A 72,089-nucleotide genomic window follows, 5' to 3' on the forward strand; every position below is an offset into this window, starting at 1 on the left:
GAAGGAGGAAGACGAAAAAGACTGACGTGGCCTACAAGGAGCGAGGTGGTAAACGGGAGGACACCGCTAGAGGAGAAGAAAGAAGAAGTCAGCTTCTGGGCGAAGAAGGCGCTGAACCAAGGCTTCGAGATCGAAGAGTTGAGCTGGAGGAGGACACCGGTGGTTCTGCACCAGCCGGGTTGGATCCTCACGCCCGCAGCTGTGCACCGTGCTCGCCAGAAAAGGCTTGGTCCGAGGACAAAGATTCTGTCCTATGCTACGGGGAGAACCTCGCCTTCACCGAGGAACACGCTCAACAAGCCCAACCTGTTCTACGGAGATGGTCCTCAGCAGAGATGCCAGTGGTGCACCGAGCAATGCGGAATAGCTGCACCGACACGGATATGTAATCGCCTCACCGCACGTGGCTTAATAGGACGTGAGAACTTTAAGAACTCGGGAAAGGTATTAGTGTGAACGAGAGAGATCGAACTCAGTGTAACCATTGTTGCGGATGTATGTAAATGTGACGAGGACTTATCAGTGAGATACATTATAAATGCGTTGGGTGTGGTGGCCCACATTCATGTCTCATGCACTGGTAACCGTGACACACTTGAGTAGTTACTCATGGCAGGTTTCTTTTCCATTGCCGCCACCCATGAGATTATTTCAGCCTCTCTGATTTCACTTGCCTTCCATTTTCCTGATTCGTCGATCATAATCAATTTTAAGGTGAGCTTCCCTCACTTCGAAACTCTTGTCCAGCCCATATCACCCTGCACAGCTTCATTTGTAGTCTTCTCGTGAGCGCCCAATGCGACACGCCCTACTGACCTTTGCTTCCCATCGAGTCCTGATTGTACCGCTGATTGCAAGCGAACAACTGCATTTCCAAAACTACAGAAACATTACACCTTTCCACGTATGGCAGAGCACCTCGTACCTAATGTATCCCCATAGCGCTATGGGATTCATTATGGCTGCATTTCACTTCCCCTTTACTGTTATTTTTTTTCCTGTATTTCGATATATCTATAGCCTTCGTTTATCGATATACCAAGGCATTTATATTCTTTTACCCGAGGTATTTCCTGGCCCTGTATTGCCATTGTCTATTAACTGTATTTATTGAATACTATAACTCCTGATTTTCTAACACTAAATTTAAAACCTAAAATTTGCCTTCCTGTTATAAAGCAGACGTTGCAGATAGCCTTGATTGTAAGCAAGCAACACAATATCGTCTGCATAAAATAAACCCGGAAGCTGGTGCTCTACTACTTTATCTGCCTATTTGCATAAGAGATTAAATCCGTTCTTATTTCCTTCCAGCGCCCTCTCCATCCTCACCATGTACATCATAAAGAGCAGTGGGTTATAGGGCACGCATGCCTCAGTCCCTTATTGATATCAACTTTCTCCTCCCTCCTCATCCCTTCCCATTCAACGCAAAGGGTATTTTCGAGGTAAATATCTCTGAAAAGCTGTAGACAACTGCCACCTACAAAATATCCCACAAAATGTGGCGGTCTACGTTGTCATGCGCTCCTGTAATGTCTAAGAAGGCCAAATCTAGTGGTCTGCTTTCTACTCTTGATATTTCATTACACTGTGTAAGAACAAATATGTTGTCATCGAACGCCTACCTTTTATGAAGCCATTCTGAAGTTCTACCAAAATTTCATTATTCCCTGATCATGTTTGGAGCTTAAATTCGATTGCCCACATTGGTAGCCTGTATATTACCGAGGTATTGGTCAACGTTCTATACGAGTGAATCTCTTTCGGCCTTAGCTTTATAAATAAATTTATTCTACTTTGTCGCCAACTCTCTGGTATTAGTCAATATTTTAAACTTTTTTCCACTGCTTTCGCCAGAGCATCCTTACTTTTCGGTCCTAGTAAAATAATCAGCCTTACAAGAACCTCGTCTAGCCCTATGGCTGTGAGCTTAGGAATTTTCTCTTCGGCTTTCTACCAGTTAAAATTTTTCAGCACCAGCTCCTTTTCCATTCGCTTCTCTTTGATGCTCTTCGTTTCTTCAAATACAACCTCGTCATTTCTTTGGCAAGATTCGGCTGTTATTTTTCGGATGTAATTGATAGCCGCTTCCCCTTCCAGTTTGTTTTCATATTCGTCCAGGATGTGTTGTATTGTTGTTGACTTCCTGCCTAATTATTTTATTGGTGGCAAAACATTCTAGGTGCTACCTTATTTTATCGCGTATTCCGACGAACATGTTGTTGCTCTTTCCTTATTTCTGCCATTATTACGCTTTGCAGTTGAATATATTCCCCCTCTTTACTTGCCCATTTGCCAAGTTCTTCCTCGACTCTAGTGCCTGTATTTGTTATTTTTTCAACGTTCAAATTTTATCTCTTCATTTTGCACTCCTTGTTCTCTTCCCCAACTGCATATCCGATATTCAATATGATGCGTTTATGGTCACACCCTATGCTGCTATCCCCTTCCTCGTCAATGACCACTTCTCTCAACTTACCATGAAATCCTTCAGTCATCAGTCTGTAATCAATGTTCAATTATCGGTTTCCCACTTCCCACGTGATATGCCCTTCACACTTCGGCCCTCTATTCACGATAACAAGGTAATGTTGCTAACAAAGGTCTAGCACTGATTTCCTGTTGTTGTCGGTATAGCCATCTAAATCCTGTATGTGGGCATTCATTCCACCTAGTAGGAAAATTTCGGCGTCATTCCCGAAACCCCTAATATAAGCACTTATGCATTCCACTAACGGTTTGTTTTTCTCTGTGCAATTATTTCCTCTGCACAAGTACGTAAAGCCTAATCAAGTTTCTTTCTCACTCATTGTACTTGATCACGAAAGATGTTCCTGCATTTGGAACTTACTCTTTTCCATCTGGCTCCCTGATATATGAGCATTCCGAATCCTCCCCCCCTTTTTTCCAACTTACTTCTGTTGCATCCTTCCCAAACATAATTTTTATTCTCTGGTGGCTCTTCCGAATACCGCACACACCCCTTTTTGTTCTCTATTTAACCCCTCACTCTCTGCCCACTTTCCTTTCTTCTGTCGCCCTGCATGTTTATGTCGAATATTGCATGGCGAGCTCTCTTTCTTGCGTTCCTCGTTTTTCTGGTATTGACGGCGATGGTATTCTGAAGTTCCCTTAGGATACTTTAATACCACCTACTGTGGCCTCCTGAGCACCCGTGGGCCCCCTAAAAAGCAACAGCGCGACCAGCAAGTCTTCAGCCCACTTCTCGTGTAAGCCTGTAATTGAAGTGGATTTCGTCACGTTCAGAACCACCACACATACACACCTTTCTGTTTACTTCGACAACGTCGAAACCTTTTTCTAAACTCATTTTTCATTTCGCCTTATTAGCAGCCACTACAGCTCTTTGTACGTGACTGTAACGTACAGGCACCTCTGGCACCGTGGGCACCACGATTTGCATCTGAGGAGAAAGCTCGCGCAAGTCGTCCAGCCCCTTCGCTAAGCGCTAAGGTAGTCCTGTCCTTTCCCTGTTTAGGACGCCATTTAGCCCACCTGCTACAATGACAAAGTTCTGCACATGGCATTTTCCGCCAGCTTTGCTTTTGCTCGCTGCATGACAGAACATAGTGTGTGCCTTGAAAATGTCTCTACCGCCACTCATTTATCGCCTTTCACCCTCTCCGCAATTGCTTTTGAGCACCTAGCCACGTTTGAGTCGCCGGCGATAATCATCATTGAACTCTCTCCTACCTCTGCCTGCTTCCCTTTGTGCGTTACCGCATGATTCGGGCTTGACAAGGGGCATTGACTCCCGCGCTTCTGCTCTTTGTTTGTGGTGGCCTCAAGGTAGGTGCCGCTCTTTCCAGCTAACTCCTCCCCGCGTCGCGCGCATTCCACGCGCTTTGCTGACACTCCCTCTCCTGTCACGTCGTAACAGATTCGTGTCTTCTGGTATACCGGCTAACAATCCGAAGCTATCATTTCTGCAGCTTCTGTGTAAGTCATACTTTAGGCATTTTCTGACGCAACTTACTTTTAACATTCATTTATTTCTATAACGCACTTGCAGGTGGATGTTCTTGAAGAAGGAAGATGTATACTTTGCTAACGGCAGCGCCACGTAGCGGACATGGCCACACAAGAAAGACAGGACACGGCCAACCAATGTGGAAAGGTAGGAAAAGTACCTTATGTTAGAGTTCCTGAAAAAAAAAAAAACATCCGCTGACGATTTAAAAACTCCAATAGTTTAGAGGTCAGGAGGAATGAGGGGTAACCTACGTAAATATGTTCGCCCTAATTTGGGATTTGCAACACCTTCTACATTTCGCGTTCATTTTCTACGTGTCCTTTCCGAATAATGTTTACAAACCTGGAGTGCAGCCATAATTCTTGAAACCTTATTCGGTTTTTTTATTATGCTTCTTATCTTAAAATGATACAGCGTACTCAACAAAGGCAGTGGCGGCACTCGACTGATCTTCATTGTTGGAAGGGAAGGGGTGGTTAAATACACTTGACGAACGAATCTCTTGTCTAGAGCAGTCGCCGCAACCCTGTGCAAGCGCATTTGTAGAGACATATTGATAACACGTTCTTGTGATAAAACACGCGCTGATGAAAGATCGCACATGAATACAAAGACGTGCAGCTAGGCTTGGGACGAGCTGGTTACCATGTTGGTCTTTCGGTGCGCTGCTTTTGTGTGTATGCCTTAGTTAGTTGCTTTGTTTGTGTATTTCCACACGCAACAGTTTGTTGGACGTTTGCGATCCCCGTGCTCGTCACGGAGCTGCGCAGTGGTCGCTACATCGCGCTTGCGACATTGTAAAATAAGTTACACCCCTAAGGGTTTTGGGAATGGCTGTAGCTAAGCTTCTAGCACCCTCGTGAAAGTTGGATTTTCTAAAGAAACACACACTTATGCGGTAGTTATATTTTCCAATAGCACCCTATTTCTCAAGGGTGTTTCGAACAACATTAATATTAGTTCTTGAGCTGTGGCTTGTAAGGTTGTGACCAGAAATATATTACCCATTCAAAAATCTTGTCTAAGGGTTGGATGAGCAATACAATAATTGTTCCTATCGGGCGGTTAATGTATGGTCCGCTGTAGGAGGTAAACAAGCACTTTATTGTATGTTTAGTAAGTGTTCTGTCAGTATAACACATATGAATGTTATGTATGGTGTGCAAACTATAGGTGTTGTGTTTCCAATTTACAGGGCACTACAACTTAGCAACAAAACAATTATTTCGTGTGAGTAATCGGCGAGAAATGGCCCCATTTACCACAGTTAAGAAAGAATGACTATACGGAGGGTCATTTATTCTAGTGTCCTGTAAATTTCTAGATCTTAAACTAAGCCTTGTATGTGGTGAGGAGGAGGATGAGGAGGAAGTAAACTTTATTGCTCTAGAAAGTAATTCAGTGGTCGGGCCGGTAGTCTTCATCTTCTATTGGTTGATGACGATCTCAGGCCTGCATGGTTGGCGCCCCTATACGAGGGCATCACTGAGCGTGGCTGCTCGTCGGGCATGATCCACCAGCCTCCGTTGGAAACTAGGGTCGCCGTTGGAGACCACGTTCTCCCACTGCTCCACACTCGGATTTTCTATTTTGTGGAATGCCTCATTCGTATTGCACTCCCATGCGATGTGATAAAGTGTAGGTATTGCGCCACACCACAGGCATGTGTCCCTGTATTGACTTGGGAAGATTTTGCTTAATGTATGCAAATTTGGGAAAGTTCCTGTCTGCAGATTTCGCCAGGAAACTGCCTGTTGTTGAGTGAGTGTATTGTGGGGCGGTGGATTTCTGATCCTCGTCTATCTTTGGTAATTTAGTATGTCAGAATACGTTGGGATCAGTGTCATGAAATCCTCAGGGTCTCTGTTAAGGTCCGCTCGGTTTGTATGCTCGCGAACGATCCTATCAACCCTTTGGTTGCCCTCAATCTCAGTGTGATCCGGTGCCCAAAAGATGGCGTGTCTAATGCGTTTATTCTGTTGGCCAGCGCGGAGGAAGATTTAGAGCGTTTTTTGACCAATTCTGCCGTTAATGTAGCTTCGGCATGCTTCCTTGGAGTCTGTTAGAATTATAAGGGATCTATTTGTGCGGTAGCCCTCCACAGCTGCTAGAGCAACAGCCATTTCCTCTCCCTTGGTTAGCGTACAATCCCGTGTCGACGCGCAAGCGATTTCCCTGTAGTCCGAGTCTATTACTGCCGCGACGACTCTTTTTTTCTGTGTCCCTTCGTTCTCGAGGATATACCGCGGCGTTCGTGTATACCGCGTTCACCTTGGTTGCTAGGTATTTTTCTAGATATGTTGCCCTAGCGTTCCGCCTGGCTGTGTGCAAATTCGTGTCCATGTTTCTTGGCAGGGACCCTACCTTGATGGTGCTGCGATACTCATCGGGTAGGTTTGCCGTTCTTTGTTCCTCCCTTTCAATTTCTTTGTGCCCCAGTTTTCTTAGGAGCTTTCTGCCCATGGTAGTCCGCTGGAGTCTGAGAAGCTGCGACCCTAATTGTGCTTCTTTGAGCTCCTCGAACGTGTTGTGGAGTCCGAGGGCCAGCAGCTTCTCTCTCGAGGTGTTAGCCGGCAGGTGAAGCGCTGTTTTGTATGCTTTCCTTATCATGGCGTCGGCCTGGTTCCATTCACATTTGTTTGTGTTGTAATATAGGAGAGCGTACGTGATCCGGCTGATTATGAGGCTCTTAACCAACTTGAACGTATCTTCCTCTTTCATGCCGCTTCTTTTTTTGCGAGACGTCGGTGATAATACGTGCCACCTGTGCCGTCGCTTGCTTGAGTAGGTTTATGGTGTGTGTGCAGCGTTGATTGCTCTGCACCCACATTCCCAAAATCCTGGCAGCTTCTCTTTCTGGTATCTTTTGTTTTACTAGGGTGACGTTCATTTGTTCTTCCGAGCGCTTCCTCTTCTGACTCTCAGGAGCTCGGACTTCTCCATCGAGCAGGCGAGGCCTCTTTCCATGGCGCATTCTTCCACGCATGTTGCTGCGGCTTGTAGTCGTTCTTCTTTTTGGCTGAGCGAGCCTTGGTTAGTCCAGACGGTGATATCGTCGGCATAAATGGTGTAATGTATGCCGTCGATCTCTTCCAGCTTCCGGGCTATCTCAATCATTGCAATGTTGAAAAGGATCGGTGAGATCACGGATCCCGGCGGGGTTCCTTTGTTAGGCGTGTGAAACTTGTCTGTCCGCAGGTCTCCTAACCCTACCATGGCTGTTCTGTTTGATAGGAACGCTGTCACGTAGCCGTGGATCCTTCGTCCGCTGTTGAGATTGTCCAGTCCCTTGAGGATGGCCGCGTGGCTGACGTTGTCGAACGCTCCTTTGACATCGGGTGCCATTATTATGTTTTCTCCGTTGTATGGGATGTTGCTTAGAACCCCCTCTTTAATTTGTAGTAGGACGTCTTGGGTTGATAATTTGGTGCGAAAGCCGAACATACTGTGGGGATACAGATCTTTCTCTTGTATGTATTGTTGTAGCCTCCTTGTCACGATTCGCTCGTACAACTTGCCAAGGCACGAAGTGAGTGATATCGGCCGTATGTTTTCTACTAGTAGCTTTTTCCCTGGCTTGGAGATCATAACTGCTTTCGCATGTTTCCATTCCTCTGGCAGTGTCCCTGCTTCCCAATGTGTGTTGAGGAAGTTCGTCACCTGTATGACCGCCTCATCACTTAGGTTGCGGATTAGTGCGTTCCTAATCTTGTCCGCGCCTGCGGCTTTGTTCCGGGTCGATGCCTTAACTGCGGCGAAAGCTTCCTCCCTGGTGATCGGTCTATCTAGGTCGGGGTTTTCTTCGCCTCGGTATCTCCTTGTGTACGCTTCGGGTTTATCTTGCCCGTAGCGCATTACACGGACTTTTTTTCCAGTAGCTCTTCTTCTGTCCCTTCAAATTGGTGTAGTAGTCTTTGGATGGCCGTGTTACTTTCTGACTTGGCCTTGGTTGGGTCCATTAGAGCCTTGAGGATACGCCAGGTCTTTGCGGTGCTGAGGGTTCTATTCAGCGAGTCACTTAAATTTTCCCAACTTTGTCGTGTGAGTTGGGCTGCGTATTCCTCTGCCTCCTTAGTAACCTCTGCTATCTTCTTCTTTAGCTTCTTATTTAGTCGTTGTTTCTTCCACCTTTTAGTTAGTCCACGCCTTGCCTGCCATAGCCTGAGGAGTCGCGAGTGCACCTCCGGTGTTTGCTCCGACCTTTCCACCTCCTGGGTGTATTGTTGTTGTATTTCCTTAAGTTCTTTGCATCATTCCTCTGTGGAGGTTATCCTCCCCTCCATGTGCTTGCATTCATTGCGAAAAGCGTTCCAGTCGGTTATTTTGACTACTCCTATCTTGCGCTTCATTCTCTCTGCTGACACTTGTGTTCTTATAATGCAATGATCGCTACCCAGGTTCTCCAGCAGGTTCTCCCACGTGGCTTGCCTAGCTCCACTGACGTATGTCAGGTCTGGGCATGTGTCGGGACTGACGCTGTTGCCTAGGCGCGTTGGTTTGTTTGCGTCCGTTAAGAGGGTGCCGCTTGTGATTTCTGCTGCGTCGCTAAAATGCGTTCCCTTCTTAGTGTCTTTTTGACATCCCCAACTCTGCCCCCTGGCATTAAAGTGGCCCATTATAAGCAGGGTGTCGAATTTCGCTAGCTTGCTGGCTCCTATGAAAAGTTTCTGAATATTCCCGTCATTTTGTCGCGGTGGGCTGCATAAGTTTATGATAAAGGGCTTTTTTCTTTCCCCTTTTTCTTTGGAATTATCTCTTTCACGATGTGTTCTATCCGCGTGTCCGGAATTTCATCGTGTGCTATGGCGACTAGTTTTTTACTAATTAAAGTGGCCGTGCGATCTTTTTCTTGGCACGTGTATCCCTTGAGCGTCGGCACGGTGTTTGTCTCCTGCAGCGCGATTATGCCAGGAGGACTTAACTGTGAATTTATGAATTGCTGCAGCGGGCCTTGCTTCTTGCGGTAGCCTCTGCAGTTCCACTGCCACATATCTAATGTGTTGTCTCTAGCCATGTTGGTTTATCGTTGGTTCTTGTTATACTCTGGTTCTCGGTGCCGAATCTATTTTCGTGATTGAGTCTATGTCTAGCCTCATTTGTTATCTTTCGCGTATTTAGATGTTTATGTAGTTGTGAAAACTTTGATCTTGCATTGCGATCATTTGTTGCATTAAATTAATTTGCTCCTGCATTTTTTGCATAAAGGATTGCATTTGCATTTCTACGGTTCCCTTTTCCGGCTGCTGTGGCTGTTGCTCCATAGCTGGAGGTGGAGTCTGCTGTCGCGGCGCTACCCATCCTTTGCTCTCGCAGTTCCTTGATTAGTTCTTTGATTCTCTCCTCTAGTTGTTCTGTTTTCTTCCTACTCTGCTCTAGTTCTCGCCTTAGAGCCTTATTTTCTTCCCTTAGTTCTTTAAGTTCGTTGTCATTATTGCTATTACCGAGTGCGGAAACAGTGCTTTGGGAGGGCCTGATCCCCAGCTTACCTTAACTCCTCCCTTCTTTTGTTGTTCTTGTTGTGCTTTCGGCTGCTGTTGGCTGCGGGTGGTGGCCCCAGCGGTAGGAAGGAGCGGTCCCTGGACTGGCTCCGGTCCCGGCTCCGCGAGCGGCTGTGCTCTCCTTCCGAGCTCAGCCACCTGGGACGGCGCCTACGGCTCCGGCTCCGCCCTCGGCTTTTCTGCGAGGTTCGTCCTCGCATCTCGTCGATGTTCTTGAGGCGCATCCGGCAGTCCCTGGTACCGGCGGCGTGTTCGCCTCCACATACCAGGCACGTTGGTTGGTACTGATGCCCTTCAACTGGGTTGTTTGCGCCGCACTGCCTGCAGGTTCTCGCTCCCGGCGTTGCGCAGACGTCCGAGCGGTGTCCTTGCGTGCCGCATACGCAGCAAAACTGCTTGGTTGGTCTGTAGGAGTATGTCTTGTATTCTACTGCACTGAAGATGGCCCACTTGGGAATGATGGGGCCGTCGAAGGGGATCAGGCCCGTCTCCGACTTGCATGCATGCTTGCTGCCAGGATCTCCACCCCTTGAGTGCGTAGTCGCAGCTTGGATTCCAGTATTCCTGATGGTAGTCCTACCGGTTTCCCGTGGATTACCGCCCGCTTTACGTCCCCAGGCATGGCCACGTAAGCGTTTACTTCGTAATTGATGCCGTTGTATGGGAAGTACTTGATCTTCCTGATGACGTCCGCAACTTCTTCCTTGGAAGCGCTTGCGATGACGATGTTGGTGCCTGGTCGGAGTCTGACCAGCAAGTCTTCTTCTTTGAATTTCATCCCGCAGACGTCTATGATGGCTTGCGTTGCTTGATATGGTTTCATGTCCTTGATTTTCGCCCCCCCCCCCATGGGCCGGATGATGATCTTCGCGTCGTCCGTCGGTAGCGGTGGCAGCCTCTGCCTCGGTTGCCGCGGCGCTCCCACCTTTGTTGTTGCGGCAGCGCTCCCGTCGCACCGTCTTGCGTGATGCCGCTGCCAGCTGTGGCTGCCGGCGCCATCTTGCTATTGGTCTTCGTGGCTTGGGGTCCTCTCGTCTTCAAAATGACGTCGCTCTGTGTTGCAAGCTTGAGATTCTTTTTCTGGCGCCTCGAATGGTAGATTTCCCAGTTTTTTTTCCTCGTCTTGCTGCCGGCTCGCCTCGCCCGCGGCGTCTTGCTTCATGAGGTGCTCCTCTGTGGCTCCGGTGCCCGCTTCCTCCATGCTCGAGTGCGTGGCGGTGGGCGCCTCCTCCATATCTTGGAATTCTCCGGGTTTTGGGCAGGCCCGGCCATAAAATTGTTTGTCACAGGGTTGGTAGCGCCCCGGGGATCCATTTTGGTCGATGCCTTGTCACTCCAACTTACTTGGTGCCCGCCCGGGTGTCGGGTGTGGCTAAGCCTAACGCGAGACTTAGCTCCCTGGCCACGTCGGAGATCTTCGAAGTCCGATCAAAAGTTCAAAAATAGTTTACCGGCTTCAAGGTGGTATCCTCGTGGTCCCGACGATCTGCTGCGTTGATGTTGCCAAAAGATTTGGTGGCCCAATAATAGTGTCCTGTCGAAAACTTCGAAAATTTGCTGAGCCCATGCGACGTGCGTCCGCTCGCTTCGACACTTCGCCTTCTTCCTGTGGTGAGGAGTCTTCTGGCCATGGCATGTCAAAGAACAGGCGCATAAAAAACCACGTTTAAGACACAGGTTAGGCTGATGATGCCTTTGTATAGCTTGATTCCAATGTCCAAGAACGAGCCATCATAGATGAAGTCAGTTCATTGATGGCTGTAGCAGTCAACTTCTTTTCTGCCTACAAAATGATTTGTCGCAGTTCGATATCACGAAAACCGCATAAAACATCACGAGTAGGGCTTCCTTGCATAATTCACTTGAACATTTGAAGTCGTCACACAGACAACGATAGAGAAAATAGAAGGCCAGATAGTGCGTACTTCGATAAAATTGTTATTCGGAAAATACAGAGCACTGTTACTTTATAAGTATAGGACAGGCAGGCTATATCTGATTTTATTAAATCAATAGCGCTGGACAGTTTCCTTTTGTTTACGACACATGACCCAAAAGCACGATTTAGCACGTCCACAAATAAAACTGCTCGTTTCCAGCGCAATCAATTACTTACAAATATATCAATTCATTCTTATACGATAAGGTTACAATGACAAGCCATGTCATCTCACTGCAACTTTTTCCTACAAATAGGTTTTTAAGCAGGAAATGCTTTTAGCTCCCGTTGTTGGTGACCTTCAAGTGGCCTTGGGGCAAAAGCCAGAGCCTGTATCCGAGCGCTCAACCGAGAACATCCGGGCACGCTGCAAAAGCAAAACAAGATCACCCGGGCAACCTGTCAAGACCGCATTACATACGCTACTTACTTCCCAAACAAGTTACAAAAATGTTGCTTCCGAGTTCTTGGAAATGTTTGTACACAATATCACTCAAGCTATAACTTCTAGTAGGCTGAAGTTTTATTTGTGGCTTCCAATAGCGAAGTTCAAAAGGCCGACACAGGGCACCATAAACATGTCATCTTTTGGCGCTGAGAGAGAGTTGCCTGCGTTCTTTTCAACGACAGCTGTGCACGATGTCCGTGGCACGTCCGCCAGTGTCCAAGCCGCTAGCATCCCGCACGCCACTGTTTGACCGAGAAGATACTTGCAATTGGGTTCCCTCTGCGACAGGAAACTATTGCGTCTATATGGACCAGTGCACAGTGTTGCGTGGTGCGGTGCAGCGTGGTCCCGTGTAACGCGGCGAACATGCACTACACCCATTTAAGATTGTACGTGGCTTGTATCATTTCTAAGCGCTCTGCTTTGCCGGCAGCCATTTTATCCTCACATCTACTCTCAATTACTGGAGAGGCAGTATTCGTTTTTAAAGTAAGGTGCAGCAAATTCCTTCGCGGCGCACTGCAGGGTGCTCATGAAAAAGCACTTTGATATTAGTGGGTTGTTGCCAACGCCAATCATTTATATGCCAACAAAAATATGTTACAGGATGTGGTGGCCAAAAGGCAAACACAAATTCTGGTGCTCTACATTGCAAAACAACCATCATCTGTGCATCGAATAATGAATCACATGGCATTGTTATTTTCCTGCTTCCTGTTGATTTTTCCTTGTCAACAGGAATCGAAATCAATTTACATCTTCGCAGCTTGATATTCTAAGAAGGAGCACAAAAAGTGGTGCTCTTCACTTTTCCCAAACAAACAATGCATGCAGAGAAAGCAAATGTTGTACTGAAGGAAACATTTCTGTCAAAGAAGTCATAAGCTGTAAACCTGCTAGTTAGGTTAAACCGGAGGCCATTGCGTACTACAATTCTTGAAAATGCATGTGGAACTAGAGACAAAGGCGAAGTAATATGACAGGACATACTGGCCTTCGCCTTGTGCCTTGTTTTCTGCATATGTTCTAATACGAATCCTTGTGAGCTCTCGCAGTTGGCTACAAATCTGAGCCGCATACTAATGTTTTCGGGAAACTACCACAAACAATAAACATGTGAGTGTCTAAAATACTGTCTAAATGAAGACAAATAATAGGATATATATGGTGCAAGCGGCCTTGCATGACTGCAAGAAATGCAACTATACACTCATAAATGAGGAAGCCTTAGATTTAAATAAAAAGAAAGAACGTTATCAAAGAGGCTGACTGCAAAGTAGGAAAAATCACCCCCAAGCATTCCGCACAGATACTTACCAACGAAGCTGAAACATGCGGCCTGGTGGTTATGACTAGGATAATCCCGACGGTTCAGTAAACCTAGGCTTGATAGGCTGAAAGATCCTCGGTACGCAGTTCATGCTTGCGCTCGGCTGCACGAGCCTGTTCATATGCCCGGGCTGCAGCATCGGCACGGCATAGAAAAGCTTCTTCCTGGCTCTGCTCGCCGACCGAAAGCTGCCTACTCCTCAGGAGTACGTATTATGCGTGGCCTACCCATTTCGGAGCTGGAGAGAAACTGCTGCGCGTACGCTCAGCTGCGATGGAGAGCAATGACTTCAATACTGGCCAAACCAATCGTGCGTCTCTCCCACTCTCTCTTTTTTTTTCGCGAGTGAGCACGAGGTTACGCAGGGGGAGTTTTCGGCGTACAGGCGACAGACGGACGGACGAATTGGCTAGCTATGCACAGCTTCACTGTAATAAAGGAACGATGTGTCAGTAAAATATCGACTGGACTCTCTGAAAGGAAAAGCTGACTTGTGCCTTTTCTAAATTGTCCTTTTGAACTTGGCAGAATTTGTTTTGTGTGTATCTTGAAATTGTGAGTTTCCTTATGTCACAGTTACGACAGCCTCTCTATGTCATTGTGGCCATATGATACAATAGGTGTTCAAAATGAGGTTTTATTTCATAATTTCATAATTTATTTATTGCTATAATGCAGAAAATTACATGTACTTTATGTGCGTAGCATACATAAGGAGGTCCCATAGTCAAAGGCTATACCGGGACCTCCTGTTAAGGTCACTTATGATGGTATACAATCTTTAAAACTACAGTAGCACAGATGAGAGCTAAGAGTAATATGAGAACATGTTTATAGCATATGAGTAATAACATACCTTATTAGCAGTATGAGTCTAGAAAACAAAATAAAATTAGTAAAATATGGACAATATAAATTAGTTTTTGTTATAAATGCTTTAATTCCCTTTTAAAATGGTATAAATGTATTGCATTTTTGATTATATGTGGTAGAGTATTTCCAGGCGATATCTAGGAAAATTTCGCACTCTGTTAACCATAGTACGCACTTTCGCTAGACAGAAATTAATAGGGAGTGCAAATCTAGTGTGACTATGAGCTATGAGGTGAGAAGATGAGAAACAAATCGATTGTAGCTCCTAAGTCACATATTTGTAGAATAAATTCCTAAATTATATTTGTTGAGTACTGAATTGGTTAGGATGTTTTTATGTAGTAGGGATTTTCCATTTGCAAAAAGTGAGCTGATTCTAATAATTCTTATGAATTGGTTCTCGATTATCTGGGGGGTGGCAAGTGAGTGTTATAAGTGTTACCCCAGCATATTGCACCGCAAATAAAATGAGCGTGAATGATTGAGTGGTATAGCGAGATTAATGAGTCATGTGCCAAGTACGGACGAGTTTTAATTAGAACGCGAATACCGAATGCTATTTTCTTTTTTATGTTAGAAATGTGATCTTTATATTTCAAGTTGCAGTCAAGAGAATTCTCATTGAAAAGTAAACATGGACTGGGAGAGATGTGGAGAGTGTGAGTGAAAAGTCAAAGAATTGAACAATGACGAATGTTGTCGATGTGAGGAAAATACAACAAATTCAGTCTTGGTGGCATTATTACATAATAGGGTAGCATTACACCAGCTTAAAACATTTTCTAGATAAGTATTGAGCTTGCTAATAAGAAGTGATATGTTTTCATCAGAGGCAAATAAGTTATATGATCACCGTACAGAGTGCACTTAGTAGACGGCAAACAGGTAGATCATTAATATAAATCAGAAGCAGTAGCAGCCCTATGATGGATCCTTGAGGGACGCCAATGTTAGGGGTTTGTTGCCCGGAATTGGCATGAGGACACAGAAACCTGAATTGTGTTAGAAGAAGAAGAAGAGGAAGAAGAAACTTTATTGAAGAATAGTCCCGCAGTTCTTGTTGTGGTGGCCTCAGGTGGCGGCTCGAAGTCCTTGGACTCGGGCGGCATCGCCGGCTTGCCGGACGGCCCAGAGCTGGTCTGCCAGCTCTGAACTTTTGATAGCGGCGGCGACGCCTACGGAGAAAGTCCCCGGCGGCTCCCGTATCCGGGCCGGCGTCAGGAAGAAGCGAGCTCGAGTTTTCCCGTGCTCTGGCAACGGCCGCGATAATTGACGCGTCGCGAGCGCAGCTGGTTTGATTACCGTTGTTGCCGGCACATTCCCAGAGCCTCTGCCGCAGCGTTGCTCTTTGTCCGCAAGTTTTACACGCGTCTATTGGATATAAACGCGGATAGCATTGGTGTAAGATAGCGGGGCTAGGGTAGGTGTGTGTCTGGAGCAAGCGTAAAGTTACGGCCTCGTCATCATCATCATCATCAGCCTGGTTATGCCCACTGCAGGGCAAAGGCCTCTCCCATACTTCTCCAACTACCCGGTCATGTACTAATTGTGGTCATGTTGTCCCTGCAAACTTCCTAATCTCATCCGCCCACCTAACTTTCTGCCGCCCTCTGCTACGCTTTCCTTCCCTTGGAATCCATTCCGTAACTCTTAATGACCATCGGTTATCTTCACTCCTCATTACGTGTCCTGCCCATGCCCATTTCGTTTTCTTGATTTCAACTAAGATATCATTAACTCGCGTTTCTTCCCTCACCCAATCTGCTCTTTTCTTATCCCTTAACGTTACACCTATCATTCTTCTTTCCATAGCTCATTGCGTCGTCCTCAATTTAAGTAGAACCGTTTTCGTATGCCTCCAGGTTTCTGCCCCGTACGTGAGTACTGGTGAGACACAGCTGTTATACACTGTTCTCTTGAGGGATAATGGCAACCTGCTGTTCATGATCTGAGAATGCCTGCCAAACGCACCCCAGGCCATTCTCATTCTTCTGATTATTTCAGTCTCATGATCCGGATCCGCAGTCACTACCTGTCCTAAGTAGATGTATTCCCTTACTACTTCCAGTGCCTCACTACCTATTGTACACTGCTGTTCCCTTCCGAGACTGTCAAGCATTACTTTAGTTTTCTACAGATTAATTTTTAGACCCACCCTTCGGCTTTTCCTCTCCAGGTCAGTGAGCATGGATTGCAGTTGGTCCCCTGAGTTACTAAGCGAGGCAATATCATCAGCGAATCGCAAGTTACTAAGGTATTCTGCATTAACTCTTATCCCCAATTCTTCCCAATCCAGGTCTCTGAATACCTCCGGTAAACACGCTGTGAATAGCATCGGAGAGATCGTATCCTTCTGCCTGACGCCTTTCTTTATTGGGATTTTGTTGCTTTCTTTATGGAGGACTGCGGTGGCTGTGGAGCCGCTATAGATATGTTTCAGCATTTTTACATATGGCTTGTCTACACCCTGATTCCGCAATGCATCCATGACTGCTGAGGTTTCGACTGAATCAAACGCTTTCTCGTAATCAATGAAAGCTATATATAAAGGTTGGTGATATTCCGCACATTTTTCTATCACTAGATTGATAGTGTCATTATGGTCTATTGTTGAGTAGCCTTTACGGAATCCTGCCTGGTCCTTCGGTTGACGGAAGTCTAAGGTGTTCCTGATTCTATTTGCAATTACCTTAGTAAATACTTTGTTGGCAACGGACAGTAACCTGATCGGTCTATAACTTTGCAAGTCTTTGGCGTCCCCTTCTTATGGATTAGGATTATGTTAGCGTTTTTCCAAGATTCCGGTACGCTCGAAGTCATGAGGCATAGCGTGTACAGGGTGGCCAATTTCTCTAGAACAATCTGCCCACCATCCTTCAATAAATCTGCGGTTACCTGATCCTCCCCAGCTGCCTTCCCCCTTTGCATGGCTCCCAAGGCTTTCTTTACTTCTTCCGGTGTTACCTGTGGGATTTCGAATTCCTCTATTCTCTCTTCCATTATCGTCGTGGGTGCCACTGGTACTGTATAAATCTTTATAGAACTCCTCAGCCATTTGAACTATCTCATCCATATTAGTAATGATACTGCCGTCTTTGTCTCTTAACGCATACATCTGATTCTTGCCAATTCCTAGTTTCTTCTTCACTGCTTTTAGGCTTCCTCCGTTCCTGAGAGCATGTTCAATTCTATCCATATTATACTGCCTTATGTCAGCTGTCTTACGCTTGTTGATTAACTTCGAAAGTTCTGCCAGTTCTATTCCAGCTGTAGGGTTAGAGGCTTTCATACATTGGCGTTTCGTGATCAGATCTTTCGTCTCCTGCGATAGCTTACTGGTATCCTGTCTAACGGAGTTACCACCGACTTCTATTGCACACTCCTTAATGATGCCCACAAGATTGTCGTTCATTGTTGCCTCGTTCCTGTTCAATTTATCGTGTGGAGGCGGGAATGTGCGTCTTTCGAGTCTGTAGTGTTGGCTGAGGTCTCTGAACGTGGTTAAGCGATCACCCCACGCCCAGTGTGTTTCGTGTTGCTGTATTTCTGTTGTAGTGTCCCGATCCGGCAGCTCCGATGGCCCGCTCTCGGGGGCGGAGGCGGTGGCCACATAATCAGTGGCGGCTCGGTGTGTGAGACCTCGAGCCGTGGCGTGGGCCGCCTCGTTGCCCGCGAGCGGAACATCGATGTGTGCCGGGGTCCAGAGGAGGAAGACCGTAGAATTTTGGAGCTGCGAGGGCGATGACGAGTTGCCGTCGTCAGAAATTTGGAGTGTGCGGGCCGCTTCCCGTGGGACACGACCGTGCGCGAAGCCGCCGATTGCCGCCTGCGAGTCGCTGATCACGATCGCAGCGTTCGGCACCGCGACGAGTGCTAGGGCTATCGCGGCTTCTTCGGCCGCCTTCGTGTGTCCCGTGGTCACCGTGGCGCTCGCGAGGCACTTACCCGTGTGGTCTACAACCGCGATCGCGAGTGCGCTCCTACCTCCTCCATATGGCACCGCGTCTATGTACACCGCCTCGTTCTGTTACCAAACTTCTTCTGAAGGTCGCTTGCTCGTTTGTTGCGTCTCCCGGCGTAGTGCGTCGGGTGCGTGTTCTTGGGAAGCGGTGGGATGATCAGGCGGTCATGAACTGAGGCGGGAACTGCCGTCTTTTCTCCATGCTGAGTGTGGTACGTGATGCCGAGCGACTCGAGGATGCATCGATCTGCCTTTCACCTCGATAATTAACTCAAGTGAGTTGTGAACTCCGAGCTCTAGAAACTTGTCGGTGCTCTCGTTGAGTGGAACGCCGACCGCCCTCTTGAAAGCCTTTCGGATCATGCATTCGACTTTCTTTTTTTCGGACCCGATCATCTTCAAGTAGGGGGCAACATACGTTATGCGGCTTATCGCGTACGCCTGCACGAGACGGATCGCGCACTCTTCACGCATACCATTGCGTCTATTCGTCATGCGACGCAAGAGTCGGATCGTGTCGTCTACCGAACGACGAAGTATTCGCACCGTCTCTCCATTATGGCCGTTTGCCTGCAGATGTAACCCTAAGATTCTAATTTTCTCTACGTGCGGTACGGGAGTACCATCTGCCAATGCAATGCGTATTTTGGAGTATTCCTGTTCCTCTTCGTGCAGGGTTTTACGACCTCTCCTTGTGGGTTTGTAGAGTAAGAGTTCAGACTTGGTAGCCGAGCAATCGAGGCCCGTTCCACGCAAGTAATTCTTAACCGCATCTCCCCCGGGAACCCAGAGGGTGATGTCATCCGCGTAGAGACTGTGATATAGTCCTTCTACTTCTGTTCATTTCTCGGGTAGACCGAGTAGAACTAAATCCAAGAGTAATGGTGATGTGACGGATCCTTGCGTCGTGCCGCGCGAAGCCGTCTCAATTTCCGGCGATTCCTCGTCACCGACGACTACGCATGCACGCCTGCCTGCGAGGAAATCTCTAACGTAAATATAGATTATTTGGCCTAGTCCTAATGTTATACTTGTTTTTAAGATCGCTTCGTGTTTAACGGTGTCAAAAGCCTTTTTAATATCTAAGCCTAGAATTGCCTTAGTGGAGCTGGTAGTATCATCTACGATCTGGTGTTTAAGCTGAAGCAATACGTCCTGTGCGGAGTGGTTGCGGCGGAATCCTAGCATGGTGTGCGGGAACGCGTCATGATCTTCGATAAAGTCGGTCACGGGGGTGACAACTGCGTGTTCCTTGACTTTGCCGACGCAAGGCGTAAGCGAAATTGGTCTTAGATTATCGAGCGTAGCTTTCTTGCCAGGTTTAGGAATCATGATAACGCGGACCCGTTTCCACGCTTCGGAAAGGGAACCCCCTCGCCAGCACTCCTTGACGTAGGCCGCGAGTCGGGAGATTGATTTGTCGTCTACGTTTAGGAGAGTCTTGTTGGTAACCCGGTCCGGGCCGGGCGCCGATTGAGTGTTTAGTTCGAACAGGACTATCCGAATTTCCGATTCGCTAAATTGCGCGTCCAGTTTCTCGTTTGCGACGCTGTCGTATTCGGCGTGCTGGATGCTTTCGGCCTTCTTAAAGTAACGATCACGTATTGCGTCGAGGAAGTTATCGCCTTTAAAATCTCTTACTAGTCTACGTGTCTTGTGGCCTTGAGCGGCCCGAGTCTCCTCCGAATCTAATAGGTGTCTAAAAAGGCGCGAAGCGCTCGCCCCGGTCATCAGCCTCTCGAGGCCGTTGCACGTGTCTTCCCATTGTGCCCTGCATACCTGGAGTGCTTGTTCTTCGATGCCTCTGTCTAATTTTGCTATGCGTTTGCGCAACGCCTTATTATGTCATTGGCATTTCCATCTCTTTAGGAGGGCTCGCTTTCCTTCCCACATGTGTAGGAGCCTGCTGTCAATTATTTCGAGGTTCGCCTCTGGCGTAACGTCGCTCGTTGTTGCGCCTACGTCCCGCCTGAGCGTCTCGGTCCACTCGTCTGTGTCCGTAACCGGATCGTTGCCTCGCCCCGCTTCTTCTCGCTTCTTGGGGAACGTGTCCCACTTCCCGAGTTTGAGCTTGCGACCTTTGCCTTCAGGGTTAGTACCACGACCGCTCGGGCCCGTGCCTATCATTATCTCGATCAGCGCGTGGTCGCTCCCCAAATCTTCCTGCGTATTTTGCCAGTGCGCTGTTGTTACATTAAAAACGAACGCAAGGTCTGGTAACGTATCGGCACTCACGCTGTTCCCTCTGCGTGTAGGATCGGCGGGATTCGCGATCAGTTCAAGCCTTTCGCCTTGCGAGTCTTCCAAAAGGTGTTTTCTCTTGGGTCTTTCTCGGGTGTAGACCCAGGATCCATGGGGCGCGTTAAGGTCCCCGCCACAAGTAGAGGCTCGCCGCCGGAAGCCGCGCACGCGCCCCGCAGCAGGTCCCTGAATCTGTGCTGCAGCTTAGGTTTACTGTACACGTTAAGCACGAAGTGTCCTCGTCCGCCCTTAGGAGTTAATTCTACGAGCACGTGAGGTATCTTTACGCCGGCAAGTTCTCGCTGCGCCACAGTGACGCTACGTCGAACGAGCACGGCGGCGACCGGCGACGGGCGTGGCGAGGGAGACGGCTGGCGCGCCACCGTCACCCCCGGCCCCGCGCCACCCGGGCTGTAGCCCGTTTCCTTCTTTGCCTGTTCTCCGTCGCGGTCGCGTCTATGGCTTTGTAGCCAGCTAGTTAAACCGGATGGTTTTTCTCCTGTAAAAGGACCACGTCCGGTTTCGGCTCGCGGCTGCGTATGAATTGCTGGAGATTACCCCGTTTCCTCCTGTAGCCCCGGCAGTTTCACTGCCAGATTGTGTATTGTTGTTTTTTCCTAGTTTTAGTGTGGTTTGTTGCGTGTGTAGCCATGGTGATGCCTCTGTTTAATTTAACCCGCCGCCATCGAGGCGACTTGGTTGCTGCTGCGGTTGCGTCTCTACGTCTGTGAGCGCCTTTTGCTGCGGCTGATTGTGTTGTTGCTGTCTAGAGTACGGCTTGCTCATCGTTCTAATTGGTCTACCCGCAGCTGGCGGCAGCCTCGCTTCTATGTCGTCTATGCGCGCCAAGTGCGCGGCGAACATTGGTTTTATTTGCTCAGAGAGCTTAGCTACCGCGCTATTAAACATTTCGTTCATATGTGCCGTCTGTTTCGCAAAACATTCCTTGAGGCTCTTCCCGATGCTGTCTACTCGTTTCTCTAATTTTTCGTAAGGGCCACATCGCTGTTTCGTGTCGGGCTTTGCGCGATCTAGTGCGATCCTTTTCGTGGTAACTGGATGATCATCGCGTTCATCCACCGTCTCTCCCGAGCTGCCCTCGTCGTCCATGTCCATGCCGGCCGGCTCAGGCCGTGATGGAGTCGGCGATCGAGGCACCGAGGACGGCGGCGTCGTCGTTTGACGTTGCTGTGGTTGCTGCGGTTGTGGAGCCTCGCCTTTCAATTTCAAATTTTCCTCTCTAAGGAGCGTCTTTTCGAGTTTAAGCTCGGCAATTATTGATTCTAATAGTTCTAGGCGTTTTTGTAGGACTCGCTCTATCGCTCGCTCGAGCTTGTTCCCACCGCGGCCGCCGACGGCGGGCCCGCCAGGGCGGCACGCCGGAGCGCCTCCGCCCCCGGGAGAAGCGGCGACAGCCGCCCAGCACTCCTGTTGCCCAGTGCTCCTGTGACCTTGTTGTTGCTGCCACGGCTGCTGCTGCTGACTTTGTTGGTTGATGTGGCCCACAGCTGCGGTGCCCGGACCGCCACTACCGCGCGTCATCGACGTGCCTCTCGGCCTCTGTGCTCGGTTGCGAGAGCTGGATCGGGATTTTCCCGCGCCGCCCTTCCCGCCGCGGCTAGTCGAGTGTCCTCTTCGGTTGTCGGTGACTGAAAGACGCTCTATCTCTGGAAAATTGAGGTAGTAGCCTGCGCTGCCATTACAGTCGCTGCTGCTGTTGTAACCACTGCCGTACGCTGTGGCTGCTTCTTCCTCTTCCTGTCTTTTCCGCTCCAGTTGGCGACGCTTGACTATGGATGCGGTCTTGTATCTCGCCTTGCACCTGCGGTCTCCCGTGGAGTGTCCCTTGTCGCACAGTCGACACCGCGGCCTGCATCGATGGTCAGGCGACGGATTGTTGCGACGCATCCACGGCAAATCTTGTCATTGCGAGTGGAGCACACGTCGGCGCGGTGTCCCAGCCTTCCGCCCTCGTAGCACACGCCAATCTGCTTCCTGTAGAGGGAGCATCTGACGAGCATAGGTCCGTAATATACGTATCTGGGTACGTGGAATCCGTCGAACAAAACGATTATGTTGTCCGGGTTGCTCATGCGTGTGGCGTGCGGCACTACGGGGTTGCGCTGCATCACTAGATTAGCGATGATGTCTGCCGGGTTCTCACTCTTGGAAATGTTCCTAATCAGGCCCTTGGAAGTGTTCTCCGGGGCGACTTGATAAGTGCTCACCTCAAACTCTCGGTCTCCGATACAAAGCTTGTTAATGGCTCCGTAGCGTTTGGCTCTGTCTTCAGACGGCGTGCTGAGCACCACGACGTTCTGTTTAACGTTGAGGCAGATGCTATCTTCCCCGGCCGCTTCTCTGCCTACACCCGCCGCGTTACGTAGGCAGCAGTAAATGCGATCCGTTCCGTAATCGCGCACGTTGAAATCGCCTCGGGGGCGTACGACGATATTGTAATCGTCCGGCGGTAACTCTGGCATTCGCTTGCCAAGGCAATCTGCTGCACTTGACGGGCGTACTTGCTTTTGTACTGCGCTGTAGTGACTCCCGTAGACGACGTGGCTACCGTCCGTCGCTGCATGTGCACATGCTGGTTATGCACCGATTCGGTCGCACCATCGGCCTGTTTCTTCCTTTGGACATCGCACCACCCCGCTCCCTCGCCGAAATCTTCCGGCTTAATCTCTGTTCCTTCTACCTGGACAACTTCTGTTTGCCGTCAGGAAAGGCCTGGCACTTTGCCGTCGGAGATTGAGAGCTCCAAAGAGGTCCGGCGACACGGTAGGCGTTGCACGCCCCGCCGCCGCGGCGGCCAGGCAATAGTGGCCTACGTGGAGATAGGCTTAGCTTACCCAGCCTGCGTGGCGGGACAAAAAGCGCTGCTTATCGACCAGAAAATAGGCCCACCTGGCGAAACATGGTGTCGGGGGAGTCCTGACGAGTCCGCCGATCGCTGGTAAGAAGAATAACCACGAGAAGCTCGATAATCCGCCAAAACATAGGAAAATAGAGGAGCCGACACGAAGCACACCCGCACTCCGTGCTCTTCTTCTTTTCCCAATTCTGTTAGATAAGTAACCTTTTAATATTGAGAGAGCAGGATCGCGTACACTGATAGCTTCAAGTTTAGCAAAAAGTACATTATGGTCTAAGCAGTCGAATGCCTTTGTTAAATCCACGAAGACTATACCTGCAAATAGACCTTCGTAAATTATTCTCTTCAGTTGGCTAGTTAGATGTATGAGAGCGAGATCTGTGGAGTATCCATTAAGAAAGCCGAATTGGCATGAAGAAAGAATATTAAATTCAGTGAGGTACTCAGTTATACGCAATTCGATTATTTTCTCGAGAACATTGCAGAAAAAATGTAAAATAAAAATTGCGCTGTATTTATGTATGAGAGTGCTGTCACTTTCTTTTAGAAGTGGAATGACTTTATCGCGCTTAAGCTCGTTATTAAATACACCAGTCTTGAATATCAAGTTAGTAATGTACGACAAGATATCAGAAATTAGGTGCGCAATCATTTAAATGTTAGCAGGCAGAACTTCATCAATTGCCGCATTGGTAGGTTTTAGGTGACACACAAGCGTATGTATTTCTTCTGGCGTGGTGGGGAAGAAAAAAAATCACTGAGGGAGACGATTAATTTGAGTGATTTGTGAACGAGAGGGTGTGTCATTGTGAAAAAAAAAGTAGAGCAGAAGACGTTGGCTATTTGGGTAGGGGCAGGCGAGCGTTATACACCCAGTACATGCACATGATTTTTGATACTTGTTCTGGTCGAGAATTACTGTTTAGAAAGATGCTGACGATGTTCCATTTCAATTTGGTATTATTGCCTGCTTGTAAGATTTTTTGTTCAAGACTCACGCCACCGCAGTTACAATGCTGTACTCACCGTATGCATTTGTAGATGTGCTGGTGATTGGGCTTGGTCTGCTGACGCCTGCATCATTGACTGGACTCTTCATGACAAAAGAAGAATGGAGTGTTGATGGTTCAATTGGTAATACCGCTACTGAAATGAAACAATGCGCTGATTCTACGGGCTGCTAGCAACCTTCATCGGCACTTCTGAACAGGGGAGTACACCTCGTCAGTCCCCATGGAGCTTTGCCAGCTGATCCGCCGAGCATAAGAGGCGTCAACATATTTGATCCACTCGGCACGAGCGCTCGTGCAAGTGCTCGGCTGGCCGGCTACATCGGGCTCTTGCTTTTCGGCGAAAGGTCAGTCCTTTCTGATTCTTGGCTTCCAATTTCTATCAGGGGTTATTTTTGAACATTTGGGGATTGCATTCGACGCGCGGGTTTGGGCTAAAAGGGCTATTTTTCTGTATTTTTCGACCTTTCGCCGCGGCCGGCTGCCGGCCTACGGGCCAATGGCTCATACCCGCTAGTGGAGCATGGCGGAGAGCGTCAACCCCACTACCGACCTTCCGACTGAGAGCGGCTCTGCCTCTCCGGGCGGCTCGCCGCGCTCGGACGCGTCAGTGTTCTCTACTGATGGAGATCGGATCCTCGCGGAAGTTAACCTCGGCCCTTCCGAGCCTGCTGTACCCGCGCCTCCTGGGCGGGCGGATGGCGATCGCCGGCCGGGAGGCCGGGGGCATGCAGACTCGTGTTCCGAGCGCGGGGCCGTTGATGCCGCGCTTTCGGCCTCCTTTCAACGTGCCATTGATTACCACAAACAAATCACGGATATATTGTTCGAGAACAACTGCAAAATCACTAATAACTACCGGTCACAAATCTTGGGCCTTTTGAGAGGACTGATACAGGAGTGTGCTGATTTGCGTGCGGTTGCGGCCCGACAATGCGGACGGGCTGACGAGTTGCGGCACCAACTGGCGCGGACTGGAGCGGCTGGTCCGGTGCAGTGCACGGCCGCTGTTCCTTCCGCGACCCTGGCTCGTTCCTACGCCGCGGTGACCCGAGTTGGCGGTTTGGCGCCGCCTGTGGGCGCGCTGGGCATGCCCGCTCCGGTCGCCTTCGGCCCGGCGCCTTCGGCCGTCGACGTCGCCGTGGAGGACGACTTGCCCAGGCGAGAACACGCTCACGTCATGTTCCTGTCGCCACTCACCCCTACCACCACTCCCGCGAAAGATCTCTCCCACGTCTTAAAAACTAACATCGACCCGGCTAAGGAAAACATCAGTGACATTACTATTCGAAAGACGTCACGCGGCCTCACCGTCCTAACCAACAACTTACCATCTGTCCTCCGACTTAAAGAGGCGATCGAACAAAATGTCATTACTAAAACGACTATGTCGGTGCGACTCGTTGACCGGCGTAAACCTCAGGTAAAGATCACAGGCGTTGATCCTGATGTCCCGGCATGCAACATCGTAGCGCAGATCAACGCGCGCAATCCCGATGTCAACCTCGACCCTTCGACGTCTGAAGTGCGCGTATCATTTCGGGAACGGTCAGGCAACTTCACTCATGTGCTTGCGGTGACCCCCGCGGCGTTCCGGGCGCTCACGAGCCGCGGCCGCGTCATGGTGGGATGGACATCTGCCACCGTGGTGGAGGACCTGCACGTCCCCACGTGCACGTTCTGTGCCTCGTACGGCCATCCCCGGCGTGCGTGTCCTCTGCGCGATCAACCGGAGCGGGCGGTTTGCACCCGCTGCGCCGGCCAACATCTCGGTGAGCAGTGCACCGTGCGCATAGGGGATGCGACGGTGTGCTGCAGCGAGTGCCGTCGGGCGGGGCGGCCGAGCTCGCACCCGACGGGCGATAGGGGGTGCCCTCTTTTGATGGCTCGCATAGCCCGCCTGCGGTTGCGAACCGATTATGGCTAGCTTCCATCTGATAGCCCGTCTGTTGAAGCGCGGCGCCTCCGCCTTGTCCGCGGAAGTCGGCTGCTTTTGCGTGCGCGGGAGACTGCGTACGTCGCCGGCAGGGCCGGGGCCGCCGTGCCTTCGTCACTCCTTTGCTTTTGCCTCATCGTTTCATCGTCTTCCTTTCGTCTCTCCACTCGAACCTGTTCCCTGCGTCTTCGTACCCTGCGTCTTCCTACCCGTTTTCGCGTCCCCATTTCGTTCACGTTCCTGTCTCTGTTGTTCTGCCCCCTTCTTTCTCTCACCTCACCTTTTTTTCGATAGCATTGTCTGCCGGCCGGTTGTAGGGTTAGGGCAGCATTGTCCGCTTCTTAGGTTTTGCGCTGCTCCCTCTTGGCTGTGGGTCATGCCCTTGTTCGGTGGGTCACGCCTATTGACTGCCTTGGCTTCGCGCACACGGTTTTGGTGCTTTCGCTGGCGCTTTTCCTGGCTGTTGCCGAGTGCGCGTATTCATTTTGATGACACCCCTGTGTTCACCCGCCATGGATAGCGCCACTCCTCTCAAATTCCTCCAGGCTAATCTTGCCGGTACGCGCGATGCCACCAAGCTGCTTGTGGAGCGCATGATCGCGGGGGACTTCAGTTTTGCGCTAGTGTCCGAACCGCACATGCGCGACAACCGCATGGAGAATCTGCCCCGGTCCATCGTTTCCTACCATGCTCCCGAACGCCCGCGTGTTGTCTTGCTGACGCGGGCACCTGACTTTGACATCTTTCCTGTCCACTGCTCGCAGTTTGTCGTTGCGATCCGCTGCGAACGTGCTGGGGAGGCTTTCATTGTCGTCGCGGTCTATGCGCCACCTCATCGCCCGTTGGACCCCATTCTCGATGAATTGAGCCTGGTCGTTTCTCAACATCTCACCCACAGCTTTATCCTGGGCGGCGATTTTAACGCGAAACATGCGTTGTGGGGTCCCCAGACGAGCGATGTGCGCGGCGCTCAACTTGTGCAGTTCGCGTGCGGGAACGATTTGCTCATTTTAAACAATTGTGCCTCTCTCCCCACCTTTGAGACACCCTATGCTCGGTCATGGATCGATGTCTCATTAGCATCATTCTCCTTGACAGAGCAGGGGTATAGCTGGTCGGTGTGCGAGGAAGAGACGCTGTCCGACCACCGCTATATTGCATTCACTCTTTTCGCGGCCACGACCACACCGGTCCGTCGTCTTAGCAACTTCGCACGCGGCCAGATCTTAGAATGTCTCCGGGACCACACCTGGTTCCGCGGCGTCTCCCGTTGTCAATATTCAACGTCCACTATGCTCGACATAGTGTTAGAGGGGTTCTACACCACTTACAACACCCTCTGTAAACGCTACATTCGAAAGGTCCGTCCACGCAGCGACGCGGCAAAGCCTTGGTGGTCGCCTCTCTTGCAGGAGGAGCGTTCCAGGGTGCGTGCGATGCGACGGCGTTTTCAACGCGCGCGCGACCCTGCCGTGCGTGCGCACTTTCGAGCTCAATATGCTGCCGCCTACGCTATTTATAAGCGTAATCTGCGGCAATCGAAGGCTGCGGCTGATCGGGCGGCATGCCACGATCTCACGGCACGGTCCCTCTTTGGAATCCCTTTTCGGACCGCTTTTGACAAACTTCCCCCTATGATCTCTCTTCCTCCGCTACAGGGTTCGGACGGTACTCTCACCACGTCCGTCTTAGACTCGGCGACCCTCCTTTCACGGACGCATGTCGCTTTAGATGACCCCACCGTTGACAGCGACTATCATAGTCGCATCCGGACTGTGGTACAGAGTCCGTATCCTGCGGTGCGGAATGACTATCCCTTTACTGAGGCCGAGATCGAACGTGCGATTTACCGGGGCAATCCGCAGTCGGCGCCGGGACTAGACGGGCTTACTGCCATGTTCATCCGCCACCTATACCGCTTACATCCGCGTTTCTTCTTCGATGTCTTTAATGCTTCTCTCCGTTTGGGCCACTTCCCCTCCGTGTGGAAGGTCGGCCGGATTATTTATATTCCTAAACCCGGTCGCCCCCCTTCTCTTCCTTCCGCATATCGGCCAATCGTAATGAACTCTATATTCGGCAAGATCCTGGAACGGTTGCTAAATTCCCGCCTCTATTATTTTCTCCACGCCCACAACCTCCTTCACGCTCAACAATTTGGTTTTACTCATGCGCGGAGCGCCCCTCTGGCTCTGCATGTCATCCAACGTCGCCTCAGTGCGCTGAAGGCTGATAAAATCCCGGCGGTTTTGATCTCCTTAGACTTTACCGGTGCGTTTGACAGCGTGTGGCACGATTCGGTGTTGTTTTTTCTGCGCCAACACCGCTGCCCCCCCAATCTTTACTTCCTTCTCAAATCCTTCCTGACGGACCCCCAAGTAGTCTTCCGCGCGAACGCGGGCGACGCGTCGGCGCGTCCGTCTATTGGAAGTCCTCAGGGCTCCCCTATTAGCCCCTTACTGTGGAATTTAGTCATCTTCTCATTACTAGACCTTCCATTTCCACAGGGGGTACACATCCAGGCTTATGCGGACGATACCATTATACTCGTTTCCGGTTCGTCGCGCTTGCAGTTGCAGGCTCTTGCAGAATCTGTGCTCACCTTGGTTTGCAATTGGGCACGGCAAAACAAGGTCAAAATTAGTCACGAAAAGTCCTATTTCGTCTTCTTCAACAATGGGCACATTGGCACCTCTAAGCGGCGTCCCTCCATTAGGTTGGACGGCGCTTATCTAAAAACCAAAGACCATATTAAAATTCTCGGCGTGGTCTTTGATGACAAACTTAATTTCCGCGCCCATGTTGATTTTCTAAAGACCAAAGCCGAGGTATTGGTTGCGCGATCTCTTAAATTTTTACGCATGCATTTTTCGCTGCGTCCCGTGCTTATACGGCGTCTATATAGACAGGTCCTGCTTCCTGCGATTGTTTACGCGTCTCCGGTGTGGTGGCCGGCTTTTCCATCCTCCTTCCTAACCACACGAGTATTGTCGGTTCAACGCTCCCTTCTCGTGGCCCTGACTGGTGCATATCATACAACGCGCACCACGGCACTGCACATCCTGGCCAACTGTCCACCTTTGAATGTGGAGTTGGACAGGTTGGGGGCGGAGTTCTCCATCCTGACTCTCCGCCAAATCACTCATTATGGCCAGGTCACGTTCCACCCGGCCTCCATAGCACGTCCATTCGACGCCTGGTCGCATCACCCGCGCATGGCCTGTCGCTTTTCCTTCACCCGTCTGACACCCTCCCAGGCTGCCCTGCATTCTTCCTTGCCGGTATACCATGTATACACGGACGGCGCCTTCACGTCAGTCGGGGCAGGCGCGGCGTACGTGGTATTTGGCCCGCGCGGTCGCCTTCTTGCGGTGCGCAAATACAAGATACACAATGCCACCAGCGCATACAGTGCTGAGGCCATTGCTTTCGAAGAGGCCCTCCTGTTTATAATGAACATGCGTGGGGCTCGCATAACCCACCTATACACTGACTGCTTGTCCCTTTTGAGGGCGATTTCCAGCCTTCATCATACAGATGAACGCGTCTGGAACTTTCAGCAAGTGCTGCGCCAGCTCCACCTCGTGGGTCGCACCGTGCACCTACTTCACGTCCCTGGCCACCGGGGCGTAGTGGGTAACGAACTGGCAGACGAGGCCGCGTCATCGGCGCTACGCCGTGGTATACTTCGTTCCTGCCCGACCTCAGTCCGGTCGGTCAAAAAGACTCTCTTTGCGGCTTCATTACAGCAGCGGCACCTGTAGTGGCAGCGCGAGGGACAAGGTACCAGCCTTTATCGATGGGTCGGAAGTGTCTATGCCATCCCCTCTTGGTTCCCCCCGCCTCGTCTGTTTACGCATTTTTTCACCGGCCACGGTCATTTTCCCTACTACCTCCATCGTTTCCGCCTTATTGCCTCTGATCGGTGCGCGTGTGGTACCTCTGCTGTCGATGACCTTCATTACTTGAACTCCTGCCCGCGCACTGCATTTGTTGCTTCGCGGTTGCGCCGACTTCATCATGTCGATGCTCTTTCTCCCGACCTGTACCCCGCACTCATAAAAACCCCACAATCCCGCGCCCTGCTTCTGCAACTAATCCGGCTTATAACCCTCTCCGTTCCTTCTCCTCCTGTTCCTGTGCCTCCTCTACTTCCCGACGCCTGCTAATTTGCCTTCTGCTCATGCCTCTCGGTTCACCTTTTCATATTACTTTCGCATGACTGTTCGTGGCCATCCACACTGCATATGCCAACTATGGCGGGGCTTCCCCGTGTAGGATGGTCCTAACTGCATGCTACATTCACATTTCTTTCCTTTTCATCTTTTACATTTTCTCTTCCCCATTTGTATAGTCTCATACCCATTGTGCAGCTGTCCAGCCAGCCGACCGTGGGCGTCTTCATTGCGATGACCTTTCTCCGGACTCTTCCAGTCGGCTGGGCGTGACAAGACCAAACGGCACGAGCGCGCCTACGAAGACGCCCACGTGCTTTGGTTCTTTTACAATAAACCAACTGCGCGTCACTGCGTGGGCATTGTTGGGTAGCCCTGCGGACGGGGTGGGTTTGGGAGCATGCACTGCTTGCAGACCCTTGGAGGCAGTTTTACTTTACTGCTCCCCCCTTTTCTTCCAGTGTATTTGTTTATTCCACATTTTGGCCTCATTGTCGGCTTGCCTCCGCCTCTTTTCTTTTATCAATTGGCTTTTTCTCTAAAACTGATTTGGGCTGCCTTCGCGGCCCCTTTTCATTTATTTTATATTCGGTTTTATACCCGTTATACCTTAACGGTGGTGCGGGTTTGCCCCTCCTTTCTTTTTCCTTTCCTTTTCGACCAAGGGGCCACATAAAGCCATGGCAGTAACGATGCCGCCCGCACCGTTTGCATTTACACATGTTAGATATCACGATTCCTATGCTTTTCGTGACGACAATGTCTCTCTTGTAGCAGTGTCTAGGCCACCTGCTTGCTTCAAGCGTTTCTGTACAGTTACGATGTACCTATGGCGGTTTTTGTTGCTGGGTCGTGATATTATTACAATATGATTGAGCGATGCTGAAGAGACAAGCTGCCGCGAGAACGACGAAGAAGTTGGTCGGTGCCCTTGGCACGAGCGAGTGTCAGCCTGGCTGCCTGGCTCCAGTGTAAATAGCGTGTAAATAGCAACTCTCGTCTGTGTCTTTCCACACGTAACATTTCTGGTGGAGGTCAGCGATCTCCGTCCTCACCACGGAACTCCGAAGTGGTCGGCACACCGAGCTTGTCACCATGCCTCCCGGTGACGAGCCCGCCTCCGCAACGGCTTCGGCTTGTCCGACTGCTCCAATCGTAACGGTTGCCCCAAATCGTGCCCCAGGTGTGTTCTCTGGCCTGGAGGGACAGGATGCCGAAGACTGGATCAAGCTCTATGAACATGCCAGAGCTAATAACAGGTGGGACCCAACGATTATGCTCGCCAATGTCATCTTTTATCTCGGCGGCACCCCACGCGTGTGGCACCAAACACATGACGACGAAATAACCAGCTGGGACAGTTTCAAAGAAAAACTACGCGAACTGTTCGGCGACCCCATTGGGCGGAAGGCTGCCGCGAGAAAGGCTCTTGCATCTCGTGTTCAGTCACCTACAGAGCCATACGTTTCCTGCATCCTCGACGTCTTGGCTCTATGCCATAAAGCTGATGATCATATGTCCGAAGCAGATAAAGTGGCACATTTGCTAAAAGGCATCGGCGACGACGCTTTCAATTTGCTTGTTTTCGGCAACGTGTCGACTATCGACGCCATTATAAAAAAATCCCGTCGCCTTGAACAGGCTAAGAGCCGCCGTGTCTCACACCACATTGCGCGCCTACCCAATACTGCTGCTACGTCAACATGTGAGGGTCGACCACGTCAGACCACCACCTGGGACGACGTCACCCGTATTGTTCGCTGCGAACTCGAGGCCGCCTGTTTGCCAGCCTTCTCCACGCCGCCTCCCGATCCGCCAGCAACCACCATTGCGATGATTCAGGCTGTCGTCAGACAAGAATTTGAAAACATGGGCCTGAACACCGTGTGTTCCGCGTCTCGACCCAGCGTTCCCCAGTTGTCTAGCAGCCCTCCTCGTCCCCGGCAAACCTTTTCTGCCACATCTCGCCGCAACCCGTCCGAATGGCGTACGCCTGATGACAGGCCGATCTGCTTCCACTGCTGTCGCATCGGCCACGTCGCCCGTCACTGCCGCAACCGATTGCCACCACCTCCTCGGACTTACGCCCCAACTTATTCCCGCACCTTTGGACCTTCTGTACCCTATGCCACCCACCAAGAAACTACTACCGCTGATGTCCCTGCTCCGAACATTCGCTACAGCCGCTCGCCCTCACCTGGACGCCACCAGTCTCGTTCGCCCCAACCCCGCCGCTTTTCTTCGCCGCCTATCGCCACCCGCACCCAGCCGGAAAACTAGGCACTGCAGCTTCTGGAGGTGAAGCTGTGTTGTCGACCCTGCCCTCAAATCCTCTGCTCACGTTACCTACTAACCGAAACCTTCTTGATGTTGACGTTGACGGCTATCCTGTCACAGCACTCATCGATACAGGAGGACATCTTTCTATTATGAGTGCTGCCTTCCGACGACGACTGAAGAAGCTCCTCACCCCAGCGTCGGCACGCGTCGTCCGCATTGCGGATGGCGGTACTGTGCCTATCATCGGCATGTGTACAGCACGTGTCAGCATCGCCGGCCGCCACACTCCTGTCCTCTTCACCGTAATTGCTCATTGCCCCCACGACCTTATTCTCGGCCTCGATTTTCTCTCCAACCATTCTGCCCTTATTGACTGCTCTTCCAGTACCCTTCGCCTCGAGTTGCCGATGCTCGCAGAACCTTCTGACGCACCCCACTGCCGCTTACGCTCCACCGGCTTTCTTCGCCTGCCGCCAAAGTCCATAGCCTACATTGAACTGTTGTCTTTCCCACCAATTCCTGATGGCGAGTACCTCGTCACTCCTCTGCCCGACATCCCAATACAGTATGACGTCGCCGTGCCTCACAGTATAGTTACTATTACTGCGAACCACACTCGCATGCCTGTCAGTAACTTTGGATTGGCAAAGCAAATTCTACCGCAAGGTATTTGCCTTGCCACCATTGATTGTCTAGGCGACCGATACGTGGCAGCGTTATCGACCGATGGTTCTCGCGACCTTAGCATGCCCATCGCGCCAGCCTCGGGCGTCGACCACAACATAAAGAAAATGGTTGCGACAAACCTGTTCGCTACGCAGGCTGAAGACCTTCGCGAAGTATTATCGTCCTACCACGAGATTTTCGACTTCGACGATCGCCCTTTAGGCCAGACGCTCGCTGTCAAGCATCGCATTCTTACTGGCGATGCTGTGCCTATTCACCGACGACCGTATCGGGTTTCTGTGTCGGAACGCCAAGTAATTCAAGATGAAGTGAACAAAATGCTCGATAAAAACATCATTGAGCCTTCATCGAGTCCCTGGGCGTCACCTGTGGTGTTGGTTAAGAAGAAGGACGGCACTTGGCGCTTCTGTGTAGAGTACCGTCCCCTGAACAGCATTACAAGAAAGGACGTTTACCCGCTCCCACGTATAGACGACGCCCTTGACTGCCTGTACGGTTCCAGATATTTCTCGTCTATTGATCTTCTTTCGGGATATTGGCAGATTGCTGTTGACGATATGGACAAAGAAAAAACAGCGTTCATCACACCTGATGGCCTATACCAATTTAAAGCAATGCCGTTTGGATTATGCAACGCCCCTGCCACCTTTGAGCGTATGATGGACTCCTTGCTCCAAGGTTTCAAATGGTCCACATGCCTCTGTTACCTCGACGACGTCATCGTCTTCTCGCCAACGTTCGACACTCATCTTCAGCGTCTCACAACTATACTTGATGTATTTCGAAAGGCGAAGCTGCAACTTAACTCATCCAAATGTCGTTTTGGCCACCGACAAATTGCTCTTCTGGGCGATCTAGTTGACGCTTCCGGATTACATCCTGATCCTGACAAAACTCGCGCTGTCCGAGAGTTTCCGGTTCCGAAGACAGCCGCAGACGTTCGAAGTTTTGTAGGGCTGTGCTCGTACTTTCGTCGTTTTGTTCCAGATTTTGCGACAATTGCTCGGCCCCTAACTAATCTTCGGAAGAAAGGCGTACAATTCTCGTGGGGTACTGCAGAAGCCGCCGCCTTCCCTCGTCTCGTCACTCTTCTAACCTCACCACCCATTCTCGCCCACTTCGACCCTGATGCCACTACAGAATTACGTACAGATGCCAGCGGTCATGGCGTAGGTGCCGTCTTAGCCCAGCGTCAGCGCGGCAAGGATCGCGTTATTGCTTATGCGAGCCGCCTCCTTGCACCATCGGAGCGCAACTATTCCATTACGGAACGTGAATGCCTTGCTGTTGTCTGGGCGGTTGCAAAGTTCCGTCCTTACCTTTACGGTCGCCCTTTTTCCGTAGTCACTGACCATCATGCTCTTTGCTCGCTCTCATCGCTAAAAGATCCTACAGGCCGGCTTGGTCGATGGGCTTTGAGGCTACAGGAATTTTTCTATTCCGTGGTGTACAAGTCTCGCCGCATGCACGAACACGCTGACAGTTTGTCGCGTTACCCTGTTGACGACTCTGACTCCTCCAATATTGCCAGTGGTTCTTGCGTATTCTCTGTATCCTAGCTGCTTCATTTCGCCGACGAGCAACGCCGTGACGCCTACATCAGAGCTCTCATCGACCGTTTTGAACACTCTCCGGCCGATGCTGCTCTACGCCTCTTCGTCCTCCGCGACGGTACTCTGTACTGTCGTAACCGTCATCCGGACGGCTCTGAGTTCCTGCTTGTAGTACCTAAACACCTCCGCTCCACCGTTCTAGAAGAGCTTCACGACGCACCAACGGCAGGACACCTCGGCGTATCTCGAACCTATGACCGTGTGCGTCGCTGTTTTTTCTGGCCGGGCCTTGCCCGTTCCGTACGACGTTACGTCGCCGCTTGTGAACTTTGCCAACGACGCAAGAAGCCTTCGCAGCTCCACGCTGGTTACCTGCAGCCGCTGGACATCCCTGCCGAGCCCTTCCATCGTGTCGGCTTGGACCTTCTCGGCCCATTTCTGGAATCCACATCAGGAAACAAGTGAGTTGCAGTCGCGGTGGACTACGCGACCCGCTACGCCGTAACCCGTGCTCTTCCGACCAGTTGTGCAACTGATGTTGCGGACTTCCTGCTACATGATATCACGTTGATGCATGGTGCTCCGCGTCAATTGCTTACAGACCGCGGCCGCACCTTTATGCCAAAGTCACTGACGACATCATGCGTGCCTGCTCAATACAGCATAAGTTTACCACCTCCTACCACCCTCAAACGAACGGCCTCACTGGGCGTCTGAACCGCACCCTTACAGACATGCTATCCAAATACGTTTCAGACGACCACCGTGACTGGGACCTGGCTCTACCTTACATTACCTTTGCATATAACTCTTCCCGTCTCGAAACTGCTGGCTTTTCCCCGTTTTACCTCTTGTATGGCCGCGAACCGACTCTACCACTGGACACTGTGCTTCCGTCCGCCACAGCTTCAACTAGCGATTATGCCCGTGATGCAATCGCCCATGCTGACCATGCTCGCCAACCCTCGCGCGCTCGTCTAGAAGTGTCTCAAGACAAGCAGAAACAACGCTACGACCTCCGTCACCGTGATGTCCATTTTCTGCCCGGCGCCCTCGTGTTGCTTTGGTCACCATCGCGTAAAGTCGGCCTTTGTGAAAAACTGCTTTCTTGTTACACAGGCCCATATCGCGTGATACGCAAAGTGACCGATGTCACCTATGAAATCGCTGTAGCCACGCCCACCACGTCCTCCGCTGTGGCAACCAGTGACGCTGTCCACGTTGCCCGACTCAAGCCCTGCAAGTCTCCATGCACCTTGGATATTTAACAGCACCGTGACGGTGCTTTTGCCGCCGTGGGATAATATTACGATATCATGGAGCGATGCTCAAAAGACGAGCCGCCACGAGAACGACGAAGAAGTTGGTCGGTGCCCTTGGCACGAGCGAGTGTCAGCCTGGCGGCCTGGCTTCAGTGTAAATAGCGTGAAAATAGCATCTCTCGTCTGTGTCTTTCCACACACGTAACAATATCAAGGCGAACCCCAGTCCGATGACGAAGGCACAAGAAGAGAAGCTTGACTCTGTGTGCAATGCAATTCTGCGTTTCGAGACAAATAACACAGGCCTATTGGTATCAGTCAATAAACTTGTAGAAATGCATATCACCCTTAAAAGCGATTTAAATATGCTTGCAAAACGCGTCGATGACCTTGAGTCTAAATCTGTGTCCATGCTCTGTAAACAGCCTTCTGAACCTTTAAACAAGGATGTTAACAAACACGAAGGAAAAACTGACGACTTCGAAAACCGTTCACGAAGGTCGAATGCATTGTTCTTTGGCGCTACCATGTTCTTTCCCGCTTAGAAACGCGGGAAAGTGCCGAGAACCTATTTAGAGAATTTTGTATTAGAATTTTGAACTGGGTGTTTCGTTTAAAAAGCATATTTAGCGCCAGCCAACAGAGACAGAAGGGCGACGACACTACGATGCGTTAACTTCAACCAATTGATTTTCAGGAAGCACCCAGCTATTTAACCCACACACACTGTCATCTGTCAACTGACTGTCAGGAATGCGGATGTGCCGCGGTGTATGGATCTTGCCGGGTTCTTGCGAAGCACAAAGATAAAGATGTGCGAGCGATTATTGAGGCTCAGGCTATCTGTCGGAATAGTGATACGTGTGTTAGCGCCCCTTCGAAAGGATTGTTAGATAAGGAGACGGCTTTTTTGGATGGTTAAGATTTGGATGAGGTGGCGCCACTGTGCATGGGTTAAATAGGTGGGTGTTTCCCGAAAACCAAGTTGCTGAAGCTAGCGCATTGTGGTGTCGTCTCCCTTCTGTCCTTGTTCGCTGGCGCTAAATATGCTTTCCAAGTTAGTTTACCAACACGCCTAACAATGGCAATAGGTGTTTCCGTCCAGTCTACTGAGAGGGCCTACAGCCTGCGTCGTTTCTCCACCGACAAAAATCGGCCAATAATAGCGAAACTCTACAATGAAACAGAACTTGCGACTCTACTAAGCAATGACAGAAAGCTCGAAGATACTAACTTCAGAATAACACGAGACTACTCGGCTGCTCTGTTCAATAGGCATTGCAAACTTTGGCAGTTCTAGAAGTCGATAAAGAAGGAGATTTATCGACCTCGACTTGTCTTCAATAAGCTTATTGTAAATAATGACGCTTACATCAGGGACAGGGATGCCAACGGCTCAATTTGTTGGTAAATTTCCGAAAACGATGCGCCACAAGTAGAAAAATTAGCAGTGGCGTAGCTCGGCTATGCCAGGATATACATACCGTGAGCTGAGGCGTCCTACGCTCAAGTGCTAATTGCCAGGCAACTACTTCGGGGTCCAATGCATGAAGCTTCTCCGATCTTCTGCGCTGCTGAGCAGCAATTTCGCTCTCCTTCTCAATGGCTATACCACACTGGCAAACGCCCCGCCATACGTATACCCCCACTGATACCTCTGCGCATGCGCACAAAATGAGAGGCGCTACCAACCGGCTCCGGTGCAGCGTCAGACTTTGCTACTGCGCAATGGAGGTGCACAGCTGGGCACGCACCGGCGCCAGTGCGTCTACTGCGGCTATGACGTCACTCCTCTGGAATGCGCAGACCGGCGAGGCGCGCCAGCTGTGCACCGTGTGACGTTTTAGAGATATGTTGCAATAGAACTGATTGTTGGCCTAGTTGGTGCTTGCTAAAAGACATGTATTTTGCCGCAATTGAACACTTTCTTTTGTGAGTGTTCAATTGCGGCAAAAAACATGTCTTTTAACCTCTTAGAGGTTGGATTACACAGCATTTTCACGAGACAGACAGAAGAGACACACACCACAGAGCGCTACCAAAACGTCGATGCCTTCGGACGAACAGCGGTCAGTTTCACTTTCCGGAGCCAACTTGGAGACGCGCTTGACGATACCCAGAAGAGCTGGCGGTGAGAGCTTAGGTTGAACGGCAAACTTTGGTCCCTTCGAGAGAACGTCCTTGATGGGTTCCGGTAGCACCACGTCGCCTGGTAGGTGGATGGGACCCATTGAAGAGGCGGTCTTTCGCTTCATCGACGCTCGTAGCTGCGAAAGCGTCTGCATCCACATGAATTCAGCTGTCGCATCGGCCAGGTTCCTAAAACTACGCCAGTCACGCAGGCCTCTTTGTGAACCCGACCCATGCACGCGTAAAAAGAGGCAGTCCCTGAAGAAACGTGCTTGCTTGCGGAAAGTGAAACTGACCGCTGTTTGTCCGAAGGCATCGACGTTTTGGTAGCGCTCTGTGGTGTGTGTCTCTTCTGTCTGCCTCGTGAAAATGTTGCGCAATCCAACCTCTAATATGCTATACCAGCACGCGCAGTCGTCAACCTTGGCAAGTTTCATCTCCACTTCAATGGGCCCTTTTAATTGTCTTTCTGTTCACCCTACCCTTCTAGTGACATTCATTGCCGTCGCCATCTGCCGAACACGGAGCCTGGCCTTCCACATACGGATGAATCAGCTACCTCCAGAAGTACTACTTCTCTTCGGGGGCTTTGCACCGTCACAGTGAAAGGGAATGCGGGTATGCAAGCTTCTGCACTCCGAATGCCACAAGCAAGCACGATTCTTCAGGGACTGCCTCTTCTTACGCGTGCATGGGTCGGGTTCACAAAGAGGCCTCCGTGACTGGCGTAGTTTTAGGAACCTGGCTGATGCGACAGCTGAATTCATGTGGATGCAGACGCTTTCGCAGCTACGAGCGTCGATGAAGCGAAAGAACGCCTCTTCAATGGGTCCCGTCCACCTACCAAACGACGTGGTGCTACCGGAACCCATCAAGGACGTTCTCTCGAAGGGACCAAAGTTTGCCGTTCAACCTAAGCTCTCACCGCCAGCTCTCCTGGGTATCGTCAAGCGAGTCTCCAAGTTGGCTACGGAAAGTGAAACTGACCGCTGTTTGTCCGAAGGCATCGACGTTTTGGTAGCGCTCTGTGGTGTGTGTCTCTTCTGTCTGTCTCGTCAAAATGCTGCGCAATCCAACCTCTAATATGCTATACCAACACGCCCAGTCGTCAACCTTGGCAAGTTTCATCTCGTGTGACGTCACTGCTCCTCGCGCATGCACACCACGGCTTTCCAGGAGCCACGTGAAACTGCTCAACCTCGGCCAGTGTAGCTCACGCTACAAACTCGAGCCTCGGGAAGCCACGATGAATGAATCAATCAACCGCCTGCCTAGGCACAATGCACACAATCCACTAACCCTTCCATGCCACGGCTCGGTAAGCATAGGCGTGATAATTCACTGTGTTTCTTTTATACGAATGTAAGAAGTAACCTCTCGAAAACCGTCCCTATTTCCTCGCTCGTCAACCCTTGTTATGTTTCAATAATCGCGCTCATGGAAACCTGGCTTATAAACAATGTACTTGATGACATTGTCCTTATACAGGCTTCGTTCAATATTTATCGCTACGACAGACCGAATCACAGAAGTGGTTGTCTTTTTCTGGCAATAAAAAGAGAATTATCATGTTTATTCTTCATGATTACGACCTTTCGTGACTGCGTGTGGGCGCTGGTAAAACGTAGTATTGCTGACATACTTATAGGGTTTTTTTATCATGCCCCAGGAATGGGCAGTATTTTCCTGAGAAAGTTTTCGCATTTTGGAGTAAAGTGCGCAACCGATTACAAAACTCTTCCTTATTAATATTTGGTGGCTTTATTTACCCATGTATTACCTGGGCAACACTATCCGTCGCGGCGAGGCAAAGGAAATCCAACTCATTTCTTCAGTCATGTTTCGATTTTTCACTATCTCAACTTACCATGCAACCGACATGCCTCAATTCCGCTTGCTTCAGTATTTTCGATCTCATCCTCACTAATGTTGCTGATATTTGTAGCACCACTCATAATTCAGATGATTTTTCCGATCATGACGTCATCACTGTTAACATAGTTTGTCTACCTACAAAAGTGGACAATCACCCCTCTATATAAAAGTCATCGCAAATATAAAATCATCGCAAAGTATAAAAATCATCGCAAAGAAAATCAAATGCTATAAAAGAGCTAACTTTGATAGAATAAACGCCGAATTATCCCTTTTTGCAGATCAATTTATTTATCATGACCTGTCCTGTACAGTGGACAATAAGTGGACTGCGTTCAAAAATGTGTTTACAGACCTCATCAATAAGTAAATACCGGTAGTAACAATTGGGAGCAATAGTTCTACATCGTGGTTTAACCAGCAACGCCGGCGCCTAAAATATGCATTTGTACAGGCAAGCCGGCAACTGCAATCTTTCATAATCGAGGCTTAAATTTAAGCAGTGAACAGGGCATTGGCTGAAAGGTTGGTTCTATTCTTAGCAAGATTCACCTCAGTAAGGTTGACCACTGCTTAGATAAAGCCTTAGGTGATTGCGTCATCAAGGTATTTCGTTACGTTGATGATTACTTGATTTTCTGCAATAGAGAAGAATTCGATTCTGCTGCTACCTTAGTGAGTGAGCAATTTAAACTTTATGCAGGAGAATTAAAGTTTACCAAGGAATTTCCTCAGCGACGTGTAATTCAGTTTCTAGACATTTCCTTGGTTTTCGAACAAAATCACTTTTGTTGACAGTACTCGCCAAGATCTTCGAAGCCGTTGTTAAACTTCCATTCCAAGCATCCAAAAGTAGTAAAAAATGGAATTGCCATGTCGTGCCTTAAGTCTTCTCTCCCCCGATCCTGCATGCACAAAATGAGGCCCAGTTTTAATGCGCAGGTCTGGCACCTATTAAAACCAGGTTATCCTAGTGTAGCAGTGGCCACTGTGGCTGAACGGCTGAAGAAGTTGGTTTCGAGGGGGACGGACGTGATTACAGAAAGCAGTAATAGCAAAAAAAAACGAGTAGTGGCTATACCGTACATTCATTCAGTGTCGCACAGGCTTAAAAAAATTGCAAGTAGATATGATGCTAATGTTGCTTTCACTCCTCCCAATAAGCTAGGTAAGATATGCGCTGCCGTGCAGAACAGGTAAAAGGCAAACAAAGAACAGATATTTGTCCAGAGAAGCACACTAGAACAACAGTTTTACTGACGGTCGTATGGGTGTGGTTTATAAAGTTCCCTTTAGCTGTGGCCAGTTCTACTTAGGGAAAACGGAGCGGTGTATCAATCAGAGGCTAATGGAACATAAAATGTCGTTAACTGGTGGATCGCTTTCTAATCTTTCTTTACATTGCCAAGATTGTAAGTGCACGCCAGAGTTAGATGAATGCGCGATATTGTACAGGCATAAGAATGAAGGTACGCGTCTTATCGTAGAGGCATGGCATATATATAATGGTGGAAGTGCGTGCGGGAATCAGCCTTCGATTACATTACATAAGGAAGAGATTAAGTGCCTTAACAGTTATCTCTCACGTAGTCCGGCACATGTACCGGACTGACACGTGGTGACACCATTCCAGAGCTTGCGCAAATGAATTTTGTGACTTCTTTCTTTTTTCGCCTCAGTGCTCCCTCCAGTTGATAGTCGGCGTTCGTGTTATCCACTTGTCTACTCTTGTGTCCCGTCTGCACGCCTCACCTTTTTCTTACATAATGAATCCATACCAACTAGCTCAGCTTTCTGTTGTTCTAAGGGAATACCAGTTGTCTGCTTAATTTAAGACAGCTCGACGTCACTTTTTCAACCGCGACTTGTCATCTATGCTAACAACTGTCGCAAATTTTCGCAAGTGATAAAACCAAGCAATAATCCTGATGTGACGCTTACTGATCCCAAATGCATCACTGTACCAGAGTGAAGGTGATGACAGGTATGAAAGACTCATTCTCGTCTATATCCACCCACGGGGAAGTCACTTCATGCCCATATATAGGTACACTTCAAGTATCGCCATGCCGCAGCGAGTCCGGTATTACATCATTACCTAATAATCGTAAGTTGTCATCTGCATCTCATCCCGTTGGATACAAGTTACTCAAAATTATACCACAAGAAATTTCGGGAATATTGTGCGCTCTTTGTTCGCCAACCTTGTCATCCGGTCAAATTCTTAATGATCGGAGGACAGCCATGGTCATACCAATTTTTAAATCTGGCGGTCGCTTATCACCACTTAACTACAGGCCCATTCCGGTAACTATTACCGTCTGCAAACTACTTTCACATGTCATACATTCGCAAATTATAACATACCGAGAAGAACATAAAATAATCTTTAAATATCAGCACTGTTTTTGTAAAGGACATTAATCTGGCGGGCAATTCGCTGGATTTACTAATGACTTGTTTTCGTGCAGTTATGCTCGCAACCAAGTTGAGGCCACCTTCGTAGAGTTTTGAACAAACTTTTGACCGTGTTCCTCATCACACGCTACTACTGAAACTAAAAGATCTTTAAATTCACGCAGCAGTCATTGCATGGGTAACAGATTTCCTTTCATATCAAACTCAATTCCCAAATATTAATAACTACAGCTCCTCCTTTATTCCTGTTAGGTCCTCTGCTTCACAATGAAGCGTACTTAGTCCTTCGCTTTTTCTAGTATATATTAACGATTTGCCTAACTGCATGTCATCCCCAGCGAGCGTGTTCACCGATTATTCCGTTATCTAAAGTAAAAGTTCTACTCACACTGACCATGAAGCACTGCAATTAGAGTTAAACACATTGAATACGTGGTGTTCAGACTGGCAAATGGCCCTAAATTGTACAAAAACTAAATGCATGCCATTTACAAGCTCCTCATCTCGCATTCAATTGTCATGGTCTCTCGGTAATATTATTGTTGAGCTTACTGCCACGTATAAATACCTAGGAGCCCATTTTCAATCTGATCATTATGGCATCATCACATCGTCGGCACTCTTGCATCTGTTAACCGCACGTTTGGATTAACCAAACACAGCATAAGGCAGGCGCCTTCACACTTATATGTTCTAACTCCATTCCTCGTACTCTTGTGTTACATCACTAAAAAAAAAAAAAAAACGTGCCGAATTGGATCCCCAATCAATACGATGGAAAGACGCGCGGCTATGACTCTTTCATAAACTTTATAACCACTGCCATTTGCATGACGACTTCTTTCTGTCACCCTATGTCATTTTCCTTCGCCGAGACCACCCTTTCAATTTCAAGTGCCCGGCGTGTTACTCAGCTCTTTACGCACAATCATTTATACCCAGAACGAAACCCGACTGGAATAGCCTACCGTCAGACATTGTCACTGAAGCTCACCCCGATTAATTTCAACGAATGCTGCGTATGTATATCAGAACGTGAAGTCTCTGTGCAATGCGAAAATGCTCTTTTTCAGTTGTTTTTGATATTACATTCCTCTGGTACCTTCGCTATCCTTCTGTAATAGTTCCCAATTATTCTATTTTAAGTGCTTGTGATGTATCCTGAATTATAAGTTCTTCAATTTTAAAATTCCTTATAGTTAGGTGCTAATTTCATTTGATCCGAACGTTGACTTGAATACACAAAGTCCGGTTTGCAAATATTATCGCGTTTCATGCGTTTTTCTAACGAATTATTATAATGGTATGTTCGCGTGCCCACCAGCTCCTATGTAATACCCTCTTCCAGAGGGTCTTTACGGGTATATTGAATAAATAAATAAATAAATAAATAAATAAATAAATAAATAAATAAATATTATAGTTCTGCCGGTTTTAAGTGGCTGTTTGTTGAGTTACGTAAGTTTTTATATCGGGCAATTGAATTGGTATTGAAAGGCTGGTTCTAATTTTTTTGTAGAGGTCATCGCGTTTGCGCAAAACTGCTAATAACTTTTTAGACTTCCAAGAATTGTGAGAGAATGCCATGTTTCTTTTACACTTCCTTTTACAAGTGAATGTAGGAATATGTGATATAATTACAGTAAGAAATTTAAAAAAATTCTTTCTGGGGATCATTAAAAGTTGATTTCAGACCACTGTATATTAACAATGGCAGTTATGAAGCTCTCTTTGTCCAGGATATATCTAGAGTGTGGAAGAAGGCAAGGACTTTGATTAAAGCGTATAATTAAAGCGTGCAAGTAATTGGTAATGAGCAGTTATCTTAATATTGAGAACTTTCGCCTCTGGTGACGTTAGGAAGTTAGAGATGGCGTGATCAATTATCGTCCCTCTGCCATTAGGAACCTGTCGTGTGGGAACATCGATTAAGCAGTGCGCTTGGCAGCACCGGAGAGCCAAGAATGTTAAACCCGGTCTTGCTGTTTGCACAGGTGCTGCTGCTGCTTCGTTCGGCTACAGGACAGGCCGATAACGATTTTACTCCGTCGGAACAAGCTGCTTCGTGTTTGGACGTGCGCAAGCTTCACGAAATCTTTGGAACTACGGAACGGGCATTTGTCACCGAAGATGCGTGGACAGCGAAGGCACTAGGATCATCGACATCAACCCTGGGGGCGGTAGCCGGGAAGCTATCTGTGCCGTCAGTGGGCTTGGCAGCACCGGAGAGACAAGAATGTTAAACCCTGTCTTGCTGTTTGCACAGGTGCTGCTGCTGCTTCGTTCGGCTACAGGACAGGCCGATAACAATTTTACTCCGTCGGAACAAGCTGCTTCGTGTTTGGACGTGCGCAAGCTTCAAGAAATCTTTGGAACTACGGAACGGGCATTTGTCGCCGAAGGTGCGTGGACAGCGAAGGCACTAGGATCATCGACAGCAACCCTCGGGCGGTTTCTTCGAGCCAGGAAGCTATCTGTGCCGTCAGTGGGCTTGGCAGCAACGGAGAGACAAGAATGTTAAATCCTGTCTTGCTGTTTGCACAGGTGCTGCTGCTGCTTCGTTCGGCTACAGGACAGGCCGATAACGATTTTACTCCGTCGGAACAAGCTGCTTCGTGTTTGGACGTGCGCAAGCTTCACGAAATCTTTGGAACTACGGAACGGGCATTTGTCGCCGAAGATGCGTGGAGAGTGAAGGCACTAGGATCCTCGACATCAACCCTGGGGGCGGTAGCCAGGAAGCTATCTGTGCCGTCAGTGGGCTTGGCAGCAGCGGAGAGACAAGAATGTTAAACCCTGTCTTGCTGTTTGCACAGGTGCTGCTGCTGCTTCGTTCGGCTACAGGACAGGCCGATAACAATTTTACTCCGTCGGAACAAGCTGCTTCGTGTTTGGACGTGCGCAAGCTTCACGAAATCTTTGGAACTACGGAACGGGCATTTGTCGCCGAAGGTGCGTGGACAGCGAAGGCACTAGGATCATCGACAGCAACCCTGGGGGCGGTTTCTTCGAGCCAGGAAGCTATCTGTGCCGTCAGTGGGCTTGGCAGCACCGGAGAGACAAGAATGTTAAATCCTGTCTTGCTGTTTGCACGGGTTGGTCCCAAACGTTACTCTGACTCTATTCGAGATGATTTTCGTTGTCTTGTAGTGCTGCCGAGCCCACAGGCAGTCAGTGTACTTGTTGCCGACTGTTGGGAGGTCATTATATTGCTACTAGCGTGTAGTGGAGACGTGGAAACAAACCCTTGCCCTCAAACGCAGGAACTGCTGTTACAGCTGATAGAAGGACAAATGGAAATCAAAGCAGAAATAACGGAAATGAAACCAAAAATTGTTAGTGCCGAAATGGCTTTGGCCCAGATACCTACACTGGTAAAAAGGGTAGAAGTGACTGAAACAGAACTGTTAACTCTGCGGTCCACTGTGGCAAAACTGATAAAAAAGGTTGACCAAACAGAGAATCGCAGCAGAAGTAATAACATTGTGATAAGAAGCATTCCAGATGCGCAGAATGAGACGGAACAAACTTTGAAGCAGGAGGTTGTAGTGGGAATTATGCAGGGGAAACTGAATCTATCAGTTACAAGTGTAGAACGTATACATCGAATTGGAAAACCTTCTTCAAACGGACCAAGACCCATCATTATGCGCTTGGGAAGCCTCACAGAAAAAAAAATGACGTACTTCGCAATAAGCTCAGGGGCACAAATATTTTCATCAATGAGGACTTCTCGTACGACGAAGCCCGGCACGCAAAGACAACACCAACATCGTCCCGTAATATCGATCAAGCCGCAGGCTACAGCAGCTGCCCCCGGAGAACAGACTTCTACCAGAGACGACCAGGAAGATCGTCCAAGAAGATCGGCCAGAGACGACCAAGAAGACAGCCCCAATGGCAGACGCAGCGGCCCCAATAGTTCTGCAGTAGCCCAGCGAGCCAACCACGTTCCGCGATTCCACATTTGAGGACCCGAAAGCTGGCTGGTGACGTATGAGAGGGTCGCTACGTTTAACAGCTGGAACAGCGATGACAAGCTGCGACATGTCTATTGCTCAATGGAAGATGCCGCCTGGACGTGGTTCGATAATGGAGAAGCCACATTAACGACGTGGGACCTGTTCCGACCTGGCTTCCTGCAAACATTCACAAGCGTCCAGCGTAAAGAACGCGCCCAAGCGCTTCTGGACACCAGATTACAGGTTTCCAATGAGACCATAGCGATCTTTACGGAGGAGATGACCCGTCTTTTCCGGCATGCGGTCCCGGAAATGTCGGAGGAAAAAAAATGCGCTTCCAGATGCGGAGCGTCAAGTAAGAACTTTTCGCCGGACTAACTTGCAACACGCCGAAGACCGTAGTTGAGTTTTCTGCAGAGGCATTGACGATCGAGAAAACTATGGAAATGCGCACCCAACAATATAACCGGCAAGTGCTCACGCCGTAGTGCGACATCCAAGGACTTGGTTCCGAGGACCTTCAAGAGACCGTTAGCGCCATTGTGCGCGAAGAACGGCGTAAGGTCTCGCCTTCGTCGCCACCTCAAATGGCCTCAATCACCGACATCGTGAAAGATCAGGTTCAGCGATCGCTTGGAGTTCCTGAGGTGCTACCTCAATTACCGCAGCCCCAGCCAGAAGCATTGACATACGCCGCCGTCGCACGCCGTCAAGGTCCCCCTCCGCGACCACACCAGGGCCCTCTAACGCCGCAATTCCGTCGTCCGCGGCCGACGCCGCGAGCACGCCCACCCGTCACCCAGCGCATCTCCGCGAGGAAAACAGACATTTGGCGAGCCACCGACCACCGCCCACTCTAATATCACTGCGGTGAAGCCGGCCATGTGTACCGCCGATGTCCATACCACGACTTGGGACTGCGAGGATTCGTCGTCAGCGCTTCGAATCCGCAGCAAGGGGAGCGCCCACGTGACATCACCGATTACCTAGCGGCCACTCAATGGAACTCTGGACGACCATCCCATCCACCGTCACCAGGCTGCCAGCTGTCGCCGCAACAACTACCATACACTGGCCCAGCCCGGGGCTGGTCTGTCAGCCCATATCCGGAAAACTAAAAGCAGCAACCGATGGAGGTGAGGTTGCTGCTTTTAGTTTTCCGCCGTCCCGACGAATTCTGGCAGCAAAGAATACGCTGACGAAAGACGACGTGACGACGCGACGTTCCATCCATAGATCAACGTGATGCAATTGTGATCCGACGCCAAGGCCTAGCTGTAACGCAAGACAAAGAACCACCGACCTCGACGTTCTCGACGGCCACGCAATCACCGCCTTAGTAGACACAGGAGCCAATTACTCCGTCATAAGTGGGCCCATAGCATCCCAGTTGTAGAAAGCTAAGATTGCATGGGAAGGCCCCCAAATTCCCACTGCTGGAGGACACCTCATAACGCGGACTGGAAGCACGGATTCTATTCGCTCACGCTAAAAAACAACCTTCTCGTGGAGAAGAACTTTTCACAAGTCCGCGCCAACTAACTTCTTGTTGTTTTGTAAGCGCTGCGTCCAGAAGTAATGCACGCCCTACGTGATGATCCAGCGGCTGGGCACCTCGGATTCTCCCGGACGCTGTCGAGGATACAGGAAAGGGATTACTGGCCGCGTCTGACCGCCGCCGTCGCCCGTTACGTCAAGACATGCCGAGACTGTCAGCGACGCAAGACACCACCGACAAGGCCAGCACGATTACTACAGCCGATCTAACTTCCTCATCGACCATTCCAGCAGATTGGGATGGATTTGTTGGGGCCGTTTCCGACGTCAACATCCGGGAATAAGTGGATCGTCGTGGCGGTGGACTACCTCAACCGCTTCGCTGAAACTAAAGCTCTACCGAAAGGCAGCGCTGCCGAAGTGGCGAAGTTTTTCGTCTAAAACATCCTGCACTGACATGGCGCCCCAGAAGTCCTCATCACCAACAGAGGAACGGCCTTTACAGCAGAGCTCACTCAAGCCATTCTGCGATACAGCAAGACAAGCCACAGGACGAGAACTGCCTACCACCCGCAGACAAATGGTCTCACAGAGCATTTGAATAACACCCTAGCCGAAATGCTAGCAATGTACGCCGACGTCGAACACAAGACCTGGGATGCCGTCCTGCCTTACGTAACCTTCGCTTACAACACGGCGGTGTAACAAACAACACAGATCACGCCATTTAAGCTGGTTTACGGCAGGAACCCGACGATGACGCTCGACGCCATGCTGCCACACTTCATTGACGAGGAGAATCTTGACGTCGCTACCTATCTGCAGCGCGCCAAAGAAGCCCGATAGCTCGCCCGCCTACGGATCAAGAACCAGCCGCGTACCGACAGCCGACACTACAACCTCCGACGAAGCTACGTCGAGTACCAGCCCGGCGACCGTGTTTGGCTTTGGACCCCGATACGCCGACAAGGACTGAGTGAGAAACTATTGCGACGCTATTTGGGACCCTACAAGGTCATAGGGCGTATCGGCGCACTGAACTATGAGGTCGTGCCAGACGGCATTTCGCATTCAAAGCGGCGCCGCGCACGATCTGAAGTTGTCCACTTGGTGCGTCTTAAACGCTTTTACGCACGCTGACGAACTTCCTTGTTTTGATGTTTCTTTGCTATTGGTGTTTTTCTTTATTACTTTCGTTTGTTTGTAGCATCGGGTCGATGCTTTTGAAGAGGGCCAGTTTTGACACGTGTGCTTGTTTGCTTGTTTGTCGTTATCGGGGGACACCTTTCACCGCCTAACAAATGCCATCGCACAGCGCAGGACGCGCCTCCATGTATCGCAAGTTTCTGGAATGTTATCGGTGGTTCCATCCGCTGTCTGGGACCGAACCTTGTGTAATCTGATAGCAAGTGTGCGCGACACGAATAATGTAGAACTTTGTGGAAGTCGTGAGGGTCCCAGCCATTACTCTGGGACATTCAACGACTGATGTACAAGAGCCGACGCGCTTGACTTACTGATCAGATTTTCGACCATCGCCGAGTGCGTTCGCCGCTATTGTTGTTCTTTGAGTGTAGCCTGCTTTTGAGGGCACAAGTTCGCCCAATAAAACGCTAGTTTCGTAATCACTGTTTTGCTGCCTTTTTCACCGTCACTGCTACGTGAGAATATATCATGCTTAACCTAAGTTGAGCTATTTTAACCAAACCGCACATAAAGCCTTTGGTCTATGAAGTTTGTTATCCTGCGCTTTCGAATAACGCGTTGTAATGGTTATCAAGCTTTCAAATGGCCAAAGTTTCCCATCTACGCTCTGAGGAAAACTGCTAGTGCACTTTTCAGCGTTGTTACGGCATTCTAAAATGTTATGGCTAGGCTGTTGGCTGTTCAGCAATATAACGGAATTCTGTAGAGACGCACTGTGAATGTAAAAAAAAACGTGCTTCAGGGACTGTTATTGCAACAGCTAATGGCTGGTGCAGCTAGCCTGGTCTTCGGTAATCTTGGGTAACTTACGAACATAATGCATTTGATTTCGACCTTTAGGAGCGCACAATTGTTTGGAAATCTGTCTTTTTTATGTCCCTGGCAGTTTGGTGGAACACAATATTCCATGACTTCAAAGAAAATAATACTGTACAATTATATCTGTTCTGCTCACAGTGTCCAGTGATGAGGAATCATCTTTAGCAGCGAAGATAATTAATGTTCCTGCAGGAAAATACAAAAGTGGGAGTCTTGTTTAGAACCAGGCAAAACACAACGATTTCGGAAGATGGAAGTGCAGGACTACGAGCCAACCAGAACAACGTGAAAGCAGGAGGCAACGTTTCGACAATTGGACTAGTCTTTTTCAAGATGACATATGCTTTCCCATTGAAAAAAAATTCTGTAAGAATTGTACGAGATATGTATGGCATATATACACATCCCACAGATTTGAGAAGCTAACGATATGCCACGCATATTCAACGACACATCGTAGAAAATGCGCGAGATTTGTATGATCTGCTGCACAGGCTTTACGAAGTGCACGAACGAGATTTGTTTAATGTCCTGCGCACACCTAACGAGATTGCGTATGAAGTGTGTGAGGTGGCGTGTGATGTGTGCGCACTCTAGTCGCATCACCAACGTGATCTTTGGCGATGGCTACGAACTGCGTAGAAATTAGGTGCATCTAAGTCGTAATGCCTACGAAAGCTCATAAATGGCAGTCACTTATCATGATGAGTGGTTTGTAGCATATGCAAGAGCATAATGGATGTGCTGTATGATGACGTCGAACCATTGCGACACACACACTTACCAACATAAATTACAGAGCGAATAATAGAACCAGTGTTAAATTTCTGAAATTTCGTGCAATGAGCACATATATCCACATCAAAGCTGGTGTCGGTACTAATAATGCAACAATTTTAATTTGCGGAAATATTCTTGGATGATAAATTAAGGCGATACTATTAGCTTTGTGTCAGTCAGTCAGTCAACAAACTTTATTAAGGTCCTAAGGAACTACTAAGTCGTAGTTGCGGGCCGCTCCCACGTTGGGGCCGGAAGACCATGGTCCTCTGCCCGTTCGCGGGCCCTATGGACAGCCCTTAGTTGGTGCTGGGGATCGCTGCTTTTAAGGGCCTCTTCCCAGTCCTCTTGTTTATTAAAAGATGCGTTTTGTAACGCAGAGCATTGCCAGAGCATGTGTGCTAACGAGCAATACTCTTCATTGCACTCGGGGCAGTGTGGGTCGATGTCCGGAGCAAAGCGGCTAAACTTTCCTCTCGAAGGGAAAGATCCCGTTTGTAACATTCTCAATGTGGAAGATTGAGGTCTAGTTAGCTGTGAGTGTGGCAGCGGGAATTGCCTGCGCCCAAGCTGATAGTGTTTCACTATTTCATTAAAAGAGAGTAGAGGATCAGAGTTATGCTCACAATCCCGACTGCTTAGCGTATCAGGATCATTGCGGAATGTTAGACGTCGCGCCTGGTCATGAACTAGCTCATTCGGGTTGGGTTTGCTGGAATGTACATTGGATCCCATGTGCGCCGGGAACCATGCGATAGTGTGAACAGCATCAGGCTGTCTTTGCTTGATTATAGCCGCCGCCTCATTCGAGATTAGGCCAGATAGAAAGGCTCGTATGGCTGATCTCGAGTCAGTGTAGATGTAAGGCCGCGAGGGGTCATTCATAGCTAGCGCGATGGCTGCCTGTTCAGCCGCCGCTACCGTGGTGTGTCTTACCGAAGCTGCATTAAGAATTTTCCTATGAGGATCAGCTACAACAGCTACAAATGAATCTGTGCGCCCATACTGGGCAGCATCTACATAGGTGGTTAATTGCAGGCTTTTGTGCGTAAAGTCAATGAGAGAGCGGGCTCGTGCCTTGCGTCTAGCTGCATTATATTGGGGGTGTACATTCCGAGGGAAAGGGCTAACTTGAAAGGTTGCCCTAACGGTGTGAGAGAGCATGATGGCATTCTCGTCGACTACCAAGGGGGCTAGACCTGCGGCCATTAATATGCTTCTGCCTGCCTTCGAAGACGAGAGGCGGACGGTTTGTGCCGTTCTTTGTGCTTCGATTACCTCCGTCAGGGTATTGTGAACCCCTAATTGTAGCAGCTTCTCCGTGCTGGTGCTAGTGGGAATTCCCAGTATGTGTTTAATGTTTTTTTCTCATCAGCGCATCAATTTTGGCCTCCTCCGAGTGGGACCAGTTGAGCGCCGATGCTACGTAGTTTATGTGACTCATCAGGAACGCATGATACAGCCTAAGAAGATTGCTCTCACTGAGGCCGCCTCTGCGGTTCGAGACTCTTGTGATTAATCGGAGCATGTTTTCCGTTTTTGCCTTGATGCGGACAACAGTTTGATTGTTGCTTCCCTTTGAATTTAGGATCAGACCTAGAATCCTGACCGATTCGACTCTAGGGATCATCTGACCAGATTCTGCGTATAGGTTAATAGGAATCTGTTCGAGAGGGGTAGAGTGCCTCTTGCCCCTGCGATCCGGTCTATAAAGCAGTAGTTCTGACTTTGAGGGTGATAGACAGAGTCCCGTCCCTTTTAAGTACTCTTCCGTAATATCGAAGGCCTCCTGAAGGGCACGCTCCACAGCCCCCTCGGACCCCCCACCGCTCCAAACGGTGATGTCGTCCGCATAGAGCGCATGATTCGCGCCCTCGACCCTAGCCAGTCTTTCCGAGAGGCCTTTCATCGCTATATTGAAAAGGAGAGGTGATATTACTGCACCTTGCGGAGTGCCCTTAGCCCCTAACTTGAACTCGTCGGATCTTAGTTGACCGATTTTAATAGTGGCTTTACGGTCCCTTAAGAAAGAGCTGACGTAAGCGTGAAAGCGTTTCCCTAAGTTTAGGTGCGAGATCGATTCCAGAATGAATCTGTGTGTGATGGTGTCAAAGGCTTTGGCGATATCTAACGCTAAAATGCCTCTAACATCCCTGGTGTTCACGTCGATTATCTGCCTTTTGATGAGAAGCATGATGTCTTGCGCGGATAGAGAGGGCCTGAAGCGTACCATGTTATACGGGAACAGTTCTCGTTCCTCGATGTATCTCGTTACTCTCTCATGGAAAACGTGCTCAGCCACCTTGCCCACGCAGGACGTGAGCGAGATTGGTCTAAGGTTCTCGGGTGTCAGTGTTTTACCTGTTTTCGGGATAAGGACAACAGAGGCCTTTTTCCGGTCCTGTGGGACCCAGCCAGTTTTCCACGTGCGGTTGATCTGTTCCGTAAGCTTCTTAATTGATTTCTCATCGAGGTTACGCAGGAGTCTGTTGGAGATGCCATCCGGCCCGGGCGCTGAGCGGCCGTTTAGCTCGTGTAGCACCTTTCTGGCTTCCGCTTTAGTCACCGGGGCATCAAGCTCCTCCATGGGTTCGCCTGTATACTCTGGGTAGTCATCGTTCCCCGTGGGGCCTACGGGGAGATACCTGTCCTTTAGGCTCTGAAGTATGTCTACATCTGTTAGCCCCTTTCCTTTAAGATCATGACTTATTCTATCAACAGCTAGGGCCTGATTGCTTTTGCATTGGGAGTCATCTAACAGTTGCTTCAGGAGGTTCCATTTGCCTCCCGTACGCATCTGTCCGTCAACTGCCGAGCAAACCTCGTTCCATTGCAGCTTGCTCAGCTCTTGACAATACGCTTCGATTTCACGATTTAACATCGCTATTTTCTTACGCAGCCTCCGATTGAGCCTCTGCGTTTGCCATCTGGCGAGTAAGGAGTTTTTGGCCTCTACCAGGTGCGCCAAGTACGCATCCATCCTGTTTATATTTAAGTCAGTTTCGACTGTTTTAGTAACAGCCTTGACGTCCTCTTTGATTCTCCTTAAGAGGTCTTCGAAGGACTCGTACTCCTCCAAGTCCTCTCCCCGGCGTTTACGGAAGGCGTCCCAGTCTACTACGGCGAACGCCCTAAGGGGGGCTGCGGCAACTTCCAGAGAAATCTCCACAATAAAATGGTCACTTCCCAGGTTTTCTTGCTTATTCTGCCAACTAACAGAGGTGGCATTCTTAACGAAGGCCAGATCCAGCGTGGTGTCCCGCGAGACTGAATTACCTATGCGCGTGGGAAACTGTGGGTCCGTAACTAGCTCTAATGAGCAGTTTGTAACCGCTTGAAGCAGATTTATTCCTTTAGGGGTGTGTCTCACATAACCCCACGCCTGATGCGCCGCGTTAAAGTCTCCAGCGACCACAAGTGGAGCATCCCTTGCTTTCGCCGCCGCCTTGGCTCTAATCGACAAGAATGCCTGGTGACGGTCTCTCGGGGATCTGTAAATGTTTAAAATGAAAACGCTGTTTTTAAGCCAGCTGCTGGGAATGATTTCGATAAGCATTACCTCCGCCCTCGTGTTGCCCAACTGCAATTTGTGCTCTTGAAAGGAACACTTCTTTGCAACTAGAATCGCCAGGCCGAGTTTGCCCTCTCCGGTTGCCGAGATAGCTCGGTAACCTGGAAATGACGAAATTTCAGTTCTAGTTTCCTGTAGTAAAATAACATGTGGTTTGTTCGACTGTGCCGCGATAAATTGCTGCAGTGGGGCCTTTCGCCTCTGAAAACTGGCGCAGTTCCACTGCCATATGATAAATTCTTTAGTGTGGCCCGGCATTGTTAAGGCTTGAGTGGGCCTCTAGGACGCTACCTGTAGCTTCTCTAGCTGCCGCTGGAGCGACTTCCATACTCACTGGTTCAGCGCGCTTAGTTTGCACGTTTTGTAGAACTTGTACTCTAAAGAGCAGCATTTGATTGCCCTTCATCAATTCATTCACGGATTTTTGTATACGGTCCAGCGAGCGTTGCATCGCTGCCTCCGTCGTGGCAGTTTCTTCGGCTGCCTCCTGCGAGGACGTGGCCCTACGTTTAGCAGTACGCGCCTGCGCTTCTCCGTTTGCCGAAGAGGACTCTTGCCTTTGTTGTAGGTTTGCTTGCCGAAAGGCCTCAAAATCGGCCTTAATCTTTTGGATTTCTGCGTTGAGGTTAGCGTTTTCTTGCAAGAGCTGTGTTACTCGGGGGTCTTCCCTATGCTCTGGCAATGTTACCTGCGTTACCTTTTCTGGCGCCTTGTCAGTCTTGGGCTTGACTCGGTCCGCCCATGAGGGTCCAGGTCCTTCCTGGATGCGCGCCCGGGATTGGGAACGCCCCTTGGTGCGGGAAGGTCCTCTAGAGTGCGAGCGGTCCCTGAAGCGAGACCGGGGGCGCCCTCTGGAGAGGCTGCGTTGACGATCCGCTGGAGTCAGCGAACGCGCACGTCCAGGCGCGCTTGTCAACCTGGAGTCACGTGAACGAACTCCCTGGGCCACCTGTGACATCTTGGCTCGCCTGCGCCGTCGTCGTCTTTGTCGCATTTCTCAACCAGCCAGTAAGCGCGCACTCATAGTGATATCACCGATAAGCTATCGTCCAAGAATATGTCCCTTGTTCAGAGTAGATAAAGCTGAGATTTTACTACAATATAGGAGTCATAATACACATGGAGCAGCGCAAAACGACAGGGACCAAAAATAAGAAGACACATACCCAGCGCTGATGTGCCATAACAATATAGGGGTTGGGTACGTTAAAAAATTCAGAGGAAACTGTTATAGGTTTCTTTGTATGCACAATAAAAGAAGCTGGCAGTGTAACTATAGTTCATTGGCAACACATCCAACAAGTATGAGTTGTCAAAGGAGTTTATTGCACGCTGTTTGATAGGTGGCACAAGATACATGCGCTTTGGCACATCCTTATCAAATTGGTTGCATGAGAGATGTCAGACAGAGATACTAATGCCGAACTTCAAGCCGCACGTTTTCCAAACAGCTAAGTGTTTCAACCACAAGACTGTGAAACAAGAACCTGCTTGTCACATTTATTAGTCATATAAAGAGGATTTTAGTGCCTGCTTATGTCCAACTGTAGCAGGCAGGCATGTATTGGTCAAGATGCCCACATGTAAAAAATGAACAGCATAACTACAAAACAATGTGTAAATAAATCGGTGAATAAATAGCCAAAATACCAGTCAAAATCTATAGGACTTTGTCTGAAGTAAATACAAGCTATTAAAATTAGACAGCCATAAATAACTGCAACTGTCATAGGGTCAATGCACAATTGCTGCATTGAAAAATTATTTCCACTAAGTCTTTTACAACTTGTGCACTGGATGCCGAGAGATCTTGAGCTAGTAAAAAATCCTCATATGTGTACAGCAGTGGCACAAAACGAAGTTGGCGTCGCAACTTGGCAACCAATGTGTGCGTAACTACTACACAAATCTGAATTTTTATTTAAACGCGAGATAAAGTAGTTCGGGTGCCAGTGATGGTTCAGCGCAAGGCAATCCTTTGCGATGTATTTAAAGCTGACCTAGAAACAACCAAAATATTAATGTCCCTACGTTAAAGCGGGGTCGTTAAATGGTGAACATGTAGCACATCCTGGCGTGAGCGCTTGCCATGAACAAATGAAAAATACTTTTGCAAAGCGCTGACACAATAAAGACGCACATCACACGCGCGCACGAACACGCACGTACACACATACAGTGCGAGAAGCTTTACAAAGCACTCGTGACAGGCGATACGGACGTTTTTCTCTCCTTCCCTCCTGTTGTGTCCGTGTCTGCACGCCTTACCCTTTCCTCGCATTATGAATCCTTACCACCTAGCTCAGCTTTCTGTCGTTCTAAACGTTCTTACGTGTTCGGAAGACAGCAAATCGAGCCAGCGTGGCAGCAGCGCCCGATGCAGAGACGGTAATACTCATGAACAGTACACATGCGCAAAGCGGCACGCTGCCAGCCGGAACAAGGTGTGACGATGACACCACTTGACACCAAATGCTTCTTCGTTTACGCCGTTGAAAAGCACCACCACCTTGCAAAATTCAGAAACCAAACGACGGTACGCTGCGGATTTCAAACTGATTTGACGGCCCCGACCGGTGGATGCGGTTGCTGAGCAGGTAGCCGTCCTCGCTGTTAAAATCAATGTTGCTGAAACACGCCGCATAACTCGCATAAAATGGAAATATTGCTATGGAACAGTATTTGCCATCACGAAGAGGCAAGCAGTGTGAAGACGACAACGACGGGTTGTTGCCTCTTGGCCAAGTGTGGCGTATTTCCTCGTAAATGTACTTGTATATAGCTTTCCGTCTGTATCTTCGTACGTAACATATGTGGTGGAGGTGGACGGTCCCTGTACATCGTCACGAAGCTTCTCAGTGGACGGTACGTCGAACCGTCCTTCCAGGCACCCGCCGACGACAACTCGAATTCGTCGGCTCCGACACCTGCTGCCACTTCGACGATCTACATCACTCTCCTCGCTCCCCGTGATCCTGGCGTATTCTCGGGCAAAGGTGGGGAAGACGTCGATGACTGGATCAGCCTGTACGAACACGTCAGCCACAATAACCGGAGGGACCCTACTATCATGCTCGCCAGCGTAGTCTTTTATCTCGGTGGCACACCTCGAGTTTGGTTTCGGACACACGAAGATGAGCTCACCAGTTGGGATTCGCTTAAGCAAAAGTTCCGAGACTTGTTCGGCAACCCATACGGTCACCAACTTGCCGCGCAGAAGGTGTTATCCAGCCGTGTGCAGACGCCAACGGAGCCCTGTCGCACATAAAGTTGTCGCACATATGACTCAGTCCGACAAGGTTTCGTACATCCTCAAAGGAGTTGCCGATGACGCCTTCAACTTGCTCGTTTTCAACAACGTGGCGACGGTGGATGCAGTTATAAAAGAGTGTCGCCGCCTGGAACTCGGTAAAAGTCGACGTATCGACCAGCAGTTTGCCCGTCTGCCCAACACCCCAGCGACATCTTCCTGTGCCGGCGCTCCTCGTCCCAACAACACTGGCGATGTTACCAGGATCGTACGGCGTGAGATCGAGGCAGCCTATCTGGCGGCTTTCGACTCCAGCCCCACCAAAGCACCTGCAGTCACGGTTTCCCTGATCCAGACAGTTGCCCGCCAGGAATTCGAAAACATGGGTCTTCACACCATCTCCTCGGCCCATCGCCCTGATACCCGTCCGGCTTCTTCAAATCCGCCCCGTCCCCCATTTTCTTACCAACCACGTTTACGCAATCCTTCTGAATGACGCACTGCTCACGACAAGCCCATTTGTTTTCACTGCCATTGAATGGCGCACATTTCTCGGCAGAGTCGCAGTCGCTGGAATTCCCCGATCCGGTCTTTTTATACTGCCTACTCTCACCCCCAAAGTACGCCCTTCTCGTCCCTACGCCGCACGCTCCGATAATGCCGCCACTCATTCTCCTGTGCCGAACCGCCCCTATTCTCGTTCGCCTTCGCCCCAACGACGACAATCTCACGCTCCCCAGCCCCGTCGCTCTTATTCGCCGACTCCCTTCAGACGGAACTCCCAGCCGGAAAACTACACGATGCAGCGCATCGAGGTGACGCTGCATTGCTCCCTACGCCGTCAAATGCTCTACTGACGTTGCCCATTCATCTGAACCTTCATGACGTGCAAGTTGACGGTGTTTCTGTGTCTGCTCTTATAGACACTGGGGCGCATTTGTCGGTAGTGAGCGCTTAGTTTCGTAACCTGCTGAAGAAAATAATCACGCTCGCCACGACGCCTCTTGTCCGTGTCACCGATGGCGGAACAGCCCCCGTAATTGGCATGTGTGCCTCCCTCGTCTCCTTTGCCGATCTTGCTATTTAGACTCAACGCCCACTCTCCCCACGACATCATCCTCGGCTTAGATTTCCTCTCCGCACATTCTGCTCTCATCGATTGTTCCGCCAGTGCTCTCCGCTTCGACCTGCCTGTTCTGGATCTCGCTGAACCACACCACAGTCGCCTCAGTTCCATCGACTTCGTTCGCTTGCCACCTTCGGCACTGACCTACGTTGACCTAGTGTCTTCCCCACCAGTCCCCGACGGTCACTACATCGCGGCTCCTATGCAAGACGTCCTCCTTACACACGGGATCACAGTACCTCATACAGTTTTATCTATTACGGCGAGTTGCGTCTGCCTGCCAGTGGTCAACTTTGGCTTGACGACACAAGTGCTCCCACGCGCGATGTCTCTGGCCCGGCTTTGCTCATTCGCGGATCACTCAGTAGCATCCATTGCAATAGACGACACTTTATCCGATGCTCCTCTACCATCGCAGTCGGCAAATTGTACCATCACTGACTTACAGAAAATGATTGCGCCCGACTTGCCGTCCGAGCACGCTCGTGAACTCTACCGCGTTCTGTTTTCCTACCTCGATATTTTTGACTTTAACGATGGTCCTTTGGCCCAAACTACAGCTGTTAAACATCGCATTAATACCGGCGATGCCCCTCCTATTCATCGCCGCCCGTATCGAGTGTCACCGGCTGAGCGTCAAGTTATTCACGCCGAAGTTCGCAGAATGCTTGCCAAGAACATTAGCGAACCATCATGTAGTCCATGAGCGCCATCTTTTGTACTGGTAAAAAAAAGGTTGGCTTATGGCGCTTTTGTGCAGATTATCGGCAGCTTAACCGGGTTACCAAAAAAGACGTGTATCACCTACCTCAGATTGATCACGCCCTTGACTGCCTACACGGTGCTCGCTATTTCTCCTCTATTGACCTTCGCTCCGGCTACTGGCACATTGCCGTGGATGATCTCGACCGCGAGAAGACTGCTTTTGTAACAGCCCACGGTCTTTATCAATTCAATGTGATGCCGTTCGGTCTATGTAGCGCTCCTGCCACTTTTGAACGCATGAACCCTTCTTCAGGTTCCAAATGAGCCACGTGCCTGTGCTACTTGGACTATGTTATATTATTCTCCCCAACATTCGCTACGCACCTCAAACGCCTCTCAGCAGTCCTGGACGTTTTTCGTCGAGTCGGTCTGCAACTCAGCCAATTCGGTAATTCGGTGCCAATTAGGCCGTCACCAGATTACCGGCCTTGGACATCTCGTTGACGCTAACGGAGTGAAACCTGACCCAGGGAAGATCCATGGTGTTATTATGCAAAAAAGAAGTGAGGCGTGCAGACAGGACACAAGAGTAGAGAAGTGGACAATATGAACACCGTCTATCAACTGAAGGAAGCACTAAGGCGAGAAAAGAAATAAGACTCAAAACTCATCTGCGCATGCTCAGGAATGGTAACACAACGTGTCAGTCGGGTACACGTGCCGGTGTACGTGAGAGATAACCGTTAAGGCACTTAATCTCTTCATTATATAAAGTAATCCAAGGCTGGCTCACCCACGCACTTCCACCATTATAGATAGGCCATGCCTCTACCATGAGACGCGTATCTTCATTCTTATGCCTGTACAATATGGCGCATTCATCTAACTCTGGCGTGCAGTTACAATCTCGGCAAGGTAGCGAAAGATTAGAAGGCGATCCACCGGTTAACGACCTTTTATGTTCCATTAGCCTATGATTGATTCGCCGTCCCGTTTGCCCTACGTAGAACTGGCCACAGCTAAGGGGAATTTTATAAACCACACCAATAGGACAGTCAGTAAAACTGTAGTTCTTATTGTGGTTCACAGGACAAATATCTGTTCGTTTTTTGTCTTTCACCCGCTCCTTTTTTCTCTGTACTGCAGCGCATATCTTACCTAGCTTATTGGGAGCAGTGAAAGCAACATTAACATCATATCTACTTGCAACTTTTTTAAGCCTGTGCGACACTGAATGAATATACGGAACAGCCACTACCCTTTTTTGCTATTACTGCTTTCTGTAATCACGTCCGTCCCTCTCGAAACCGACTTCTTTAGGCGCTCAGCCACAGTAGGCACTGCTACACTAGGATAACCTGCTTCTAATAGGCGCTGGACCTGCGCATTAAAACTGGCCTTCATTTTGTGCATGCAGGATCTGGCGAGGGAAAACTTAAGGCACGACTTGGCAATTCCGTTTTTTACTACTTTGGAATGCTTGGATTGAAAGTTTAGCAACGCCTTCGGAGATCTTGGGGAGTACTGCCAACGAACATGATTTTGTTCGAAAATCAAGGAAATGTCAAGAAACGGAATTACGCGTCGCTGACGAAATTCCTTGGTAAACTTTATTCCTCCCCCATAAACTTTAAATTGCTGACTTACTGAGGTAGCAGTGGAATCGAATTCTTCCCTATTGTAGAAAATCAGGTAATCATCAACGTAACAAATTGTCTTGATAACGCTATCACCTAAGGCTTTCTCTAAGCAGTTGTCAACCTTACTCAGGTAAATATTGCTAGGAATAGGGGCAACCTTTGAGCCAATACAAATGCCTGATTTCTGCAAAAGACGCCATCTCTACACCATCTTTCTTTCTTCGCCTCAGTGCTCCCTTCAGCTGATAGTCGGCGTTCGTCTTGTCCACTTCTCTACTCTTGTGTCGTGTCTGCACGCCCCACTTCTTCTTTGCATAATGAATCCTTACCAATTAGCTCAGCTTTCTGTCGTTCTAAGATTCATGCTGTTACGCGCTTCCCTGTTCCGAAGTGTGTCAAGGATGTGCGCAGCTTCATCGGCCTTTGTTCGTACTTCCGCCGTTTCGTCCAAAAATATGCGGCCACAGCACGACCACTAACAGAGGTTTTGAAAAAAGACGCTCCTTTCCAGTGGGGCGATAACGAGGCCTCTGCATTCTCGCATCTAATCGACCTTCTCACCACGGCTCCCGTTCTGGCCCATTTCGATCCTTCTGCGCCTACCGAGGTCCGTACTGATGCCAGCGGTCACGGAATTGGCGCAGTACTCGCACAACGCCAGCGCGGCCGCGACCGTGTTACCGCTTAAGCCAGCAGGCTCCTCTCACCCGCGGAGCACAACAATTCCATCACTCAGCGTGAGCGTCTGGCCCTACCGCAATCACATGCAATCATATACCACAATCATCCCTGCGATCATGATTACCGGAGCCAGAGACGACAACGTAAACAGCATGGCATGCATGACGTTTATCCGGCATTTCCAATCTCTTCCGTTGCCTCTGCACGACGAGATGATGTCATTTTACCGTCTTCGGCTATCAGTACTTGAGCACTGTACTGCTGAGGCCCGATGTGACAGTTTCATTATGTTTGCGATGTGCCGAGAGAAAATGTGCTCGTTTTTCTTGTGTGTATTAACGATCACTAAGCCCCTGGGCCTGTGCAACGCTATTAGCTCGCTGTATCTTTGGTGCGGTGCGCCGTTGTTGATCGTCGTAGTTCTGTTTATTCCTGCTTTCTTTACTCCCGACTCATGAGAAGCCTCTAGCAGAACCGCCGCTTTTGGATTGGATCACAGTGCATGGAGGAATGTGTTAGAATTTCTGCTATCGTGAGCTGTAGTTCATCCGCTATTCAACAGTGCAGTCGATTTCGCGGTGCCTGACACGAAGGAGCGTTTGCCGAGTACGACTGGAAAGGTTAGTGCGGGGCTTGGCGCTTTCTTATATGGTTCGTGTAGTGTGCCTTGTTATGCGGAGCGCAAGATGATTTTCTCAGCGGCAAAAATCGCAAAGGTGTTTTCCTAATGTTCTTTGTTCATGTCGTTGTTCGTATTTAGCGAAAAGCTTCACGACAATCACGCTGATGATGCCGAAAACTTAATCTATTTTTAATTTGCTTGCTGTCATGAAGTATGCTAGCGCCGGTGATCGCTTGTTCTTAACGGACACAAAAATTTGGCGGAATGTTTGTGCTTCTGTACGTAAATTCTCAGCGAAAAATCATGTTGACATTTCTAGAGGTACGTTGATGTGTAGCATGTTGTAGAATAAGAGACGGAGAATTTCTAAGTTTTTGAAAAATGACAGATGTCTATTCGCTTCGAACGCATCAAGAAGACTCATTTATTTTTGACTAAGAGGTACGGCAAAGGAGAGAGAGTAGAGAGAAAGGGAAAGTCACAATACAATGAGCCAAACAGGCTTTCTTGCACCCCGATCGTGTAAGCAACCCGCTTCAAACCTGAAAGGCACCACCGCACCGTCCGTCGCTGTTCGTAGAACGTGCCCGCCAGTAATTTGCACGCAGTTTGAGGGGTGTCTAGTGTCCGGCGCTTCTGCCACAGCAACCTTAGCAGTGCCGTTTTAGGTGGGTGAGTCCTCCTCTCCGCATCGTCGGCGGCCGCCAGCGCCGGGGTGCTTTGGCCCCTGAATGGAGGATATACAACAACCTCACCCGGATGAGCGAACTATTATAGAGGTCATTGCTCCACACTCTCTAAGGTATACAGCAGTTATATCGGTCCCATCACCTCTGTTCCCCCACCCCCCTTAAAGCCAATTTTCAGGACCGCCCCCTGCCGTCTCTACTCTTAATTGTTTCCTTAATTCTGGCGGTCTTCCACATGTGGCGCTTCAAGCGCTCTTCCCTCAGGAGCGCCAAGGTGCCTTTCTTGAGTTCACTCGATGTCGTTGGTCCGCACATTTTGTGCCGATATGAGCTCCAATAAGTACGCTTTCAGCCACCGTCTCCAGAGACTATCGGCCATGGCAGTCCTGTACTTCCAGCGTCTTGACAGACGCATGCCACTGCCAGGAATTTCGTCCGGCAGCAGGTGCGGAGGAAGGGTCGGCAAATTTCTTCCCACAAGGAAGTGCGCCGGTGACAGTGCTTCTGTCTTTTGAGGATCATCATATATAAAAGCGAAAGGGCGTGAGCTGATCACGGCCTACTCTTCATAAAGAACAGTGGTCAGTTCTTCGAAACTCAAGCTGCTCCGACCTCACACCTTTCGCAATGCTACTTTCACAGACAGCACCATCAGCTCCGAGAATCCGCCCCACCAAGCTGCCTGTTCAACATTAAACTTCCATCTTATCTGGTTTCCGGCGAAGTAGGACTGCAATTCATCGACTTGCAACAGCATGAACTTGGCCTTTACATCCCTGGCTGCACGCTTGAATGTGAGCGCGTTGTCCGAATACACCGTCGAGCAGATTCCACGGCGTGCCACAAAGCGTTTAAAAGCCAAGAGAAAAGATGTAGCCGAAAGGTCGCTGACGAGCTCAAGGTGGACGGCGCATGCCACAGCACAGGTGAAAATAGTGATATAGCACTTTTTTCTGTCGCGTACTGTTGACAAATCACGGGCTCTGCAAAATCGAAGCGAACGATGTTGATTGGGGTTCTTTTTGTCACTCTGTGAGCTTGAAGTGGTGCTACTGGTTTCAAAGCTGGAGGGCAACATTGTTTGTGACAGACGAGGCACTGCTTCATAACTTTTTTTATGGCCAGACGTCATCTAAAAATGCACCATTCTCGCAGCTGTGCCTAAACCCAGAGAATTACGCCCGTGTGGAGCATTCTCAAGTATTCCATCCATATGAGCAGTGAAGTGAGGGCATGATTGCCAGGCAGAACGATGGGATGCTTAGTCTCTTCGCTGTTATCACTGAATTGCAAGCGTCCACCAACTCGCATGAGGCCCTCTTTGTCGAAGTACGGGTTGAAAGGCGAAACAGGAGAGCTCTTGTGCAGCGGTCTTCGATTCTTCAGGTTTGAAATGTAGTCGCTGAACGTATCTCCTTGAGCTTTAGCCAACCAGTACCTTTGGGTGCCGATTACTTCTTTAGCTCGTAATCAGCCGAACGTCTTTCTTTGTTGGTTCTGGCAGTTGTCGGCAATGCGGCGGGCCCACGCGGCTGCTCTACAGACTCTGCTGAATGAACTAAAATTCGCAATATTTAGAATTGCCATGGATGACAATCATACTATGGGCATCACCGTCCCCTTTCGCTCTTCCATTTGGCACTCTCCAAACTTCAAGCTCGGCTCACTTATCGTTGGCCAATGCGTGTCATCCTCGTGGAGCCAACGGGATATTGTCCGCCACAATTCGCTTTCCGGCAGGGCTGATGGGAGAATGGCGCGGGTGATTAGGTCAGCGGGGTTGTCTGAACCTGGGCAGTGTTTCCAATCCTTGGGATCTGTCAGCGCTTGTAACTCTGAGACTCAATTTGCTACGAAGGGCTTCCATCTGGCAGCGTTTCCGTTGATACTCTACATAGGTACTGCAGAGTCATTCCAGTAGATGGTAGCAACGTTCTTCACATCCAAGGCCTTGGTAATGTAGAGGAGTAGTCGCGCGCGAAAAAGCGCTCCCATCAGATCTAATCGTGGTAGCGAGAGGTGGTACAAATGGGCCACTCTTGATTTGGTCATGACAAAGCTTACATTTATTAGTCCGAACGGATGCTTGGTCACAATATATGCAGCAGCACCATAGGCCTTCGGGCTTGCGTCACAGAAAATATGCGCCACTTTCTCCCTTAATCGTTTCTAAAATCTGCCCCTATCAGTCTTGGAATAGACACTCCTTCAATGCATGGAAGCTCCTCACACCAGAAGTCCCACTCAGGCTGCAATGTTTCAGGCAAGGAATCGTCCCAACCAATACCCAACTCCCACAACTTCTGGAAGATTACCTTTACGCTTGTTGATGTGGGCGCCATAAATCCAAATAGTCGAAAATTCTTGCCGAGACTCGCAGCACAAATCTCTTGCTACTGGCTCTTGTGGAGAGGACGTCGATGAGTGAAGTTAGGTTGTATTCAAAGTGGTCAGACTGAGCATTCCAACCAACTCCCAATACCCTTGCAGCTGCAGCATGTCCAGCATCAGCATTAGTTCGATCCACACTGCCATTCTCTAAGAAGTTGAAGAGATCGCGGTCGTTCGACATCACCTTTTGTAGCCGCTTCCTTGCTTGAGACAATATATCTTTTGATTCCCAGGCACAAGACTTTACCCTTGTCAAGGCTGTCAACCCCAGTTACAAGGTCGTCCACGTAAAGATGCCTGCACAGCATATCCGCAGTCTCAGCATACTGTTCTGACAGGCCTTCAAGATAATGTTGCAACGTTGCAGCCAAGAGAAATGGGCTCGACGCGACACCGAATGGCACGCTAGCCATCCGACAGGTCACCACAGCTGGAAGTTCTGCCCCTTAATTTGGCGTCATATCGTACTAAAGGAACTGCAAACCGTTCCGATCGTCCTCTGATAGGAATATTTGGAGAATTTTAATATCCGCAAAGATGACAATGTTGTAAGTGCAGAAATTGATCAGCAGATCAATGAGCTCTCGCTTTAGGTTTGGGCCCCTTTCCAAAATATTGTTCAGTAAGAGGCGATTTTTGGCACTTGATGCGTTGAATACTACCATCAGTTTTGTGATCTGGCTTTCGTGACGAACGACTGCTTGATGTGGCATATAGTACACCGGACCTTCCGGCATGCCATTATCCATGTTGCTTGGTTCTCCATAGCCATTTTCTATGTAGTCGCTTATGCAGGCGTCTTATTCCCTAGTCAAGCTGTCTCCTTTCAAGAACCGCGTTGTCTGTGCTTTAAGACACCTTGCTGCGCACTTGTAGTTGTCGCCAAGCTCGCAAACTATCGAATTCCAGGGAAAGGACACCTTAGAGCGGCCATTCTCAAGGTTGATGGTCTCTTTATAGTGTTGAAGGACCGCGTCCTGGTGACGAACTGGCTCATGTTTCTTGATACCGATGTGCTCGAGCTCCCAATAAGACTTTAGCTGTGCTGATATTTCCTTGTCATTTTTTTCAATCCCTCCCTTCCGCATCATGCCAGCAGCCGAAGGGCAGGTTCTTGTTGACTTCATTGTGCCGACCTGGCCCTGGACTGTCCCTCCGAACACAGTCTCCATTGCCATCAATTGGGAGCTGAGACGCTTAGTGGATCCCGTGACAATTTTCCAGTAATGATCAGCGTCTATCAAAAGGTCAATATTTTCACTTTCGCCGCCCTGCGAGGCGTCTGCGGCTTGGAAGTGAAATCTTGAAAGCTGAAGTAGAACAGAATTTGATGGAGTAGCCATGATATCCGCACACATGCCAGGAACTCCCAGCGCTTCCACTCGCACCCCTTTTCCGTCGTACTGGCTTCGGAGCCCCAGCTCCACACGAAGCGTTTTTGTGCTCATTATGGCTGATTGTTCATCAAAGGTAAATATTTTAAGCTCTTTTTCCCCAAGCACCTTTCACTGCAGCTTTTCGGATAGGTTGCGATGGATGAAGGTCAGGCTTCTCCACCACCATAGTGGAGAAGCCTGACCAGTGTACGTTCATGTGGACCCTCTCTCCAAGCTCGCGCTGTCTGTAGGCGAAACTGCTGTTCTCCAGTGCACATGACGTTATTTCCCGTGCCTAATGAGGACTCCAACACCATTGCTTACTCCATCACCGGTGACCAAGATGCATCCCCTTCATCAGCGTTGTGGGGTCTTCTAAAGTCAGGGTCGCACATTGTCATTAAATGTCTCCCGTTGCAAGGCGCACATCTGAGGCACTTAGCTTTAGGGCATCCTCTTGCCGCGCGCCCCCTTGTTGTGCACCGGAAACACCGATTGTCACGTTTCAGCACCTCTCTCTTATCCGCCACCGACATCTTTGCGTCACAGTTGCCGGTCTCATGGCCGTTAGAATTACAAAGTAGACATCCTGTGCCGTCCTTGATTGTGGTGTGCAGTCTCGCTGCAGTAGGCATGTTTGTCGCTTTTATGTTGCTGTTCCGCCTTTCTTCTACCAATTCGGCAGTGTTGTCTCTCTGTGCTTCGACCCGCAGTACGATCTCCCGCGTCGTAACCTTTTTTCTCAAAAAACGCCGGAGCGCCACCAGCTCACGTCCCTCGTTCGTAGCCTCGTTTTTTGTTGGTTTTCCAAACGAAAGTCGGCAGGCACCGCTTTCTTTATCACGCTCAGTATTAAAGTTCCATAAGTGCCGACACTCACGCCTAAAGATGTGAGGCTGCGTACACCTGTCTCTACTTCGTCGACAAGGCTGCACAGTTGACCGAGATTCCGTGAGTCACGCACTGGCTTGATGTTAAGGAGCCGTGACATGTGGTCTCCTGTAATTATATCCTTTCTGTCGAACCTCTCCTCTAATAGCGAGAGAGCAACTTAGTAGTTGCCATCCGACAAGCCAAGTCCTGCTACCGCAGCCGCCGCCTTTCCTGTCAAGTAGCTGTTGAGGTACTTGAATTTCTCTGCGTTCGAGAGGTTCTGGTTAGCGTTGGTAGTCGACTCAAACTGACTCCAGAACCCTTGCCACTCTCGAAGCTCTCCGGTGAATTTGTTTATTTCGAGCTTTGGCAGCTTTACGGTAGGGCGTATTTGCAAATCTTCTGTGCTAGATTCTCTTTGGTCTGAGCAGTTTAGTGTGCGAGCTGATGGAGCATTTGTGCAGCTAAAGTCACCTTGCATGCGTTGTACCTTTGTTTTCGCCACGCTGACCTTTTCTCTGTACGCTTCGAAGCATGCAACTTCCTCTTAAAAGCTTCATCTTCAAGGTCTTCTTATATCTCCCGATCTAGCTCTTTCAGTGAGTCTTGTTTAAGAGAAAGATTTAACTTTTCTTCCAGCTCACTGATTGATGCGCGGCCGTCCATAGTGGATAGTTCGTTGAGCTGCTTGGTTGTAGATGTTCACACCACGGCCTTCTTAACTTGATTATGTCGCTATCCATCTTTTGGCGTCCCTATTCCCGCGTTACGGCACCAAAATGTTGTGGAATAAGAGATGGAGAACTGTTAACTTTTGAAAAACTGACAGATGTCTGTTCGCTTCGAGCGCATCAAGAAGACTCATTTATTTTTGACTAGAAGGTACGGGAAAGGGGAGAGAGTAGATAGAAAGGGAAAGTCACTATACACTGTGCCAAACAGGCTTTCTTGCACCCCGCACGTCCAAGCAACCGGCTCGAAACCTGAAAAGCACGCCGTTTCTGTTCGTAGAATGCACCCGCCAGTAATTTGCACGCAGTTTGAGGGGTGTCAAGTGTCCGGCGCTTCTGCCACAGCGACCTCCGCAGTGCCGTTTTAGGTGGGTGAGTCCTCCTCCCCACATCGTTGGCGGCCCCCAGCGCGCGGGCTTTTGCTCCAGAATGGAGAATATACAACATTCATAATGCAAAAAAGAGGTGAGGCGAGCAAATGAGACACAAGAGTAGAGAAGTGGACAACAGCGCAAAATATGAATCCTTACTAACTAGCTCAGCTTTTTGTCGTTCTAATACAACATTAATTTCGCAGCAAACGTCTACGCGAGACGGCACCCGATTGCTCGGTCTGACTTGTAAACAAAATTTAGTTTCTATGCATTTTTTTTTGCTTATTGAAAGTCGTCAACGCATCCTGTACTTATAGCGTGGTGAGTTCAGTGCATTTTCGTGCATTTGACAAGTTAAGGAAGCACCCGTGCTCTAAGAATGAGATAATTGTAGAACCGGATGACACTATATGTCGTTGGCTGTCCGAAACCTTTTCATATTTGAAGCGATGTTGTTAAATCACGAGTTTGCAGTTTCAGCTGTGATTACAATAAACTGAACATTTCTTATTACTTAGGGATGTCACGATTCCGTGAGACAGAGTCGTCTCTACACCACATAGGAGGCTGCAGCATCAATGCAGCCTGAACAGCACGATAAATCATCTGATGAGCTTGTTTTGACAAAGCTTGTAATTAACGGCCACTTCCATTTATGAGTTCTAGCTTCCCTTCGTATAATTCCTGCCTGCCAACTGTCCTGAATCAATCGCGAAATTTACAACTTCGAGCTCATTCTACAGTTTTGCTAATGTTGCATTAAGTTATGAGAGTTAAGTTCTATTGGTGAAGATGCTTTAAAGCTGTTGCGAGACGGGGTGGCATGAGATTGAGAAAATGCATGTAAAAAAATAAATTGCGATGGTACTTTTGCCACTTTCCTATTGGCAGTGCAAAATCCCTATTCAGAATACAATGGGGGCTGTTGCTTTAGGCGAGTTTATTCGTATAAGTTCCTGAAGCAGGATAAATCCGCCGCAGCAAAAGCACTGATAAAACTCACTGCTTTAAGCCGCGTAGGAGCGTCTGTCTTAGCAGGCGTTTCGTGTGTTGCGACAGCACGTTCCCCAGCACACGAGGGTTCGACCCTCCCGCGTGTACCCGTGCGCGGCTTAGCGGTTTACGGGTAAAGGGGGATCCTGGGGTTGAGCCGATGCCGGATGTTCGGACCTTTAAGGCCCCCCGGCGAAGGCAACACACCTCTTTGGCCTCTTGTTCACGTAGACGGCACCCCAGGTCGGACCCACATGGGGGAAATCGGCAGACGCCTATTCCTGTCTCTCTCTCTTCAAATCTTCGTCTTCCTCTCTCATTTTCTGGTCTTTCGTGTGCTCTTTTCTCTTCCGTTTACTTCCTTTCTCCTTGGCGGCAAGGGTTAACTCTGTGTGGCTATCCTACCTTGGGTACACTACATTTGGTTATAGTGCCGGCGTATGACTGGCGTTGTGGAGACCTTACGCAAACTCTGCCGCGTGCCCTCGTTGGGCTCCGTAGGGGGTTCGGCGCTGTTGCCGAACAAATATATTTGCTTATCGCAGCGCAAATTTTTGCCTATGATTGGCGTCTGAAAAGATGCCCCAACGAAGCACCGTTCCAGTTCTCCTTTGGAAGCAATGCCCCATCATTTTCCAAGTATTATGTAGTCTACAGTGAAAACAACATACCAGTAAAGAAGCTGTCTCCATTTCTGGTGGCCAAGTGTCTAAAAGACAAAATCGAACCGACATATAAAGCCTCAACAATGTCTAGCGGGGACCTCCTCCTAGAACTAAATGATAAAGATCTAGCCCGAAAGCTCTCGGAACTTACCAGCATTGGCGACGCGACAGTGACAATCTCACCACACAGAACACTAAATACAAGCCGGAGTGTGATATAGGAGGAAGATTTTATTTGCCTGAGCCATGAGGAACTCCTTGAGGGTTTCCAGGAGCAAAACCTGACAAAAGTACAAAGAATTTTCATCCGCAGAAATGACCCAGAAATGCCGACAATACATGTCATACATACCTTTATTTATTTGTTTATTTCGTCATACTGTGAGCCTTTCTCAAGTTCTGAGAGTGGAAAGGAGTTATTGAAGAAACTAGCGTTTTATTGGGCGATCCTGTGCCCTCAAAAACGGGCTGCACTCAAAGAATAACGTTAGCGACGAACACCAGTCGGCTATAGCCCAAAATGTCATCTGCCGGTGAAGCACGTCGAATTTTATACACGAGTCATCGAAGGTTTCAGAGCAATCGCTGGTGCCCGCATGCTTTCCAGAAAGTCCTACACAATTCGCGTCGCAATCGCAATCAGACTACACTAGCTTCTCTGATAACAGAACCATCAATAGTGTTCAAGAAACTTCCAATACCGGTGGGCGCGTCCCGCGCTGAGCGGCAATATTTGTTAGACAGTGAAAAGCGCTCACCCGATAAAGATAAGCAAGTTCACGTGTCAACGCACCCCTTTCAAAAAGCATGTCCCGATGCTACAAACATAACAGGAGAGGGCAACATAAAATGACACTTATTAATGAAAGTTAACAAAACAACAAACAAATGAAGTCTAAAGCAACAGCCCAAAAAAGAAAAGTCCCAAAGCTCGTCAGCACAGCTAGAATGGTTAAGCCACAAAACATGGACTATTCCAGGTCGGCAGCGGCGCAGCTGTAGCCCAAATGATGACGGGCATTCCTTTGCTGTCGTACAATAATTGCCTTCCTCATTTGACAGCGACCGGCGAGCGTAAGCTATCACACGTTCATGTCCGTCTTTCCTCTAGACTAGGACGGCATCGAGGCGTAGGCTACTGGCGTAAGTGCAAATTTCTGTGTCGACGTCCTCGTCGAAGTGCTGAAGTACCGGTAGCAACTGTAGGCATTGTTTGAGTTCTTGAAATGCGGTGGCCTGCGGCGTTTGCCACTTGAACTCGCCATCACATTTAGTTAGATGTGTCAGTGGCTCAGCGATGCTTCAGAAGTGCTTGACAAAGCGCCTGTAGTAGATGCACATGCCAAGCAATCTAGGCACTGCGTTCTTGTCGACGGGCTGCTGGAACGTTGCATGTGCCGAGCACAGTCCAATTGGAATGACCTTGAACTCGTAGAGGCCAACTGGCGTGTTGAAGGCATTATTTTTGCGATCCTGCTCTTCGACTTCTACTTGCCAGTAGCCAGTCTTGAGATCCATCGACGAGAAGTACTTGGCGTTGCTGAACCGATCTAATGCGTCTTCTATCCGTGGAAGGGGGTATTCGTCTTCGCGGCTTTGCTAGGGCGCTCGTTACATGGACGCACTAGCACCCCCAACAGATGTCAC

Source organism: Dermacentor andersoni, chromosome 8, assembly GCF_023375885.2.
Source record: "Dermacentor andersoni chromosome 8, qqDerAnde1_hic_scaffold, whole genome shotgun sequence".
Lineage (NCBI taxonomy): Eukaryota > Metazoa > Arthropoda > Arachnida > Ixodida > Ixodidae > Dermacentor > Dermacentor andersoni.